Genomic DNA, 67,721 nt, shown 5'->3' with positions numbered 1-67,721 from the left:
CATTAAGTCCATTTTCACTATTGCTTGTGGTTCAACAATGATGCAGTTATAGAGTATATGAAGTGTAGCCTATTTTCAATAAAGGGACAGGCATCCTCATTCAACCTCGGATGGTATCAGTCTCCTTTCCTCGGCACCAACTCCACACCTCCTCTTTGGGACCCGAACCCCTCTGGAGCTGGACTCCTGGCAGGGAAGGACTAGGAGGTGTGACCTTGTTGGAGGAGGTGTGTCACTGAGGGTGGGCTTTGAGGTTTCAAAAGGCCAGGCCAGGCCCAGCCCCCTGCCTGCTGCCTGAGGATCAAGAGGTGATGCTCTCAGCTCCTGCTCTAGCACCATGCCTGCCCACTCCCACGATGATCGTGGACTAACCCTCTAAAAACTGCAAGCGAGCAGGCCTCGAACTCACAGAGATCCACCTGTCTCGCCTCCCAAGTACCCCAGCTCTTAGCTTGCTGTTTTAACATTCTTGTTTGAAATATGGGCAAGTCCTTTCTCTACGCAGGAATTCCGCACCATTTATTGTTTTAGTTCAGTCAAAGATTTCAACTCTCAGGTGTTCAGACTTCAACCACACTCTGGGGTGAGGGGCTCCTTTCCCGTCAGCCCTTCACATCTCCGTCCTTCCTGCCCCAGGAAACCATCAGCGCTCAGTATTACTGCTTGGTAAGCAACTATGTAAAGGAAACTTTTTACACATTAAAGTGTGTCTGTGTGAGTTTGTGTGTCTGCGTGTGTGAGTGTGTTCCTGTGTGTATGTGTATGAGAGTGTATGTGTATTTCTATGTGTATGTGTGTGTGAGTGTACATGTGTGTCTGTGTGTGAAAGTGTTTCTGTGTGTGTGTATGTGTGTGAGTGTCTGTGTGTCTGTGTGTATGAGTGTATGTTTATATGATGTGTGTATGTATGTGTGGGTGTCTGTGTGTCTGTCTGTCTGTCTCTGTGTGTATAGAGATCATTTGAGGCAGTCTCCTGTTTGTGTTTGCTCTCTATTCCGACCTTGCTGATTCACGAGCCTCTGAGGTCTACCCTGTCTGCACCTCCATCTCCCCTCAGCAGTGCTGGGACCACAGACGCACACACCCATGTCCAGGGAATACTTTACCCCTGAGCCACCTTCCCAGTCTTCCTTTTCTAAATAACATCAGCACAGGACGTGACCATCCTCTAGTTTATGGATGGAGGTGGGTGGTAAGAAATCCCGGTTGCTTAGGACCAGTGGCCATTAAAGGGTGGAGGCAGAATTGGAACAGAGAGAATCACACCCTATTTCTCTTCCTCCCCCTCCTTCTTCCTCTCTCCTCTCTCCCTCCCTCCCTGGAAAAAGGTTCCGCTGACCCTGTAGCCCAGGAATGTCAGTGTTCTGAGAAAGAGAGTCACTCCAGATTGTAATCCAGGCTCTGAGGCAGCTGAGAGGTTCAGTCTCAATGAACTCGAATGGCCAGCCGGGCAGAAGTGTATTTATTGATTGTTGCACAAAAGTTGTTTGTTTTGTTTTTGGTACAAGTTCCTCATACCAAAGCTCTAATCTAACCATTTTCTACAAGAAAACATCACACACACACACACACACACACACACACACACACACAGCCTCAATCTTTAGTGTACACTGTTTACAGTACTCAGTAACGCAAGACATTCCAGTGTGTGCCAGGACCGTCTTGTGACTGAAGTCATGCCAAGGCAGCTCCTTCGGAAAAACAGCTCTATAAATCACAGAGAACAATCATCGTTTTCCACCATGATTTCTTCAAGGTACTTCTAGAAAACAACTGTTTTATTCTAATGTTTATCCTAGACTCAATGACTCTACTGGAATTCCCACTGCACAGGAATCTCCTGGCTCAGCCCGAGTGCTAGGATCACAGCAATGAGTCATCTCTCATAGCTCCTCTCGTTCTTTTCTCCTGTCTTTCCCCCTCCCTCTCTCCCACCCTCCTTTTCTCCCCATGCCTTCCTCTGTTTCCCTTTCCTGTATCCCTAGACCCCTGCACCTTTCTGGGAAAAGATCAGCGTCTGAAACCTTAAAAATAAAAATTTTTTAAAAATTGACATTTATTATCTACTTTATAATGTGCGCATGTGGCGGTCAGAGGACAACTTGCAGGAATCTGTCCTTCCCTTCCCCTATGTGGGTCCCCAAGGTATCAAACTCTGGTTGTCAGGCCTGACTCAAACACCCTGACCTGCTGGGCCGACTCGCTGGCCCGGGCATCTGAATTTTGTGCCAGCTCTCAGCACCTGAGTAGAAACCAGGGCCTCACCTGTTGCTTTGCCGACACAGGCTGCTCCTGTCAGCAATTCGGCAACATCTTCTAAAACCAAAAACTCGCATGCCCTTTCACCCACTCAGGAAGCCACGGGGCGGATACCATCACATCGGTAGGAGACAGGCATGCTGTCTCTCAGGCCAGCAGACTTGCCCGCTCTGCTTGGTTTTTATCTGGGTGCTGGGGAGCAAACCCGGGTCCTCATGTCTGCACACACAGCAACCACATTACCGTCTGAATCATCTCCCAAGCCCCAAACACAGAGTCTCGAGGAGGCACAGAAGCAAGCATGCATACCTGTACGGGTCAGCATTAAAGGACTGTAACAAAATACCCGAGGCCGCTCACCCACCGTGCATCACACACAGAAAAGGTTTCGGTGGTTCACAGTGGAGTGATTTTTTTGTTTTGAGACAGGGTCTCTCTACCTAGCTCTGGCTGTCCTGGATCTCACTCTGCAAACCAGGCTGGCCTCAAACACCTAGAGATCCTCCCACCTCTGCCCCGAGTGCTGGAATTAAAGATGTGCACCACCACACCCAGCCTTGTACTTGTTTTTCAAATCCAAGTTCAAGACAGGGGAACCCCCTTGTTGAGCCGGTCGGTGGTGAGAGTGGTCGATGAGGCGTGACATGAGTGACATTCTCACTGTGTGGAAGAGCTCATGTCACAGACGAGCCAGCCACAGTCCCCAGGGAAGCACAGAACTCTTGGACAGGGAGGTTGGAACGGCTCTGTGGGCCCAGGGGCTTGCCTCTAACCTGCGGACCTGAGGGTGATGCCTAGAGCCCACGCGGTCAAAGGCGAGGACTGTCTCCCACAGATCGTCCTCTGACCCTCACATGTGCTCCATCGCTCAGGCTCACCGATGAATACTAACAATTTTTGTTATGACAGTATGGGGCAGGGAACGTGAGTCTGTGGAGAGTGCTTAACCAGCGTGCAGGAAGTCCTGGGTTCCAACCCCCTAGCAGAGTAGAAACCAGGTCTGATCGTGAGGCCTGCCTGCTGTCTCAGCACTGAGGAGGAGGTATCAAAGGTTCAAGGTTATCCTCAGCTACGTAAGGAGTCTAGGACCAGTCTGGGAGACAAAAGAATAAAACCAAAAACATTCTTCTCCATCTTCTGAAATGGACATTGAGAGCCAGCCACCAAATCATATATATGGCTGCCGTGGAGACATTCAAACATGACTCCTTGGGAACCCACATCCAAACTCCCAGGAATACTTTATTCTTACCCCTAGCATTGCCCCTACACACACACACACACACACACACTTAAAACAAATTTAAGGTCAAGAGAGATGGCTCAGAGGTTAAGAGCTCTGGTTGCTCTTCCTGGGAACCCAGGTTCAATCCCCAGCACCCACATGGCATTTCACAATCATCTGTAACTCCAGTTCCAGGGGACCCGGTACCCTCTTTTTGCCTCCTCAGGCACCGGGCATGTACACGGGGCACTGATACACACGCAGACAAAAACGCTCACACACATAAAAATAAGTAAATAAAAATACACCATGTGGAGGGCAGAGGAGAGCTTGCTGGAGTCAGTTCTCTCCTTTCATCACGTAGGGCCCGGGGAATCAAACTCAGGTCTTCAGGCTTGGTTGCAAATGCCTTCACCCACTGAGCCATCTGGTCGGCCTTTCCTGTCATTTTTAATAAACACAGACTCTGTTCCACGCTGGCTGGTCCTGAAACTGTTTTCTGCAGGGAAGTACGGTGAAGGGACTTCCTCGAGCTGGTGGCGTCAGTCCTGTGCTGTGTCTGTGCCGTACCACCACCGACAAGCCCACATCAAAGTCACAGGAGTGCCACAAACCCATCTGTTCCTCCCGAAATTGCTCTGGGGACTGAAGTTCCCCAACACTAAAAAGCCACACCCATGTAAAGATTCTACAATTATGACTAATTTCATGATTGAGAGTTAGAATGTTGCAGATCCAGTGCCAAATCGCCACAAGCTACCGTTAACCCCTTAATAGCTGCCATTCCTTGTCCAAGTCTGTGTCTGATTTAATTTCCTTTTGACCATCACACAGAACCTCTGGGAACACATCATCTTTAAAAATCACTCATCAGACAGCATCAAAGAGCTATGGAGGAGCTCCCCCTGTTTTTCCGTCCTTGTTGGTTTCATGTTGCTGGGATGGTAAACACCATGGTTGAAAGCAGCCAATCAGCTTGGGAAGAAAGGGTTTATTTCAGCTTACCTGTGATAGTCCATTATCGAGGGAAACCGAGGCAGGAACTCAAGACAAGAGCTTGAAGCTGAAACCATGGAGAAATGCTGCTTACTGGCTGATTCCCTGGCTCATGTTCCTGCCTGGGGATAGTACCGCCCACTGGGGACTGGGTCCTCCTACACCCATTAGAGCTGTGGGATGTTCTGTGTGTTAAATGTGTTGCTCTGATTGGTTAATAAATAAAACACTGTCCGGGCAGTGGTGGCGCATGCCTTTAATCCCAGCACTTGGGAGGCAGAGGCAGGCAGAACTCTATGAGTTCGAGGCCAGCCTGGGCTACCAAGTGAGTCCCAGGAAAGGCGCAAAGCTACACAGAGAAACCCTGTCTCGAAAAACCAAAATAAATAAATAAATAAATAAAACACTGATTGGCCAGTAGTCAGGCAGGAAGGATAGGTGGGACAAGCAGAGAAGACAATGCTGGGAACAGAAAGGCTGAGGCAGAGAGACACTGCCAGCCGCCACCATGACAAGCAAGATGTAAGGCACCGGTAAGCCATGAGCCACATGGAAACTTATAGATTAATAGAAATGGGTTAATTTTCATCCCAGGGATGCAAGGATGGTTCAACATACGGAAATCAGTCAATGTAATACACCATATAAACAAACTGAAAGAAAAAAACCACATGATCATCTCCCTAGATGCTGAAAAAGCCTTTGACAAAATCCAACACCCCTTCATGATAAAGGTCTTAGAAAGAATAGGAATACAAGGAACATTTCTAAACATAATAAAAGCAATTTATAGCAAGCCAACAGCAAACATCAAATTAAATGGAGAGAAACTCAAAGCGATACCACTAAATTCAGGAACAAGACAAGGCTGTCCACTCTCCCCATATTTATTCAATATAGTACTAGAAGTTCTAGCTAGAGCAATAAGACAACAAAAGGAGATCAAAGGGATACAAATTGGCAAGGAAGAAGTCAAACTTTCACTATTTGCAGATGATATGATAGTATACATAAGTGACCCCAAAAACTCTACCAGGGAACTTCTACAGCTGATAAACTCCTTCAGTAAAGTGGCAGGATACAAGATCAACTCAAAAAAATCAGTAGCCCTCCTATACACAAATGATAAAAGGGCTGAGAAAGAAGTCAGAGAAACATCACCCTTTACAATAGCCACAAATAATATAAAATACCTTGGGATAACACTAACTAAACAACTGAAAGACCTTTTTGATAAGAACTTTAAATCTCTAAAGAAAGAAATTGAAGAAGATATCAGAAAATGGAAGGATCTCCCATGCTCATGGATAGGTAGGATTAACATAGTAAAAATGGCAATCTTACCAAAAGCAATCTACAGATTCAATGCAATCCCCATCAAAATCCCAACACAATTCTTCACAGATTTGGAAAGAAAAATACTCAACTTTATATGGAAAAACAAAAGACCCAGGATAGCTAAAAGAATCCTATACGATAAAGCAACCCTTGGAGGCATCACCATCCCTGACCTCAAACTCTACTATAGAGCTATAGTAATAAAAACAGCTTGGTACTGGTATAAAAACCGACATACGGACCAATGGAATCGAATTGAAGACCCTGACATTAATCCATGCACATATGAACACCTGGTTTTTGACAAAGGAGCCAAAACTATACAATGGAACAAAGAAAGTATCTTCAACAAATGGTGCTGGCATAACTGGATGTCAATATGTAAAAGATTACAAATAGATCCATATCTGTCACCATGCACAAAACTCAAGTCCAAGTGGATCAAAGACCTACACATAAATCCAGTTACACTAAACTTAATAGAAAAGAAGATAGGAAGCACTCTTGAACGCATTGGCACTGGAGACCATTTCCTAAATAAAACACCGACAGCACAGACCCTGAGCACAACCATTAATAAATGGGACCTCTCAAAACTGAGAAGCTTTTGCAGGGCAAAAGACACAGTCAATAAGACAAAAAGACACCCAACAGATTGGGAAAAGATCTTCACCAACCCCACATCTGACAGAGGATTGATCTCCACAATATATAAAGAACTCAAGAAACTAGACATCAAAGCACTGAACAGTCCAATTAAAAAATGGGCTAAAGAGCTAAACAGAGAATTCACAAAACAAGAACTACAAATGGCTGAAAGACATTTAAAGAAATGCTCAACATCCTTAATCATCAGAGAAATGCAAATCAAAACGACTCTGAGATACCACCTTACACCTGTTAGAATGGCTAAGATCAAAACCACCAATGACAACCAATGTTGGAGAGGATGTGGAGCAAAGGGAACACTCCTCCACTGTTGGTGGGAATGTAAACTTGTACAACCACTGTGGAAATCAGTATGGCGGTTTCTCAGAAAATTAGGAATCGAATTACCTCAAGACCCAGCCATCCCACTCTTGGGCATATACCCAAAGAATGCTGATACATACCATAAAGATACATGCTCAGCTATGTTCATAGCAGCACTATTTGTAATAGCCAGAACCTGGAAACAACCTAGATGCCCATCAACGGAAGACTGGATGAAAAAAATGTGGTACATATACACAATGGAGTACTACTCAGCAGAGAAAAACAATGAAAGCATGAAATTTGCAGGCAAATGGATGGAACTAGAAAAAATCATCCTGAGTGAGGTAACCCAAACCCAGAAAGACAGTCATGGTATGTACTCACTCATTGGTGGATTCTGGATATAAAATGAACAATCAGACCACAACCCATAGAACCATAGAGGCTATATATATAGCATGGAGGTCCCTAGGACGACTGTGGCATATAATAAATTTCAGTTTTACTCAATTATTGAAAAAAAATAGCCAAATGAATGGAAACACATGAACTATGAACCAAAGGCTGAGGGGCTCCCAGCTGGATCAGGCCCTCTGAATAGGTGAGACAGTTGATTGGCTTGATCAGTTTGGGAGGCATCTAGGCAGTGGGACCAAGTCCTGTGCTCATTCCATGAGTTGGCTGTTTGAAACCAGGAACTTATGCAGGGATACTTGGCTTAGTCTGGGAGGAAGGGACTGGACCTCCCTGGACTGAGTCTACCAAGTTGATCACAGTCCTCGGGGGAGGACTTGTCCTGGAGGAGGTGGGAATGGAGGGTGGGCTGGGGGTAAGGGGAGGGCGTGGGAGGGGGGAGAATAGGGGAACCCATGGCTGATATGTAGAACTGAATGGTATTGTAAAATAAAAAATATATATCACAAAAAAAAAAAAAGAAATGGGTTAATTTAAGATATAAGAACAAGCCGGGCAGTGGTGGCACACGTCTTTAATCCCAGCACTCAGGAGGCAAAGGCAGGCAGATCTCTGTGAGTTCAAGGCCAGCCTGGTTGCCAAAGCGAGTTCCAGGAAAGGCGCAAAGCTACACAGAGAAACCCTGTCTCGAAAAAACCAAAACAAACAAACAAACAAACAAACAAACAAAGATATAAGAACAGTTAGCAAAAAGCCTGCCACGGCCATACAGTTTGTAAGCAATATAAGTCTCTGTGTTTACTTGGTTGGGTCTGAGTGGCTGCAGGACTGGCAGGTGAGAGAGATTTGTCCTGACTGTGGGCCAGGCAGGAAAACTCGAGCTACACATTAGCAATCAAGATCATGCCTCCTAGACATGGCTCTAGGCCAATCTAATGTTTTCCACTATCATGTAGCCCTGGTTAGCCTGGAATTCGCTACTTAGACCAGGCTGGCCTGGAACTCACTGGGATCCTTCTGCCTCTGCCACCCAAGTGCTGGGATTAAAGGTGTGCACCACCATGCCTGGCATGAAACCCATTTGCTGGAACATGTAAGCTGAATCCATGTTTCCCAAGCCAAAGTCACTCATATTTGGCTTCAGAACCAACTCTCTCCATTCTCTATGAGGTGAGAACTGTGTTTTTTTGCTGATGACATTGATGCCCAATGTCAGGGCCCTAGAATGATCCATTTTCAGTGAAGGAGTCCCGGGAGCTGGTGCCGGTACCAGCTTGTGGCCCTTGTGCCCAGAAAACTCAAAATTGTCTTCTTGGGTGATATACTTCTGAGGACCAGACCCACCTTGGTTTGGGGGACAGTCCTTCTTTGCTCTAAGCTGTTTGCCTGTTCTTTCTTTTTTTTATCTTTAATTTATGTCTGTGTATCTGTGTGTATGGCTGCAGGTAGTGTACATGTGCCCAAGAAGGTATTGAATCCCCAAGAACAGGAGTTATATGAAGGTTTTTGTTTGTGTGTGGTTTTGTTTTGTTTTTTTTTTGTTTGTTTTTTTGTTTGTTTGTTTGTTTTTTTGTGGGGAGGTGGTTTTTGGTTTGGAGACAGGGTTTCTCTGTGTAACAGCTCTGGCTGTCCTGGAACTCACTTTATAGACTCACGCTGGCCTCTGTGTCCCATGGGCTGGGACTAAGTACCTTTAGTTATAAGCAGTTTTGAGCTGCCAGTGCGAATGCTGGGAACTGGAGTCCTCTGGAAGAGCAAGAGGCGCTCTTTACCACCTCATCACCTCTTCAGCCCCTGGCTTCCTAGTTCGTTCAAAAATACTTACATACTCGCTACTATGTGGCCTTTTCCTCCTCCGGGATCTAACTCTGTTCCTCCTCCACCTCCCCTGTTTATTGAGACCTCGATTCCAGCCACAGAGGCATTTTCTGGCTGGAGAGATGACTGTGGGGGGGGGGTGTGTGTAAAGATGCTTGCAATCAAACCTGATGACCTGGGCTCAATCCCCAGGACCCACATGAGGAAGGAAAGGACCAACTCTGGCAAATTAACTGTCAGTCCAAAGAAATTCCCTTTCCCAAATTCTGTCAGACAAAAGCCAGCATTCCCTTGGGGACTTGGAAAGCCGGGTTCCCACTTGCCAATACGAGTCATCCTCCCTATCTCTAGAAAAGGGGGCATATGGCTCTTCTATTACACCTGTGGTGAGTATCCGCACACGGAGTTTACGCTAGCAGCCTCGAGGCTCTCTCAGTCCCTACTCATAAGTACTTGTTATACACTTCGAAGCTCCCGCTCCAGGCCCCAGGCTCCCTTCCTCCCAGGTACCCACTCCCTTAGAACCCAGGAGAATCCCACCCCTCAAACCCCCCACTCCCCTCCACCCCCACCCTTTCACTTCTCTCTGCTCCCCCCCCCCCCAGACAGCTTTGGCGGTTTGGAATAAACTTTTCCCTTTTCACCCACGGAGCGACTGTTTTGGTTTCTTTGCTGCTATTCACGTTCATTGACCTCTGACCTCCAGTCATTCATCGTATCCACACTCAAATCGAACATACAATAGATAAAATGCAATATATATTTAATTATTTAATTTATTTTCGAGAAGCGCTTTCATCCACCCCAGCAGGCTGGAGACTCAGGGAGAGTACCGTGTGACTGGCAATAGGCGTCTAAGGAAGTTCCAGAAACAAGGTTGGATGGACCTGGTTAGCTCAGCTGGGAAAACACAGGGAAATTGGTCCCTCGCCCTCCTGATGTCTCTCACACAGTGGGAAAAGCCAACCTCTGAGTGACAACAGTCCCGATCAGCAGCAGACACCTAGCCCAAGCCCAGACTCTCACTAGCTTAGGGAGAAAGGCTGGCAAGAAGGGCGACTAAAGAAACTACAGATTCACCAGAGGAACTGGGAGGGAAAAAAATCATCTGTTACTTCAGACCGTTGTAGGTTTCGCAGTGACATTAATTTGATTTAGAAGTATTTGAGGAAAACGGAGAAATCAAAAATACCCTGGCTTTGTGTTAATCTCCCTGGAAAACAGCAAACATTGCCAAATTGGTTTTATTCATTCATATGTGCATTAGCGGGTATGCCCCGACCCTGGGACCTGCTCCCACCCCCAATTCTGCCAGCTCGCTTGGCCAAACCTACCCAGACCTCGGCAGGCAACCAAAAAGATACCGGCACTGGAGGTGTCCAATGGAAGGGTAGTGCAGGAAGGAAATGGTGGAGTTACTCATTTAGAAAATAACAATACAAATTAGGGAACCAGCGGCATTGTGGCGCCCCAGGCACTTCCCTCACAAGCTTCATGACTGGATTCTCAGAGCCCACAGGGTGGAGGGGGGAACGGACTAAGGGGTGTCCTCAGACCTTCACACATGTACCAAGGCATGCATGTGTGCCTGTGCACATGCGCACGCACGCACGCATGCACGCACACATACACACACGTACGAGTGTGTGCACAAACACACACATGCACTCTACACATACATAGTCACACACACTCCATGCACTCATACACACTGTTAGGTCCAAGGGCACAAAAAAAATCAGGGATAGACTACCAAAGTCTATGAAACCAGAAGCAAACTTTATTCCAGAAAAAAAAAAAAAATCACTACAGGGGCACAAAATCCTTATCAGCTAGCCGAGTCAACAACCAGAGTTCAGGATGCTGAAACTTGTGGTAAATTGGGGAGGGTTTAAAGCCCCCCTTTGATAGTAAGAAGTAAGCATGAGGCGGGAACAAACGAATTTTTACAATTTCAAAGTTAAACTTTTAGAGACATACTGCATTTGAGGATTCACAGTTTTGCTAACAAGGTTTTGGAGGGTGCCAGCTAATTAATGTTTGTAAAAGTCCGTCGTCTTCCCTGACACAGCTAAGTGATGTTTACCCCAATCCTGCAACTTTTCCCATCGCTGAGTTCCCTTAGCAGGGGGAATACGAAACAATGTAACTCATCAAAGGTTACCTTTGGTCTACTCAGTTGTCAGTGGCTGGGAGAATAGCTAACCCCAGGCTGCAAAGAGCTGTCGTTCAAACAAACAAACAAACAAACAACAAACAAAACCCTAACGTTTGGATTGCTGACAGATACCCATCATAAAACAAAGAAAGGCCCAGTTAAAGGTTAATCCCTATTTGCTGGCAGATGATGGCTGGCAGCTTCCATCTCTTAAGCTTATAAATTTTACTCCTATAGCTTTATCTTATTTTTATATTCCTATCTTTTTCCTATATTACTATCTTATTTGTACATTCCTGTCTTCCTATTTCTGGACCCTTCACACACACTCACACTTCATTCATATATACTACTCATATATATGCACTCACACAAGACATACATACATACACACACTCATGCACACTTACACACTTCATTCATACACACTATACCTATATACACACACTACATACATAAACACACACTAAGGTACACACACACACAGTGCATACTTCTTTGAAAAGCAGTTTTAGAATCTATCAAACTTGGAAACAGATGCTAACAAACAGCAAAAAATAGGAGGAGGAGGAGGAAGAGAAGAAGAAGAAGAAGAAGAAGAAGAAGAAGAAGAAGAAGAAGAAGAAGAAGAAGAAGAAGAAGAAGAAGAAGAAGAAGAAGAAGAAGAAGAAGAAAGAAAAATGTAAAGGTTGGTGTGAGCTTCCCCAGGAATCTGACTTTTTTCTTTTTTTTTTTTTTTGTTTTTTTTTTTTTGTTTTTTTGGTTTTTTTTTTTTTGTTTTTTTCGAGACAGGGTTTCTCTGTGTAGCTTTGCGCTTTTCCTGGAACTCACTTGGTAGCCCAGGGTGGCCTCGAACTCACAGAGATCCGCCTGGCTCTGCCTCCCGAGTGCTGGGATTAAAGTCGTGCGCCACCACCGCCCGGCTGCTGACTTTTCTCTTTTCTTTCAACTTCAGTAAGCTCAAAAGCTGTGTGTGAGGTTGGCCAGAAAGAAAGACGCAGGGCCAGAGACGCAATCACAGAGCAGCCTTTGTGTGGGAAAGGACCAGATGCTGATATCTACGTCTGCTTACGGGATGGGGTAGTGGGGAACTGACAGAACTTTTTCCTTTGGAGGGGGCGGTTTCGAGACAGGGTTTCTTTGTGTAGCCCTGGCTGTCCTGGAACTCACTAGGTAGACCAAGCTGGCCTCCAGTTCACTAAGATCTGCCGTCTCTGCCACAGCAATGGGGAGACCCAAGGGAAGGGAAACCCCCGTGGTCGGAGGAGGAACACAGTGGCCACAGGCTCTCAGTGCGGAAATGCCACAGAAAAAATCCAGAGATTTCCAGGAGACCTGCCCCTCCGATCCCATTCAGAAATAACCCTGGGCTGGCCTTGTGGGCACATATCTATCATTCCTGCACTCAGGGGTGATGGCAGGAAGATCTAGGGTTCAAGGTTAGCCTAGACCAGCGGTGGGTTCTCAATCTGTGAGTTGTGAGTCACCTATCAGATATTTATATTATGATTCATAACAGTGGCAAAATTACAGTTATGAAGTAGCAACAAAAATAATTTTATGGCTAGGGGTCAGCACAACATTAAGGGAGTCGCAGCATTAGGAAGGTTGAGAACCACTGCCCTAGAATTCAGTTTGAGGCCAGCCTGCGCTACATGACACCCTACATATTCTTTTTGACACCAAGTTTCACAATGTAGTCCTGGCTGGCCTGGAACCCTATGTGAACCAGGCTGACAGATCTACCTGCCCCTGCCTCCAGAGCTCTGGGATTTTAGAGGCTTTTTTCACCCATTAATCTATTTTTATTTTATTACTTTTTTAAATAAAATTAATTTATCCTATTTAATTTTTTAAAAATCCAGGATGATCTCATATGGCTCAGGCTGGTCTCAAACTCGCTATGTAGTTCAAAATGACTCTGAACTTCTCATCCTCCTGCCTCCGGTCTCACAAGCGCTGAGATTTCTAATACACTAGGTTTAACTAGTTGTCTGACACAGGCTTGTCCCGAGCCCTGGCTTCCTTTTGGTTCCCCCCGCCCTCCCTGCCGCCGCTCTTTCTTCTGTTTTTGTTTTGTTTTGTTTTTATTGTTGGTTGAAACAAGGTCTCACTTCAGCCCAGACCCATCCGATAGAGCCCAGAGACCCTCCAGTGGCCGCTTGGAGAGCGCTGGAATTCCAGACCCGCCTCCCGGCTCCACCCCGGAGCGGGGCGGGGACCCGGATGCGCCTGCGCGCGCGCGGCCCTAACTGGGCAGTGCCAGCCGCAGCTCGCGTCCTCTAGCCCCCTCGGGCACTTGTGTGGGATCTCGCTGTTTCAGCGCGGCTAGGTGGGGGTCCCAGGGCCTCCGCGGTCCGTGTGAACCGAGAAGGAGCTGAATCGGCTCCCGAACCGCATGGATCGCCGCACTCTTCCCGCAGGGTTGTACCTACTGTGGCTGCGGCTGCTGCTGCTGTGCTACGCGCTCGGGAGAGCCGGTGAGTAATCCCACCCGTGAGCACCGGGGGGACCCCACCCCACCCCACCCCGGGCCATCTGATCCCTTCTTCCTGGCCCAGGGTCCGATGTCTGGATTCCGGGACACAGATTCCAGAAAAATCGGGCACGCTGGCCATCCTAGTACCGGGGAGGATGAGGCAGAAGGCTTGCCGGGAGTTTCAGGCGAGCCTAGGCGCCAGAATAAAAACCTTGATGCCCCTCTCCATCCCCAGCACGAGAAATCAGTGACTCATGTCCGGTAACTTTTCTGGTCCGGTAACTTTTCCCGGCACCGTGAGGAATAGCCTCTCCCCCTCACCCCCTATCCCCGTGACTCATTCATTCCTTGTGCTGTATTGGACACCGAAACCAGCCCCTCACTCGGGAATTCTGGTGCCGGGCTCTACCACTGAGCAAGTCCAGGCGCTGTCCACGAGCAAGCGGGAGCTCTGGCCCCATTGTTTGGGAGGGTGGCACCTCAGGGAGCTCGTGGTGAAGCGAACTGCTGGCCCAGGGCTGCAACTTCAAGAAAGTATTGCCGGAGGTCACGGCTCATCAAGGCAGTGTTTGGATTCCCAGAACTTAACTCTGAAGTCATTATCCTTGCCATCGGGGATACCTGACACTGTATTCAACTAGTGTGGAGGGCCTAGTAGAGTGACTATGAATGGCCCAGGTTCAAATCCACTTTGTCGTCATAAGCCTGTGTGATCCCCTAGCAAAACCTTCTGTGCCTCCATTTACCCATTTATAGGTGGTGCCTCTAGCCCAGGGTGGTGGCACATGCCTTTAATCCCAGCACTTAGGAGGCAGAGATAGGCAGGTCTCTGTGAGTTCCAGGCCAGCCCGGTCTATATACTGAGGCCCTCTCTCAAATAATAATAATAATAATAATAATAATAATAATAATAATAATAATAATAATAATAATAATAATATAAAATAAGGAGCTGAAGAGATGGCTCAGCAGTTAAGAGCACTGATTGCTCTTGCAGAGGACCTGGGTTCAGTTCTCAGCACCCACATGGAGACTCACAACCCTCTGTAACTCGTTGGGGAGGGGAGGAATCTGATGCCCCCTTCTGGCCTTCATGGGCACTGCACACATGTGGTGCACAAACATACATGCTAGCAAATTAACACACAAATAAATCTTGAACTAATAACACTGGTTTCACAGCTTCCAGTGTATCCGTGCATGCACTCACCAATGTGACTGGCATCTTGGACGAGTCTACCACCTTGGTCTGTAGTCTAACGCCTACGGAGAATGAGATTACAGTCACCCAAGTAACCTGGATGAAAAAGAATCAAGATGGCTCCCGCTCTACCGTGGCTGTCTTCCATCCCAAGAAGGGGCCCAGCATCACGGACCCAGAGAGGGTGCAGTTCTTGGCTTCCACGCTGGACAGAGATTCACGGAACGCATCTCTGGCCATGTCCCACTTACGTGCTGAAGATGAAGGCGTCTATGAATGTCAGTTTGCCACGTTCCCCTCAGGCAGCAAGAGTGCCAGCATCAGCCTGAAGGTGCTTGGTAAGTGTTGGGGTGAGGAGATGGAACCCCCGGGCCAGAGGAGCAGGGAGCTAGCCAAAAGCATGAAGGCTTGGGTAACACCCTTGGGACGTGACATATCCTCCAAGTCAAAAGATCCAGGCAGGATCCAGGCAGGATCCAGGCAGCCCAGGCTAGCCTCCAAGTTGTGATGTAGCTGAGGATGACCCTGACCTCCAGATCTCCCAGTTTCCGCTCCCGAGTACTGGGATTGCAGACACTGCACCCCAGAGGCCCAAACCTTTGTTGAGATGTGGTCTCGATATGTAGCCCTGGCTGACCTGAAACTCTGTATGTAGATCAGGGTGGCCTCAAATTCACAGAGATCTGCCTCTGCCTCCCAAGTGCTGGGGTTAAAGGCGTCCGCCACCACTGGCCAATGACCTGTGTATTCTTATTACCTCCCTTTGATGTGGACTTGTCTACATCTCTCTGGCTCTTCAGGAACAGAGTTAAGATTTTTTTTCATTATATTTGATTTGTGTGCCTGTACACATGTGTCATGATGTACATGAGGCAGTCAGAGGACAAGCTACAGCAATTGTCCCTCTATCCTGTGAGGCCTGGGGATTGAACTCAGGCTCTCAGGCTTGGCGGCAAGTACCACTCACTATCCATTGAACCATCTTGCCGGCCCAGAGCTGGGATTTCAAATTGGCCATCCCATACCCTTAAATTGCCCCTTCAACACCAAGCGTAGTGTCAGGAACCTGTATTCCCACTGCCACGGAGCCTGAAACTAGAGGCTCATGAGCTCAAGGCCAGCCTGGGCTACACAGTGAGCTCTTGTCTCAAAAAAAAAAAAAAAAAAAAAAAAGAGGGTAAAGGGCCCTCTTCCTCCTGCTGCTGAACGGCCTGTGAAATGATGTGTCTTCAATGGTTCTTATAGCCCGACCGACAACCACTGCAGAGGCCCTGAAGCCCGCTCCCACCCTGAAGCTGCAGGAAGTGGCTAAATGCATCTCCACTGGTGGCCGCCCTGCGCCTCGGATCCACTGGCTCTCAAACCTGAATGGGAGCATCCATGAAACTCGGGAGCCGGGGCCCCAGCAGGGCACCTACACAGTCACCAGCGTCTTCTCCTTGGTGCCCTCGAGCCAGGCGGATGGCAAGAACATCACCTGCCGGGTGGATCACGAAAGCTTCTCGGAGCCGGACCTGCAAACTGTGACTCTTTCCTTGCCCTGTAAGTGTCTGCGCATGCGCACGAAACGCCGGCTGCCTCTCTCTCCCCTGCTGTCATTGCTTCTGCTTCATGGCCCCCCTTACTTTTTCTACTCTGGTTCTCTAAGACACCCACTGTTTGCCCAGCATTCCCCCAGACGCCAGTCTGCCCGTTCACATTCCACTGCCCCAACCGTGGCTGGCTATGTTGACTCCCCCCGTCCCCCTCCCCCTCCCCGCAGTGTAACACTGAACCCCATCAGTGTTCACATGGTCCTCCACGGTAGTCTACACCGCCCTGGCACTGTCCACACAGGCTCATCTCTGGACTGTCTGCTCCGTCTCCACACGTCCTTAGCTGTGTTCTGTGGGTGGGGCCTCACACTTTGTGGGCCCAGGGTCACCTCCCCTAGCTGCCTAGCCTGCTAGGTCGACATGGACAGAGCCAGGGAGTTGGTTTCAGATTTCCTGATGACCATCTTATTTCAGCGCCTTAGAAGAGGGCTAGGGATCTAGCCCAGCTGGCAGAGTGCTGAGCTAACGTGCACAAAGCCGTAGGTTTGAACCCCGGCCCCTCATAAGCCCGCTGTGGTAGCACACACTTACAATCCCAGCACTCAGGACGTGGAGGCCACAAGTTCAAAGTCATCCTAGGACTTGATAGGAGTACCTTCAACTCCATCCCGGGCTACATGAGACCGTGTAAGTCTGGTGTGGTGGTGCACACTCGGAACCCAGCACTCAGGAGGCTAAGGTCAGAGGATCATTTGAGACTGGGCTATGACATGCTCAGAAACAAACCCAAACCCAATTAACACTCATAATGGATTTTACCCAATCCAAAATGTCCAGAAGGTTAATGTTTTTAAAATTTGTATTACGTTTATGTATGTTATGTATTTATGTGTCGAGGGTAGACATGCTGTGCATGTGTGGAAATCAGTCCCTCAATTCTCACCTTCCACTGTGTAAGAATCAAGGCTTGAGCCGGGCGGTGGTGGCACAAGCCTTTAATCCCAACACTCAGGAGGCAGGATCTCTGTGAGTTCGAGGCCAGCCTGATCGACAGAGTGAGATCCAGGACAGGCACCAAAGCTACACAGAGAATCCCTGTCTCAGAAAAACCAAAAAAAAAAGAAAAAGAATTGAGGCTTGACCTCAGGTCATTGGCCAGGTGACAGGCACCCACTAAACCATCTCGCTGGCCCAAGATTATCATTTTGACACATGAATGATTTCTCAGACAGTCTTGGTGAGACCTTTTACATTTTTCTTGCCGGACTAAATCTTCAGAATTGTGTGTCTCAGACCAGCCGCCTCTGAAGCCCTGAGAGTCTGTGTGGCTGTAACCAATATGGTGGTTACCATGTAGGACTGTAGGGATTTAAGCTCCTGCATGCGCACACACACACACACACACACACACACACACACACACACACCTGTCTTACTAACTTTATCTTAATATTGCCCCCTAATGTCTTTGGCTCTGACTCCCCTAGGAATGAGCTACCCTCCTACTCAATATCATCTGCTTCACTGTCCTGTACTCTGTCTCTACCAAGCCCATCAACAATATCAACTCGAGATCACTTTCCAGGAAACAAGTTGAGATAGGATCTCCCAATGTAGCCCAGGCTGCCCTCAAACTCATGATCCTCCTGCCTCAGCCCTCCAAGTGCTGTGATTAATACCTGGCTCCTATACACGTTCTTGAGAGAGTCTACACACCTTCCTTCCCATCGTTGCCTACCCTGGGCTCTCTCCTCCAGGACTTCCCAGAGCCTTGAATGTGCTCCTCCGTATTTGGAATGTCCAAAAAGGTCTGCTCACATGACACCCAAGACAAACCAGGGCCTGTTCCAGGAGAACACAGTTAAAGGAAGGATCTGGGCGGGAAGTCCCCATTGTGTCCCCGACTAAGGCTGCCCAGCCCTGTCCATCATGGGCTGATCTCCAAGGCTGCCTGAGCCTGCTGCTCAGGAGAGGGGCCCCTCAGACACTGTCCAGATCTCAGCCTCAGTGTCCATTCTCTCCAGACCCACCTGAGGTGTCCATCTCTGGCTATGACAACAACTGGTATGTCGGTCGCACTGATGTGGCCCTGACCTGTGATGCTCGCAGCAAACCAGAGCCCAGCATCTACGAATGGAGCACGTAAGTTACGGGGACTGGGGATTGGCCGTGTGGGAGGAGGGCTGGGGTCAGAACCCACAGTCCGAGAGAGGGGAGAATATAGGAGCAATGAAGAGCTGGGCATGGTGGTGCACACCTTTAATCCCAGCACTCGGAGGCAGAGGCAGGCGGATCTCTGTGAGTTGGAGCCCAGCCTGGTCTGCATAGTAAGTTCCAGGACAGCCAGGGCTACACAGTGAGACTCAAAAATAAATAAATAGGGGCTGGAGAGATGGTTCAGAGGTTAAGAGCACTGGCTTCTTTTCCAGAGGTCCTGAGTTCAATTCCCAGCACCCACATGGCAGCTCACATCTGTCTGTAACTCCAGTTCCAGGGGATCTGATATCCTCACATAGACATACGTGCAGGCAAAACACCAATGAACATAAGATAAAAACAAAACAGCTAGAATCATTCTATATTCCCAGTAAAAATTTCATCTTGTGATGGGGATTTTTGAGGTGAACTGCTCCAGACCATGGCTCCTAGCTCTCCTGGGATTTTTTTTATACCACACCCCTCGGGGTTCCCCTTCCCTGTGCAGGTTAAAGGTCACACAGTACTAGGACAATAGCTTAATACTGGCAAGTCCCTGGGTGAGTCCTCAAAGGACAGAAGCAAATCAAAGATGCCTGCCTTCATCCCTAGCCATTTGGCTCCAGACCGCCCTGCCCCTTCCGCCCCTGAAGCCTGAGTCATCCCAGCTGCCCCGCCCCTTCTGCCCCTGAAGCCTGAGTCATCCCAGCTGCCCTGCCCCTTCCGCCCCTGAAGGCCTGAGTCATTCCAGCTGCCCTGCCCCTTCCGCCCCTGAAGCCAACCAGTTACTCCAGTGCACAGATGAAGACGTTAGCTATTAGAAGCTCCAAATTCACGTGGAGGCTGAGGGTGTAAGGAGAGGGAAGGGGTGTTGGGAAATGGCTCAGTCACGCTTGCGGTACGAGCGTGAGGACCTGAGACTGACCCCCAGCACCCACATAAATAAAGACCTCATCTTTGTTTACGGTACCCTCACATGGACGTACCTGCAGGAAAAACACAATGAAAAAATAAAAAGAAAAGGGTGATTTTTTTTTTCTTCATTGCGGGCTGGAATCCAGAGTCTCATACACGCTAGAAAAACACTTTACTACTGAGCCACGCGCCCAGCCCTTCACTGGGAGATTCTAGGCAAGCTCTCTGCCACCTGCCCAAATGTATAAATAACATAGTTTTTATTAGGCTTCTTCTTTTTTTTTTTTTTTCCAAAAATAATTTGGCCCAACTGTAGCTAGAGTTTTCCTGCCTTGCCCACAGTCAGGAAAAATCTCTGTCACCCGCCAGTCCCACAGCCGCTCAGACCCAACCAAGTAAACACAGAGACTTATATTGATTACAAACTGTATGGCCGTGGCAGGCTTCTTGCTAACTGTTCTTATAGCTTAAATTAATCCATTTCCATAAATCTATACCTTGCCACATGGCTCGTGGCTTACCAGCATCTTCACATGCTGCTTGTCATGGTGGCAGCTGGCAGTGACTCCTTCTGCCTTCCTGTTCTTTCTTTTCTCCTCTCTGTTTAGTCCCACCTACACTTCCTGCCTAGCCACTGGCCAATCAGTGTTTTATTTATTGACCAATCAGAGCAATTTAACATATAGACCATCCCACAGCACTCAACCATTCTAGAACGTTCAAACAGTTCCATTAGAAGCAAAAACAGTGTGTGTGCTGGGGTATAGCCCCCCACCTCCCAAAGCAGCTACTGTGTCTTTGGTTAATCACACACACACACACACACACACACACACACACACACACCTGCCTTTTTCTCTGGTCCCCAACAACTATAATCTTGCCCCAGGAGCAGTTTCCACAACTTGCACTCCATCTTAAAAACATTTTAAAAAGTACATAGTTTCACAACCCTGTTTTCTACAACATCTTGGTAGAGAAAATTTTCAAATACACAGTCATAGGAATTTTCCAAATGAATGCTCAAAAAAATCCCAAATCCAACCCAAGGGTTCTCCCAGTAATATGTCACTGCACCTGATTCGGTGTTTTGAAAAGTTATTTATTACACTTATTTACTTATTTTGCGGAGAGTAGACCCCCCACAGTATACAGGGGAGATCCAAGGACAACTTGCAGGAGTCGGTTGTCTCTTTCCAACAAGTGTGTCCTGGATCGAAGTCCGGTCATCAGGCCCCATTTATTGCTTTTTGAGACAGTCTCCTCATGGCTGGCCTAGAACACACTGCCATCCTGCTGCATCAGGTTCCCAAGTTCTGGGCCTGGAGGTGTGGTCGAGGAATTGATGATCCGTTTACCTCAGCCTTCTGCTTGCTGGGATTCCTGGGGTCCCCACCAGACCCTGCCCATATTTTAATGTTAGATTCTATTCTCTATGTGTCATCAATTATTTAACCAGTCCATAGGGCCAGGTGTGGTGGCACACACCTTTAGCCACAGCACTCCACAGGCAGAGGTGAGTGGGTCTCGAGTTCAAGGCCAGCCTGATCTACATGGTGAAAGCCTTTCTAAAAATACAACAAACTGTTTTTATATTATTTTTAACTATGTGATCCTGCCATGGTGGTTGGTGACCAGACCACATTAGCCAGTCTGTTTACCACATTTACCAGTTTTCAGTGGAAGGAACTGACATCACAGATTTGATCTGTAGAACTGGGAGCATGACTGAATGGTAGCACCCCTGCCTAGAATCCCCAAGTGAGGGGCTGGGGGTGTGGCTCAGTGGTGGAACCCCTGCCTAGAATCCCCCAGTGAGGGGCTGGGGGTGTGGCTCAGTGGTAGAGCTCCTGCCTAGAATCCCCCAGTGAGGGGTGGGGTGTGGCTCAGTGGTAGAGCCCCTGCCTAGAATCCCCCAGTGAGGGGCTGGGGTGTGGCTCAGTGGTAGAGCCCCTGCCTAGAATCCCCCAGTGAGGGGCTGGGGTGTGGCTCCTTGGTCAGTGATTATTTAGCATGGGTTCTAGCCTCAAGGCAAAGGGGGGCAGACGCAGAGCATGGTGGTGCATGCCTGTCATCTCCATACTGAGTGGCTGAGGCAAGAGGATTGCTGGTTCCTTGCCACCCTTGGCTACACAGCAAGACCCTCCCTGTCTCAAAAACAACACTAAGCAAACATAAAAGCATCCACTCTTAGACTGTGCCAACTACCCAAGTCAAGTTGGATGGATGGCTAATGCTTCCACCTTATCTCGGTCGAGTACTCAGAACTCCACACTTCCGTTGCCCCCCCCACACACACCTCCCTGCTCGAGTGTTTTCTCAGGGCCCATCCTCCACCCCTGCGTGGTGCATAGGGTTGACCAAAGCCCCAGTGTTCTGAGCACTCTGCCTCACCAAGCAAAATAAACCCGTAAAGAATGTCTGGGAAATGTCTGGGATAGGTAAAACAGCGGTGGGGGACAGGAATGGGGGTTTGCTTTGCGGTAGACACAGTGGGGCGGGACCACAGGAGTGAAGGAGGCCAGACAGGTCATTGTGGGTCAAGAGAACGGCATTTGCAAATGTATTTCTGTCCATCAGCCGTTGCTTCTGCAAAGGCCTAACTGGGGTGTTGGCATGTGGAGCGGGAGGTTCCTGTGAATGTGCACCGGGGAGAGTAACAGGTGCTGAAAAAGAGGGGCGCATCACATGGAACATGGGGTTCGCAGAGAGTGAGGCCCGGGTCTGGGAGCCCTGGAAGTGGAATTGGGTTCGTGCGCGCCCTCTGGTGGCCGTATGGAAGAGAGCCTGGAAGCATGACTACTTCTGCTGTCTGCTGGCCTGTATGTGGCCAGCGCGGGTCTACGTCCCTACCACGCCGCGCGGAGGCCCCATCAGCAGAGGCTGCCTGCTCACCATTTTGTCTCCCCCAGGTCCACAGGTCCTCTGCCCAATACCACCGAGGCCTGGGGCAGTCGGCTCCTAATCGCCACCGTGGACATGAACACTATGCATAACGTGACCTTCATTTGCAATGCCACCAACCCCCTAGGGTCCGGGCAGAATCAAATAACCGTCCTAGTTACAGGTGAGATGTCCTCAGACCAGGAGGCGAGGGTAGAGCAGGATGGCCCCCAGGGGTGGATCTGGGGGTGTGTGGTTGAAATGATAGCGGGTCATAGGTCACAGATTTCATCAGCCCAGGCTGCGGCAGGTGTGGGATAGCTCTGACCTAAAGACTCAGAAAGCCCTCTCCAAGCGTCCTGGACGTAACTCTACCGGCTACAACTGAGCCAAGTGAGACTGAAAGGGAAGGGCGGGTCTCACGGAGATGACTCAGTGGATAAAGGCGCTTGCTGCCAAGCCTGAGGACCTGAGTTCAATCCCTGGCCCACTCAGTGGAAGGAGAGACCCGCCTTCCACAAGTTGTCTTCTGACCTCCACTTAGCCACCACGGCAGGCACGTGTGCACACCTACGCAAACGCACACACATCGACAACTGTCATTTTTCATTGGGAAGATAATGTGTTGAAAGCGTGCAGCTTCGGTTTTGGATAGATCCAGGTGCTAGACCCACGCCACCCAGGAGTTCTCTTGACATCTCTTATCTCCGAGGCCTGGTGTGGGCGTGCACAGCTGTAATCTCAGTACTCGGAAGGCTAAAGCAGTAGTGACGACCGTTTGGGTCAGCCTGGGCTATGGAGTGAGACCTTGTCTCAAGTAATAGAATTTTTTTTAAAAAGTCAACCCACATTACCTAACCCTGCCTTCCTTATGCTGGGTTAAATATCAGGCAGGATCTTCCCTCAGAGGGAAGACGTTGCATGCAGTAGCTTTACCCCAAGTCCCAAGCTGGTGCTCATTGGTCCATGTTAGTCCCATCTGACATCTGGACCAGTAACAGCAGCCAGAGAGACTGGGATGTTCCGATTGACCAGGCTAGACCGGGTGTGTGTGTGATGAAAACCTCAACCGTTTGCTTAGCATGCAGGAGGCCCTGGGTTCAAACTGCAGCACCCCATCTACCAGGTGCTGGGAGAGAGGGAGGGAGGAGAAATGTACATATGGGGTTCTCCTTGGCCACAGAGCAAGTCTGAGCCCAGCCTGTGCTACAGGGGCTCCCATCTCAAAACAAACACCCCACTGGAGGACTCATAAAATGTGGTCAACACCTGAGCACTGGAGCCTGAGGGAGATGGGATTCCCCACAGGACACGTGGGGCATTGTTTCAGAGATGCCGGGGTGACGTGACAGCTGGATAACTTGTCTCACCTGCTCTCTCATTTTCCAGCGGGCCCTGTGCAGCCGAATTCAGGCTTAGGCACAGGCGCCATCGTCGGCATCTGCGTCAGCATCATCGGCATCATCGGCATCATCGGCATAGCTGTCTTCAAACACCTGAGGCGCAAGTCTGGTGAGTGTCGTTCCCCCCACCCCACGCCGCCCCGCCCCCATACATTCCCCCACCTGCCCGCCCGCCCGCTTGCCAGTGCCAGGGCCACTGCAAAGGAGTCCCTGCTATGTGCAGCCTTGGTCCCGAGCATCCACAGACAGACACATGTCCCCAACATCGTGGAGTTCCTCCACAGTACAGCCGGGAAGTCTTAGTGTTTTGCTTTTGATTTTGAAGTACTGGAGATGGGATCCGGGCTTTGTGTGTGTTAAACAGGTGATCTACCACTGAGCCACACCCCCAGCCCCTCACTGGGGGATTCTAGGCAGGGGCTCTACCACTGAGCCACACCCCAGCCCCTCACTGGGGGATTCTAGGCAGGGGCTCTACCACTGAGCCACACCCCCGTAGCCCCTCACTTTTCACAGACCACACTTTTCTCTAAGCGCTAGCTCTGAAGGCCACTGTGGTCTGCACAGGCGCCTGTGCTGTGTGTAGGAAGGACGCATGCTGTACGTGGCCAGCCTGCCTGTGGCAGGCACACAGCTGCAGAGTGACTGTCAGTCATAGAAGGCCCTGCTTCGTGACTGGCTTTTCCCCTCGAGCATGAAACAAAACGGCCCCGTCACACTGGTTCTGCCTCCTTCCCCCTCTACAGCACCCTCTCTGACCGCTCACAGAACGCCACCTTCAGTCTCACCCAGGCCAGCCTCGTGGTCATCGTGTGGGGACATGAGTGTCTCTTCCAGAGGACAGTGGGCACAGAGGACTTGGCGGGAACTGTCAGGGTCAGGAGTATCCTCCGCTACATAGGTCAGCCTGTGCTACAGGAGAACTTGCCTCAAAAATCCAAAACATGTATACAAAACAGCGCAACCACAACAAAAAAAAAAGAGGCCGTGGGGGAGAGAATGAATATATCAGGGTCCCGATAATTCCTTCAAGGTCACACTCCAGTGACCTACCTTCCTTCCACTAGGCTCTGCCTCCTGCAGTTCCACAAAGCTCGCATTGAATCTAGACCTTTAGCACATGGGCCTTTTGCGGGGACGTGCAAAAGCCATACTCTAAGATGGGCGCCGTGACGCGGGCCTCTGTCATCCCAGCGCTTGGGAGGTGGAGGCAGGAGGATTGTAAGTGGGAAGCCAGCCTGGGCTACATGGCATAGCCCACTCCTCCTGCAAGATAAACCTAAACGATAGCCCCTGTTTTAGTGATTATGTCAGGGGTAAGGGGGGGCGCGTGCAAGTGACTTCATCTCTGTGACTCAGTTTCCTCATCTGTCAGAAGGGTGGGATGACATGGTCAGCGCGGCGCTTGCTGTCTGGGAGCTGCACACTGGGAATGCATTAGCTGCCGTGATTATCGCCGTCATCATCGTTATCAATGCTCCCGAAGGGGGGGGCTGTCCGCGTCCTTCTCAGCCACGTTCCCAGTGTCTACAGCTCCCTTCTCACAAAGGAGGTAGTTTCCACTTAACCCCGCTAGGTAGTTGAGGGGACTGAGACAGAGAGGTTAAGTCACTGGGCCCAAGGTCACACCGGCGCTGAAGGACAGAGATGGAATTTGGGCCCTTGAGCAAATAATTTTGTTTTTGAGACAGGGTCTCACTCTGTAGCCCAAGCTGACCTGGAATCCAGTATGTAGATCAGGGTGCCCTGAACTCACAGAGATCCGCCTGCCTCTGTCCCCCGAGTGCTGGGATTGAAGGTGTGCGCCACCACTGCCTGGCTTTATGTTTTCTTTTGTTTTGTTAACACGCATGGACGTTACTAGTCTGCGTGTGTGTCTATGCACCACATTCACACAATTCCCCCAGCAGCCAGAAGAGGGCGTCAGATCCCGTGGAGCTGGAGTTACAGATGGGTGTGGTTGCTGGGAATTGAATCCAGGTCTCTGGAAGAGCAGCCAGTGTGCTTAACCACTGAGCCATCTTTCTGGCCTCTTTTTTTTTTTTTTCTTTTTGAGAATGGGTTTCATGTAAATCTAGGTTGGCCTCAAAATCTGTATGTAACCAGAGATGACCTTGAATTACTGCTCTACCTCTAAAGTGTGCCTCACCATACCTGGCTCTTCCCTGCCCTGCATCAGTGCAGAGGCCGAAGAGGACTGACCACCTTCAGACACTCTCTTCCCATGATTCCCGGAGCCCTTCTTTTTTTCTTTCTGACGTTTCTCTTGTTTCTCCAGGTCGATCTCCCCGGTCCAGAACCTCCGGGAATAATGAGGTGCGTACAGAGGCACAAGGGGGGAAGCCGAGGGGTCTGGGTGGAGCCCGGACCTGTTTTCTGGGACTTTCTCAGGGAGGGGGTGGCATGGCATCAGGAGCCGGGGGCTTCCCAGGTCCCCAGCTGGTGCACCACTGGGAGGGAGTGGAGACTTCAGGAGAGGGATCTGGTGGGGATGTGGTGGGAGGAGGCTGGGCCACGCTGAGTGTGTCTCTAGAGGGGATATCCGGACCGTGCACACATGGTTTCCCCACTTTGGTTTTCATTGTTATTTTCTGCTCTTTTTAGTTTTTTGATTTTTGAGAAAAGAATTTCTCTGTGTAGCCCTGGCTGCCCTGGAACTCGCTCTGTAAACCAGGCTGGCCTAGAACTCACAGAGATTCCTGCCTCCTGGGTGCTGTGATTTTCTTTCTTTTTTTTTTTTTAAGATTTATTTTTATTATGTATACAGTGTTCTGTCTGCATGTATACCTGCACACCAGAAGAGGGCACCAGATCTCATTACAGATGGTTGTGAGCCACCATGTGGTTGAACTCAGGACCTCTTTTTTTTTTTTTTTGAGATCAGGCTCTCCTTTGAACTCACTGTCTGGCCAAGGCTGGCCTTGAACCCTCGGTCTACCTGCCTCTATCTTCCCCAGTGTTGGGATTACAGGTGTGTGCCATTGCACCCGGCTCTCTCCCAGGTTTTTGAGACAACGGCTCTCTGTGCCTCCTAGGCTGACCTCTAACTCTTGATCCTACCGCCTCAGACTGCAGAGGGCTGAGGTCACGAGGCAGGCCTGTCTCCTAAGCCCTGCCCGTGTGCCTGTGGCCACTGCTTAGGGGCAAGTGGGCCTGCTCTTTGAACCCTTCACCGGGAAGACTGTTTATTGGAGAGGCCCTGACTGAGGTTGGATGTTTGGTGTCCCCATCCAGTATTCCTCGGTGAGCAACGGCAACTGTACCGCCGACATAGAGATGAATCATGTTACGAGGTAGCGGTGTGGAACTGAGGAATGTGACGCCTCAACAGCCGGACCCCACGCAGATGAATGAAGGAGCCTCCAGAGAGTCTGGCCACCCAGTGTGGTGAGCGTCACACGTTTGGGGGACTCCCAGGACCCTAATAGATTCCACGTTGTCAGGAAGCGCTCCTGGAGCCCAGTGTGGTGCCCACGCCTGTCACCCCAGCAAGCGGGAGGGTGAATGGAAGTTTGAGTCTAACCTGGGCTACAGAGTGAAGCCCTGTGTGCACACAGACCAGCAGACACACAAGTTTTAGAGACTGGGACAAAAGCTGGAGTCTTTCCGTAGGTAAGATAAATCCTCTACCTCATGTTGGACCGTATAGAATGTTCTAGGAGATGAAAGACTTCAGCCACTGAGATTCAACTTCAGAATCTCTTTTTATCAGGGTTCTCCCCTCTCTTGACAAGGTCTCACTGTGTAGCCAAGGCTAGGCTCAAAGTCATAGAGATCGGTCTGTCTCTACCTCCCAGGTGCTAGGGTAAAAGGTGTATGCTGCCACACCCTTCTCAGTCCCCTTTTTGATGAAGTAAAGAAAAATATATATTTATAAAAGCTGTATAAATTTTATATATATATTTTTGAGATAGTGTTTCATATAGCCCAAGCTAGCATCAAATTTTCTATGTAACCAAGAATGATCTAATTTATTTTAACTTATTTGTTTTAAACATACCCTGCCCCCTGTTCCCTTCCCTCTCTTCTCAAGATACCATTCTGATTTATGTCTTAACTACTGACATTGTTTTATTTAACCTTTTTAAAAAAAATCTGTAAACCACAAATGAAAGCAAATGCATTTGTTTTTCTGAGACTGACTCAATTTATTTAATGCAATTCTTTCCTGTTGTATCCATTTTCCTGCAAATGGTGTAACTTTGTTTTTCTTTGTGGCTGAAAAATCCCCATTGTGTGGGTACCATCTTTTCTTTACCCGTTCCTCTGTGGGTAAGGATGGTTCCATTTCGGAGTTACTGTATGCAGGCTGCAATAAGCGCCAGCCATGTATCACTGCCTGGAGGCTGGTCCTCCCGGCAGCACAGGGGCTCAAAGGGAAATAATCCACACAGCGTTGGTGTTAGGGAAAAAGACACTCTCTCTCTTGATGGTTTCCTTCTTTATTTCCAGTCTCTCCTTGTTCTTCTGTTCTCTTCTCTCCCTCTACAGCTTATAATACCCCAACAAACTCCTTCAGGCAATACAGGAGTCACAAAGGGGCTACATCCCATCCTTAAGTGAATGATTATAGAACCCATGACTATGTGAACATTTTAAACTAACACCCTTTAATCGGAAGTCATAAAACCCTGATTCCCCTGGGACAGTGCCAAGTCTCGGGACATGGAAATGCCTGGAATGTCATAAATCCTCTAGTTCAGGCTCAAGTCAACATTTCTGAGATACCATAAATCTCTTAGCATCAGCTCCAGGCGGCACTCCCAAAATACTGTGGCACCATTGTTGTGCCCAGATCGTAACCCCCAGAGAGACCACCAAGGACGAGCATACCAGAATGCAAAAGCAAGGTTTATCTGTTACAAGTCATGACAGGGAACTCAACTCAAGCCATCTCAAGTGAGGCAGAGAAGAGTTCCTTTTTCTTGGGGAAGTTAGTTTTTATAGGCAAAACCCATAAAATTTCTTAGAGGGGAGGGGGTTAGTACGGGTCCATCCTTGATTGGTCCAGTTTTTCCCGGGCCTGGACTTTATCTTATTCTAGTTTATCTGTTTGCCCTGTCAGGAGTTTTACAACTCCTCTCTGGGGTCTGGTCATATTATCTCCGGAGAGGGGCATCTCATGGTTAATTGGTTACCATCAGACATCCTGACTCTGTTCTTTTGTTTCTGGGGCTGGCGCCATCATTTCTGGGGACTTGAAACTGGCCTGGGTCTATCTATATTGAGATATCTTTGTCTAAGGCCTCCTTTTTGAGACAATAGAGTGAGGGTCTTGTTGTGCCTAGATCATGTCCCCAAAGCCACCACTGGAGACTTTAGGTACAGAATGCAAAAGTAAGGTCTTTTCTAAGTTTACAAGCCTCCAGGGAGGCTCTTCCAAATCTCTCACTCACAGCAGGGAGGTTGGAAGGAGCACTCCCCTTTCTTTGTGAGGCTAGTTCTTTTTTTTTTTTTTTTTTTTTTGGTTTTTTTGAGACAGGGTTTCTCTGTGCAGCTTTGCGCCTTTCCTGGAGCTCACTTGGTAGCCCAGGCTGGCCTCGAACTCACAGAGATCTGCCTGGCTCTGCCTCCCGAGTGCTGGGATCAAAGGCATGCGCCACCACCGCCCGGCTGTGAGGCTAGTTCTTAAAGGCACAGACCATATAATTTATTTTAACCTGCCTCCCTTTTTAGTCTTTTGGTCGAACATCCTGACTGTGTCTTCCAAAGTCCCTGTAGCAGATACAGCCACCTGGGGAAAAGGGGTCTAAGTTCTTATCTACACTTAGGAATCCTGGTTTAAGCTTCTCTTTGTCTGTAGGGGATAGAGTGGGGGGGTTTTACTGAGGTATCACAACCATGATGCTTTAAATCTCAAAATGTGCTTTGTGATAAAGGAAACCTGTAGCCCCTTTTGGGGGAGCTATAGAGTCAAATTATTCTCTGTAGCCCTGACTGGTCAGAATTTTTTCTTTTCTGCCGTGTTTGTGAATAAAAGTTGCTTCTGGGGCTGGAGAGATGGCTCAGAGGTTAAGAACACTGACTGCTCTTCCAGAGGTCCTGAGTTCAATTCCCAGCAACCACATGGTGGCTCACAACCATCTGTAATGAGATCTGGTGCCCTCTTCTGGCCTGCAGACATACATGCAGGCAGAACACTGTATACATAATAAATAAATAAATAAATAAATAAATAAATAAATAAATAAATCTTTAAAAAGTTGCTTCTGTCCCTAGATTGTTGGTGTTCTACTCCCTGTTGTTTGTGCAATACCAGGACCCAACACAACGTGAGCAGATAGGGTACATGTGTCGTCTTTAGGGTGGTCTTGGTCATACAGATAGCACAGAGGTCATCTAGGCTATTTATTAGCTACCTCTGGTCCTGGTTGTGGGAGCTTCGGCGAGCCCCTGACCATACAGAAAGGAAGGATAAGTAGTTGATGAGGAAGTAGAGGATTAATTCCATGAGCTACTGCTTCAGTAGTGCATTATTTACTAAGCGAATAACCTGCTTCAGGTATTAGATTTCTTGTAGAGCTTAACTGAGAGTCTCCGGGAAGCGACTTAGAGAATGGAGCCAGTGTTATTTATTAAGTGGTGCTGTTTACCATGCAGGAAAAGCCACGAGGTACAACAAAGCCCACTATGAGAGTTTATTAGGGCCGGGCAGTGGTGGCGTAACCCTTTAATCCTAGCACTCTGGAGGCAGAGGCAGGCAGATCTCTGTGAGTTCGAGGCCAGCCTGGTCTACAGAGTGAGTTCCAGGAAAAGCACAAAGCTACACAGGGAAACCCTGTCTTGAAAAACAACAACAACAACAAAAAGAGTTTACTAGGGGAAAGGGAACAGAAGGGGGTGCTTAGGCCTATGGAAAGATCATGCAGAGAGCAAGGGGAGGGATAGATGAACCCACTTTTTATAGGTTCCCCCTGCACGTGTGCATATGGGCTTACGTAGCTACGCCACACATGTGCATAGATCGAGTGATCACACTGTGTGCCCCCGGTTTACGTAGGATGTAAGGCCTTGGAATGACTAAGCATCTTGCCAGCTCAGGCACCGTCCTGGGAGGGTGGCTAGGAGTTCTAACAGCCAAATCCTCAGTAGTGCTAGGTGGTCTAAGCTTGCCCCATTGACATGGCCCGAAATTTTAAATTTTGCTCTTATAGTTGATTTCTCATGAAAGGGAAGCACTCACTTAAGTATTGATCAGGTGAGCAGAAGACGATGCCAACCATGTACTGGATGACCAGCACCTCAAGAAAGTTAATCGGTTAATGAAGAAAGCACTCAGGTGTCATTGATCCTGTACTAGAAGTTGGTTTGGGCCTGTGCTCATCTTTCCCCCACGAGGGGACCATTGAGCAATCCATATTGTGTGGTTTCCACTGTGAGGGTGTCAGGTGTTGCTCGGGGTGATCAGCGAAAGAGGATCACTCCAAGATGCCACTCAGGCTCAGTGGCAGCAGGGAGGAGCCGTTTCTGGGACCTGAACCTTGAACAGCCCGTGCAAAGGCGTATTTGTTGATTGTTACACCCAAGTTGTTTTTTACGTGAAAACAAATTCTTCACCCCAGAGCTCCTGATCTATATGTTTTCTGGAAAAAAAAAAATCCCAGTCCAAAAACCTTAGTCCTTATTTTGTACTGTTCGCAGTACCCGATAATTCCAGATGTCCAGGTGTGCCACGGTTGTCTTGTGGCCAAGGCTGCAAAGCTCCTTCAGAAAGAGAACTCTATAGATAAGAGACAACAATCACTCTTTTCTTTTCTTTTTTTTTTTGGTTTTTTTTTTTGTTTGTTTTGTTTTTGTTTTTTTGTTTTTGTTTTTTTTGAGACAGGGTTTCTCTGTGTAGCTTTGCGCCTTTCCTGGGACTCACTTGGTAGCCCAGGCTGGCCTCGAACTCACAGAGATCCGCCTGCCTCTGCCTCCCGAGTGCTGGGATTAAAGGCGTGCGCCACCACCGCCCGGCAACAATCACTCTTTTCTACAATGATTTCTTCAAGTCTAAATACTTCTAGAAAACAACTTCATTCTGATGTTTGTTGTGGGATGATCTTTTGGTGTACTGTGAAGATGTGTTAGTCTGATGAGTTTAATAAAAAAAAAAAAACTGAATGGACAACAGCTTGGCAGGATTTCCAGGCACAGAGGACGCCATGAAGAAGAAAGGCGGAGTCACCAGCCTGATAGAGAAAAGGCAAGATATGCAGGAGGAGATGGTACAGCCACGAGCCATGTGGCAGCATGTAAATTAAAGAAATGGGTTAAGTTATAAGAGCTAGTTAGAAACAAGCCTAAGCTATCCACTGCGCTTTCATAATTAGTAAGTCTCCCTGTCATTGTTGTGGAGCCCACAGATGTTGACCCTAGATACAGTGAAAACAACTATTCCTTCTGATGTTGACCCTAGATACAGTGATTCTACTAGAGCTCCAATTCAGAGGGAAAACAAGCAAACAAAACCTAAGCCCTAAGGCAGCGGAGCCCTAGCTGATGCTGAGGCGGCTGAGCCGTGTCAGCCCTCCCTTGGAACTCGGATGTAGCATCGGATGTAGCTGTCTGCATTCTGCGGACCCCAGGTGGAGGAAAGGGCAGCGGGGTCTCATGCATCAGGAGGGCTCTGAGTTCCACTCAGCACAAATGGGAGGGCGAGCCCTGAACTCCAGTGGCTGAGTGACCGCTAAGGTCTGAGAGCCTGTTATGTAGGCGACATGTGTTATCTTAAGGGCCTAGGGGGAGGATCTGTTGTCCTCCTGGTCATACAGATAGGGCGGAGGTTATCTAGACTATTAGCCAGCTCCAGTTCAGCTTGGGGAAGCCCCTGGCCATATGGATGGTGCAAAGGTCACCTAGGCTATTAACCACCTCCATTCCCAGCCTTCCGGGCAGAAAACAGACTATCCGCCTCTGCGGTTGAGGTGACAACCCAGCACGTTTAACATGCCTGGTTTCCCCAGAGCTTATCTGTGAGCACACGGGCCTTTGTGCTCCTACACTCTCACGCAAACAAAAGGCCTTTGGGAGACCAGGCAGGAAGCTTGGGGTAGAGCACTTGCTTAGAGGGCGTGAAGGACTGGGTTCCATTCCCAACACCACGAAACATTTCGTTTTCCCTGCATGAATGTATGTGCACCACATGTATGCCTGGTGCTCATGGCGGTCAGAAGAAGGCATTGGATCCTCTAAAATTGGGATTAAATATGGTGCTGAGCTGCCACGTGGCTGCTGGGAACCCAACTCCTCGGGAAGAAGAGCTGAGCCATCTCCCTAGCCCCAGCCCCCGTGAGCTCTCACTTCCTGGAGAGAGCTGAGGGCACAAAACAGCAAGGTTAGCTGCACTCGGGAGGCAGAGCAGGCAGATCTCTATGAGTTCGAGGCCAGCCTGGACTACAGAGTGAGATCCAGGACAGACACCAAGACTACACAGAGAATCCCTGTCTCGAAACCCCCCCAAAAAACCAAAAAAACAGCAAGGGGTTTGGGAGGAGAGAGGATGGGAAGGGTGGGGGAAAGTGGATGGGAGGAGGAGGGGTAGGGAGCAGAGGGGATGGGAGGGTGGCAAAGCTGGAGGGACTCCACAGTGTGGGAGAAGGGGGCACTCAGAGCTCTGGTGAGTGAATGGCTCCCAGCACTTTATCAAACTGCTGTAACTTAAAAGGTTGTATGCAAGCCAGGGGGTGGTGGTGCACACCCTTAACCCAGCACCTGAGAGGCAGAGACAGGTGGATCTCTGAGTTCCAGGACAGCCAGGGCTGTCTCAAAAAAAAAAAGAAAAGAAAAAGAAAAATCAAATCAAACAAAAAGGAAAGGAGGGAAGGAAGGAAGAAAGAAAGGAGGAAAGAAGAAAGAGAGAGAGAGAGAAAGGAAGGAAGGAAGGAAGGAAGGAAGGAAGGAAGGAAGGAAGGAAGGAAGGAAGGAAGAAAGAAAAAGAAAGAAAGAGAGAGAGAGAGAGAGAGAGAGAGAGAGAGAGAGAGAGAGAGAGAGAGAGAGAGAAAGAAAGAAAGAAAAGAGCAGAGACTCCCACCTCGGAAAGGTGGGCAGGCCAAGCGAATCCCTCATAGAGACTGCACAGGCAGGCAGGGGCAGGAGCGGGGAATTCTGGGAAGAAAAGCTACATCCCAGGAGCAGTCCCGCTAGCCGGTCCCCAACCTGCCATTCTAGATTAAGGGTGGGCAGAGTTCAGGGCACATCTCTGCCTGAAGGTAGATTCCGTTCTTTACACCGGTCTCAAAAATAAGGGTCAAACTTAAAAAGGAATTGTGGTTTTAAAAAGGAAAAGCCTGGGTAGAGAAATCCTCTTCGCAGCTGTTTGCTTACTGGTTCAAGATTCTGGGAAGCGGTTCAAACTGGGAAGTGAAAGACCCTTTTTTTTGGTTGGTTTGGGGTTTGGGTGGGTTCCGTGTGTGTGTGTGTGTGTGTGTGTGTGTGTGTGTGTGTGTGTGTGTGTGTGTGTGTGGTTTTTTTTTTGCTTTTTCAAGATGGGTTTTTCTGTGTAGCCCTGGCTGTCCTGGAACTCACTCTGTAGCCCAGGCTGGCCTCGAACTCAGAGATCAGCCTGCCTCTGCCTCCCAAGCACTGGGATTAAAGGCGTGTGCCACCACCGCCCATCTTGAAAGATCGATTTATATAAGATGTCATGTTGGGGCCAGCAAGATGGCACATAATAAAAAAACTTAGAGAGAAAAGAATCATTATTATTTTATTTTATTTATTTTTTTTTTTTGGAGTGTTCCCAGACCAGGGGAGTTAGCACTTATCTGAGGTAGATCTGGCCTGTCCAGATGGATTTAAGCTGGTTTCTGGAGTTTGGGAAACATTTTGAAACATGTTAAGAAGTGGCTGTGAGAAAATTTGTAGCTAGAGTTTTCCTGCCTTGCCCACAGTCAGGACAAATCTTTGTCACCCACCAGTCCCACAGCCGCTCAGACCCAACCAAGTAAACACAGAGACTTATATTGCTTACAAACTGTATGGCCATGGCAGGCTTCTTGCTAATTATTCTTATAGCTTAAATTAATCTATTTCCATAAATCTATACCTTGCCACATGGCTGGTGGCTTACCAGTGTCTTCACATGCTGCTGGTCATGGTGGCAGCTGGCAGTGTCTCTCTGTCTCAGCCTTCTGCTTCTCAGAATTCTCCTCTCTCCTTGTCCCACCTACTTCCTGCCTGGCCACTGGCCAATCAGTGTTTTATTTATTGACCAATCAGAGCAATTTGACATACAGACCATCCCAGCAAGACAAGGCAGAGATCAGGGCTCTGTCTGTGTGCAGATGAGAAACACAGGCAGTAGGTCTGGTGAGAGGCACATGGAAGGAGGCATGAAATGAAAGCTCCTATCTTAGCTGGAAATCTTTTCCCATTAAGTAACCCTGAAAGTGCAATTAAATCTGGTGAGGTGGGTAAGGCTGTCTCCCTACCCCAACAATAGGGAAACGAGGAGAGGTGACATCCCAAAACTCCCAGGACCAAATCAGTGGCTCTGGTGTCCAGAAGGAAAGAAACAGACTGCTTCCCTGCTGTGTTCTGGGTTCCCTGTGAGCCTGTGGCCAAGCCTAGATCTGCTGGGGGTCTTAGTTTGATGTATCCATACGTCTTGGCGCCTGGGGGCAGTCAGCTGACCAGTTTGTCTTTCTAGGCATCACTTTTAACAAGGTTATTGATGGCCTGGCAGGGCACTCACTAGCCCGTGTGGCCTTTTTCCTCAGTTAAAACAGGGACCCAACAGCTTTTGGAAGTCAGCGAGTGCCAGCATTTGGCAATTTTGTTTTCGGGCTTTTATCTCTTCCCTGGCACACCTTAAATGCCACAGATGACTCTTTTGCCTGTGGGGTCATGAGTCTTGCTCTCCAGATGCTTAAGTTTTAGTTGGGAAGGTCTGGGGAACAAGAGACGGATTTTACTCCGTGTCCTGGGGTTATTATTTTTTTTTTTTTCCTGATGATTGTTGGCTTAAGGGCAGCTTTTTGGAAGATCTGCCAGGAGGTAGACTATAAACCGATCCTTTTCGAAGACTTGCCTGAGGCTATAAGTTGATTTCTGGCTTAGGAGCCATCCTGACTACTGTAAACTTACTTGCATGGATCTTAGCCGCTTCCAGACCTTCCAGACCCGTCTGTGCCTCTCATGGAAGCTTGAGAATGAGTGGAAGGAGCGTTAAAGTGAGAGTCAGCAGTAGCAGCCCAAGCCCGCCCATTTGAGCCCACCCACTGCCAGCGGAAGTCAGACAGAAAAGGTCGCAGGTGGCAGAGAAAAGAAAACATCAGAAATGCGGAAAGAGAAGGTTCAGAGCTTTAGCAGAAAGCTTGGGGATAAACTAACTCTTTTGTTTGCCCATTCACTGGCAGAAGTTCCTGCCAAGCTGTTATGTGGCCAGATTTACCGGCACCCACCAATTTAAGTGGTATCCGCCCCTTTGTCCCATGGCTGTAGCCGAGAGAAAAATAAAAAAATTAAAGTAACAAACCGGGATCAGACTCCAATCTCAGGCAATCCCGAGGAGAGAAGAAAGATCTATGAATCAGCTCAGGTTAACCCTCCACTTCATCAAGGGAGAGCTAAGGGCTGAGGCGTATGCCACAGGTGGACCACCCGGTGGACCAAGACAGCACTGACCCCCTCGTCAGGAGCGAAAATGTGCCATTGCCAGCGCAGCCCAAGGACAACCCCCGGGGTGTCTGTCACAAAGAATATAGGTCAGACCGCAGCCGAGAGAACGGGGGGGGGGGGGGGGGGGGGGGAGCACTCACTGTGTGGTGAAGAAACATGGCAGTAGTGGCAGCAGGTGTGGTGTGGGGGTCCAGCGGAGGCAAGGGGCGTGCTCCAAGTCTATCAGAAAGACCCGGGGAAGAAGCCATGCCTCCTCCCATCAGCCTCCTGCGGCATTTGCCCTCTGATCTCATTGTTTGCCTCTTATTCCGTTTTCATCATCAAAATGTTTATAATAAACATTGACTTCCTCCTCCTTAATCAGTTAATTAATTAATTGGGACAAGGTCTCCCTACATACCCCTGGTTGTCCTGTAACTCAGAGGTCAGCCTGCCTCTGCATCCAGAGTGTGGGATTAAAGGTGTGTGTATGCCTGGCTATCTGCCTTTATTATTTATACTGTTTTACAGGGCCTCTTACCGGCCTGGAGCTCACAATTCAGCTAGGCTGACGAGCCATCCAGCCCAGGGATCCTCCTGTCCTCACCTCCCCGGTGCAGAGATTACAAAGTGCACAGCACAGCGCATGGCTTTTTTTATGTGGGTACTGGGACTCGAACTCAGGTCCTGAAGCTTGCAAAGGAAGCACTTTACCCCTCCCCAGCCTGACTGTTCACAAGTGTGTGCAAGTCCATTCAGGTGAGTGTAGTTTCCATGGAGGCCTCAAGAGGGCGCCAGATCCTCCGGAAATGGAGTTAGCGAGTATGGTGAGGGCCATACTCACCATATTGTTGCTGGCGGGGGTCCTCTGGACCGAAGCCAGGTCCTCTCGAAGAGCAGCCGGGGCTCTTAGGTGCTGAGCCATCTTTCCAGCCCCCTCTGGAAACAGCCTCTAGATGATCGGTCGTGACCCATGACCTTTCACAGTGGTTGCATATCAGATACCCCGCATATTAGATATTGACGTCATGGTTCATTACGGTTATGTAGTGGCAAGGAAAATAATTTTATGGCTGGGGGTCACCACCACATGACGAACTGTATTAAAGGGTCGCAGCATTGGGAAGGTTGAGAACCACTGCTCTAGATTTACCATAAAATTGCTACATTGTCTACACCCACTCCATGGCAGACAGAAACAGGACGGGACTGCAGCAAGCAGGATCGAGTGGGGGTGCCATCCTGTGGACACCACGGCGCGAAGACCAAGTTAAAAATCAGTGACTGCCGGCCCTGAACAGCAGGGGGCGATGTGGAGCCATGTTTCTCAGGGGAGTGGGACACCGCTTGCAGCTTGCAACGAGTGCCAGCAGCCAGGTGGGTAAACAGAGGTGCTGAGGGCTCCTGGCAGGGCTGCCCACCTGGCCCGGTGGGGTGTGGGGACCCCCACCTGTAATCCAGGCACAAAAACAGTCACAATTCCTGATTGTCCCAATGTAGGGACTGAAAGATGCTGTCCATCATCTCCTGCCCACCTCACGACAGGCTTCCAGGAGACTCACAAGCACACTGCCTCCCCCCCCCCCACACACACACACCTGAAGGTGCTCTCTTCCTACAGGACCAGAAGTTTCCCTAGAGCAGAAACGCCTAGCGCTGCCTGCCTCCCATCTCTAGATCGTCTCTCTTCGACAGAACCTTCTGGAAACATTGTGTTTGCATTGTCCAGTGTGGTCCTCATTAAATGCATGTGGCTGGCTGGAGGAACTAAATCTAATTTTTCTTTTCTCACCACAGGGTCTCTCTATGTAGTCCTGGCTGTTCCGGAACTCACTCTGTAGACCAGGCTGGCCTCAGAGATCCTCTTGTCTGTCTCCACCCACAGCATGGATATGGAAGTCAGGGGAAAACTTGTGTGACTTGATCCTCTTCTTCCACCGCGTGCGTCCTGAGGACAGCACTCAGGTCCTCAGGCGTGGCGGCAAGCGTCTTCACCCCCGGAACCATCTCACCGGCCCCAGCATTCATTTTGATCACATTGACCCTCATTCCTCCTGTCTTCTTCCTCCTACCATTTAAGCATTTTTAGTTAATTCTAGTTTTTTCTTCTATTTTTCTATAAACAGCCAATTCGGCTTACTATTTCAGTATTGAGAGAGCCCCAAGCCTCCACCCCAAGCTCAGTCCAGGCAGACTCAAGACCAAGCCAAAGTGGAGAACCGGCCTCGCCCACCTGCTGGCCTCACCGCCTCACGCAGCCCTTCCCAGTGCCTCGCTGACCCAGATTTCACAGTTCCCACGATGCACGTGGCTGGCCAGCTCAGCCTCAGTCGCTTTGCATGAGCTGGGCAGCAGGTGGGGCACCTCGCCCGCCCGCCCCACATTTCTCCCTGATTCCGGATCACCTCCTTCAGGCTAGGCGGAGCCATCCCCGGGGCTCTCCCAGGCCCTCCCCCGGGGTTTTCATCTCTCCTGATAACCTCCTTATCTGGGTGGGGATGGTTCTGTGGGGGTGGGGTGGTGATGCATGGAAGAAAGAAGGCAGGGGGACCCTTCTTAGGCCACATTAGGTCTGGATTGAGAGGATGAATACTTTTGGGAAACACAAAACAAACAAAACTATGCACGGGCTGACAAGATGGCTCAGAGTTTGAAGGGACTTCGGGCCAGCCTGATGACCTGAGTTCGATCCCTGAGACCCACAGGGCGGAGGGAGGAACCCACCTCCCCACACACACCATAGATAAGTGTTAAAAGAAAAAGTCAATAGAGTGAACCCACCATGGATAAAACATCTCTGCTCTTCAGTGACTCCCCCGGGTTCCTGAACTTCAGTCTCCCCCCATCCTGGCTTCTGGGGGAGGGATTGGAAGGAGGGATTGCTCAATCAGAGGGCGCCTTGCTGTTTCCGGTAGCCAGCCGGGCTGAGTGGGAAGGAGGCCAGGGAGGCGGCCTGGGAAGTCCTGGGTTACCCTGGAAGACTGGTCCAACCAGAGTGAGCCCTTCATCTCCGGGCATGGGTGGAGACTCATGGAAGGAGTCAGCTCAAGGAGGCTGGGAGACTCAGAGAGGGGAGTCTGGGGCTCCAGGGCCTCACAGCCTGGTGTGTCCTGAGGCACCCACCTGGATGCCTCACTGAACTTCACTCTCCAGAGAGCCAGACCCCAACTCTGTGGTTCTCGTGACTTTGACATCTGTACAGGAAACAAGATGGAGATTCCTATCCAGACGCAGGGCTGCTTCTCAAAGGGCCTCCTGTTCTCAGGTAAGGAGGAAAAAACTCGGAGGGGTGAGGGGCAAGAATGGGCAGGACAGTAGCATCACATCTCCATCCATATTTCATCTATGGAATTTTCTAGAATGTCAGAACTATGAGGGTAGGAATTTGTGTTTGCTTCCCTGCTGTGTTCTGGGGAGGGAGGTGCAGGACTAGAGACAGAGCCGGACCCAACTGGTGAGTCAGTCACGCCCAGAATCCCAGCGTTTGGAAGGTAGAAGGACATCCTGAACTATATAGTCAGTTCAAGGCTAGCCTGGTCTACTTGAGACCTTGTCTCCAATAAAAATCTAGGGAAGAGCCAGGCGTGATGGTGTATATCTGGCACTTTGGAGGCTGAGACCGGAGGATCACAAGTTGGAGCTGGAACTACATAGTGAGTTCCAGGCATTCTGGACTATATAGTGCAATCTTGACCCCAAAAATATAAAAAAACAAAACACACACACCCAATGGAATTTTAGGCTTATGATGTAACTAGCATGATAACTAATGAAATAGATATGCCTTTAAATATTGATTGAATGAGTGAATTCAGAGGGTCTAAGTGTTTAAAATCAGAACACAAAGCATCTGGGGTGCGGGTGGGGACCTGGTAATAGTTCTGTTACATCTGTGCCTTTATTCCTATTCCTGCACCCAGGGCAGACATCACTAATCAATCTCATTGATTCCAATGTGCACTCTTCAGAGTCCTTGCTCTCAGTTGAGAGTCTGTAGAAAGGAGGTTTTGTTTTCTCCCTCCGGACTCAGGCCTTCTCCATATCTTCCCACAGCCTTGATCCTGGCTCTCTGGCTGCCCCAAGGTTCCCAGGCAGCCCTCCACATCCAGAAGATCCCAGAGCAGCCTCAAAAGAACCAGGACCTTCTCCTGTCCCTTCATGGTGTTCCCAGCACCGTCCAGGACTTCATCTGGTACCTGGGGGAGAAGACTAATGGAGGCACAAGACTGTTCTCCTACATCCCTGGGGAACTGCGGCCCCAGAGGGATGGCAGCGCCATGGGACGGCGAGACATCATTGGCTTCCCCAATGGTTCAATGCTGCTCCGAGGTGCCCAACCTTCAGACAGTGGCACCTACCAAGTGGCCGTCACCATCAACCCTGCCTGGACAATGAAGGCCAAGACTGAGGTCCAGGTGGCTGGTGAGTTGGGGGCAGGGGTGGCTAAGGATGGAAGGAAGGCCATGCATGTACAAACACATTTCATTTGGCCTCCTCATTCATATGCACAATGTGCATTGAGTGAGCACCTACTGTGTACCAAACTGTGGATTTCCCCGACCCTAAGGAACACCCCATTTCATTAGTTCTTCCCATATATTAATTATTCCCATATTTATTTATTTATTTTTTTATTTTTTTTTTTTTTTTGGTTTTTCGAGACAGGGTTTCTCTGTGTAGCTTTGTGCCTCTCCTGGAACTCACTTGGTAGCCCAGGCTGGCCTCGAACTCACAGAGATCCGCCTGGCTCTGCCTCCCGAGTGCTGGGATTAAAGGCGTGCGCCACCACTGCCCGGCCTTATTCCCATATTTATATGAGCACCTTTTTTTTTCAAGACAAGGTTTCTCTGTATAACTTTGGAGCCTGTCCTGGAACTCACTCTGTAATCCAGGCTGGCCTCGAACTCACAGAGATTCATCTGCCTCAGCCTCCCGAGTGCTGGGATTAAAGGTGTGCGCCACCACCGCCTGGTGAGCATCTTTTTTTTTTTTTAACCTGACCCTGATGAATTGCTCAATTTTCAAAACAAGACAAGTGCTTATCGATGTTGCTGCTCCAGGTGAAGGACTAGGGGACAGGGTGGGGACAACAGTGAGATCTGACACTTCTTGGGAACCTTACGAACCAAGTATGATACTAAATATCTTCCCTAAATCAGGCTGACCATTAGGACTAACTGATAGCTTGGGGTAGATGGCTGGGCATCTCAGAGAAGTCATACAGCCTCTCTGGTCTCACCAGACATTACTAGTGCTTGCTGCTCACAAGGACCACAGATGGTGCCAGATTCTGCCAAATGCTCCCCCAGAGCCAGGGCCACTCCTGCATAAGGACCACTATAACACAGTAACTACTTTGTCACTTAAAGAAGCTTCCTGGACAGTCACTCTTGTCTCCATTTTACAGATGGAGGAACTGAGGCACAATGGGGTTATGATTGGCCGGGCTCGGAGAATTAAATAGGCTAACATAACACAGGAAGGGAGGTCATCAGGGAGGTCTCGATGAAGAAGGTGACCCTTAGTTAGGTGTGGTGGAGTGTACATGTCACCCAGCCCTGGGGAGGTTGAGGTGGGGGCGGGGTGGGGGATCTGAGCCGGTCTGGGCTACATAAGGAATCCCAGCACTCAGACTGGGCAACTTAGCAGGACCTTGTCTCAAACATGTCAACAGGGTCAGTAAGATGGCTCAGGGGGTAAAGGCACTTGCTGCCATGCATGGGAAAAGGAGAGAGCCAACTCCCGCAAGTTCTCCTTTCTCCTCCATTTGCAGATGCACACAGATGCATGAATCAATAAATAAACTAATGAAAACAAAAAAAAAAACAAACATCAGCATGCTTGGGTCTGATGGTTCACCCCAGCCACTGAGCCACACCCCTAGCCCCTCACTGGGGGATTCTAGGCAGGCTGTACCACTGAGCCACACCCCAGCCCCTCACTGGGGGATTCTAGGCAGGCTGTACCACTGAGCCACACCCCCAGCTCCCTCAGATGCTGCTAACTCTATCCTTGTATACATGCAGTGTCACTGATGTGGCATTCTTTTGATTACAAGCCAGTTAGTGTTCCACATTCAAAGAAGAGTGCTAAACCAGGCAGTGGTGGCTCACTTTAATCCCAGCACTCTGGAATCAGAGGCAAGTGGATCTTTGAGTGCGAGGCCAGCCTGGTCTACAGAGCAAGTTCCAGGACAGCCAGGGCTACACAGAGAAACCCTGTCTCAGAAATAAACAAAGTGGGCTTAGACCCTGCCGCTTGTCAGAATAGCTAGTCATAGTTAGAAAAGCAGGGAGTGGGGGATACTGTTTCCATCTGGGCTTTAGAAATTAAAATGTTTCACAGGCTCAGTTGATAAACTCACTGTGATCAAGAAAAGCAGCATGTTGCCAGAGGAAGACAGTTCACCTTGAGGAGGAGACAGCTCCTCCTATCTGATGGAGAGTGAAGAGGAAGAGATAGGGACTCAGAGCACCTTAGAGAGCAGCCTCCGGCCTCAACCCCTGCCTGGTTGAGATGTAAGGGCAGCCTGATGATCGAGGCAGGAGGATGGAAAGTCCAAAGACAGTCTGGGCAATTTATTGAAATCCTGCCTCAAATTTGCAGAAAATGGGTAGGAAAGGAAGAGAAAGTAGGGAAGAAAGAAATAATGATTGATTATTTTTGTTTTTTTCAAGGCAGGATTTCTCTGTATAGCCCTGGCTGTCCTGGAACTCACTTTGTAGCCCAGGCTGGCCTTGAACTCAGACATCCTGCTGCCTCTGCCTCCTGAGTGCTGGGATGAAAGGCCTGCGCCACCACGCCCAGCAAAGTGATTGATTTAAAAAAAAAAAAAAAAAAAAGACTTACAGGGTTCTTGGAGAGAAGGCTCACAGACAAGAGCACTCACTGCTCTTCCAGAGGATCTGGGTTTGGTTCCCAGCACCCACATGGCACCTCACAATCAGCTAGAGCTCCAGTTCCAGGGCATCCAATGTCCCCTCTTGCCTCTGCAGGCACACGAGGCGTGCACATGATATGCAGACATACATGCAGGCAAAACCCTCACACACTTACAGAATTTTCCCAAGTTCCAGCCCTGAGAAAATTCCTCCCAGAGTCCTGGGGGAGACTCTACATCAGGCGTGGGGTATCTGAGGGAAAGGAATCTACGTACACTACGCTCCTTTGTCCGTTCACTTTATTCCTCTATGACAAAACTCTGTCTATACAGCTTCAGTTCCATCCTGAGTCTCAGTTCCTCTCTGTACCTAGTTTTTCTGTCCCCTCATAGCCCTGGTAGTAACCAAGCCCTTATACTTTTGGTCTCATCTTCATCCTCTGTTCCTTCGTCCTCCATCTATCCTTCCTGGCTCCTTACCCCTGGCTGATAAACTCTACCAGAGATCTGCCTTACCCTTTGTCTTCCTCTCTTCTCTCTGGCCACAAGGTTCTGTGACTGCCACTGGAATTTCCTTCCAGTCCTTACTGCACCTGGTTATGCAAAGACCTCCTTTGTTCTCAGTCAATTGCTCTGGAAAGCCACTAGGCCTGAAGGCTAGGGAGGGTCTGAGCTTCATTTGCACAAGAAGCAAAGCTATGCATCTACAGCCTGCTTGTCTCCTAGGCTGGGTGGGGGTGGGGGGGGTGGGGAGGTGGCGGGGGGGGTGGGGTTAGTTACCTAGAGGTTCAGCAGGTCTGAGAAGCTGAACTGTAGAGCCCCTGCCTAGAATCCTCCAGTGAGGGGCTGGAGGTGTGGCTACTGAGGCAGAGCCCCTGCCTAGAATCCCCCAGTGAGGGGCTGGGGTGTGGCTCAGTGGTATAGTCCCTGCCTAGAGTCCCCCAGTGAGGGGCTGGGGTGTGGCTCAGTGGTATAGTCCCTGCCTAGAGTCCCCCAGTGAGGGGCTGGAGGTGTGGCTACTGAGGCAGAGCCCCTGCCTAGAATCCCCCAGTGAGGGGCTGGGGTGTGGCTCAGTGGTAGAGCCCCTGCCTAGAATCCCCCAGTGAGGGGCTGGGGTGTGGCTCAGCACTAGAGCCCCTGCCTAGAATCTCCCAGTGAGGGGCTGGGGTGTGGCTCAGTGGTAGAGCCCCTGCCTAGAATCCTTCAGTGAGGGGCTGGGGTGTGGCTCAGTGGTAGAGCCCCTGCCTAGAATCCCCCAGTGAGGGGCTGGGGTGTGGCTCAGTGGTAGAGCCCCTGCCTAGAATCCCCCAGTGAGGGGCTGGGGTGTGGCTCAGTATAGAGTAGGTTGCCTAGAATCCCCCAGTGAGGGACTGGGGGTGTGGCTCAGTGGTAGAGCCCCTGCCTAGAATCCCCCAGTGAGGGGCTGGGGTGTGGCTCAGTATAGAGTAGGTTGCCTAGAGTGCATAACATGGCACTGTAAAGTAAATAATCAGGTGAGGACAGACAAAAGTCATCACTGATACAATCCTCACTCCCAGGTATGCGCGAATACTCAGTCGGGGCACCTGTGCCTGTCAATGCTGGGATCATGGCTGCTACCATCACTGGGAGCCTTGCTGTGGGGTCACTGCTTGTAGGTGGCATTGCCTACCTCCTGGTCACTCGGAGGCGGAAGGGCCGGAGCCCCAGGTACTGGCCCCGATCCACCTCTATGTCCTCCATCCCCTCTCCTTCCCCTATAGACGCCTTGTTTTTCCTAGGCGAGGTGAGGGTGGGAGTCAGGGAGTCTCCAGGTTCTCGGGGTCCCCTTCCCCCACCCAAGCATCTCAGAAGTCTTTTATGTACCCCCAGGATTCCAGCTACAGAGCAGCCAGAACTGAACACTAGTCCTGAATCTGGTAAGCCAGGAGCGAGTGTCTCTCTACCCAGCCTTTGTGTGTCTCCCACTCCAGTCCTACACGCAGTCAGAGCCCACTGGGACCCTTGGACTCACTGAGGGGGTTGGAGAGGGTTAAGGCCCTCCTCATAAACCTTCCACAGCTCCCCCAGGGCCTGGGACAAACTTCGTCTCCCCAGTACGGCTCCCAGGTCCCTCCCGATGTGCAGACAGTGGGCTCTCTTTCCAGGCTCCTGCAAGCATCCCTCCGGCCTCTGTCCAGTTTTTACGTCTCGCTGTCTCAGATGACCCCTCCTCCGGGTAGTCCTCCCTGATGTCCAGGCTGGTCTGGCACCTGCTTCTATGTTCCTAAGGCTCCCCCACCCCACCCCCCACCCCCCACCCCTGCTCCCAGCCTTAGACGCTCTGGGTTGTCACTCTCTGGAGATGGATCTCTCTTCCCCCAGGGGACTTCAAGTACTAGGAGGGCACTGCCTGGATTGTCTGGGCCACCACTGTGTCCCCGGCACACAGTTGGCAGGAGGAGCGGTTTGCATGAAATGTTTGTTGAGTGACTGAGTGAATGAAGTGGATGAAGTGGACAGACAGGCAGAACGGGCGACAGGAGCCTTCTGTCACCGAGGTCCCTCCCTCCTCTCCTTCAGGGGACAGCAACGTCTATGAAGTGATGCCATCTCCAACCTTCCTGGTGTCCCCCATCAGTGACACAGAGCCAGGGAACCCAGCCACGGTGAGTCCTGTCCCCTTAGAGCTTGCTTCTCACAAGGCCCCTTCCCTGAGTGCCTGGGCACCTAGAAACCACAGCTCTGCTTTCCTCTCTCCAGTCAATTCGTTCTTTCTTCCTTTCCTTCCTGTGTCGGGGGTGGGGGTGGGGGTTGGGGGGGCACACATACATGACACCCACATGGAAGTTCAAGGACAGCTTGTGGGACTCAGTTATCTCCATCCACCATGTGGGTGCTGGGAATCGAACTCAGATCATCAGGATTAGTGGCAAGCACCTCGCCCCACTGAGCCCTCTTGCCAGCCCCTCTTTCCAATTCTTGTGTGTCTCTTCAACCCAGATGGGGCCCAAGGACAGCCAGGGCAAGGATTCCATCCAAGTCCAGCTGGTGAAACAGTTTCTGGGGTTACTTACAGGGTGTGGGTGACTCTGGAAGCCACACACTAGCACAGGTGACGACTCAAGAAAGCCGTACAACTTGCAGGCAGAGCCACCGAAGAATCATATTTCCTTAGCAACATGGGTGCTGGAGGCAGGAGAATCGAGAGTTCAAAGCCAGCCTCCAAGCTGGAGGTCAGCCTGGGCTAGACTGAGACCCGGTCTCAAAAACCAACAGAAGTGTGGAGAGCTGGCTGGAGAGATGGCTCAGCACTTGCTTACTACTTTTGAGGACCCAAGTTCGGTTCCCAGCACCCACATCCAGCAGCTCACAACCAGCTATGACCACAGCTCCATCGGACCTGATGCCCTGTACTGGCCTTCAGTGGGCAACCACATGCACATGGTACACACACACACCCCACATATACATACACATACAAACACCACACACACACACACACACCACATATACATACACATACAAATACCGCACACACGCAGAGACACTGACATGTACACAGACACATATACATATACACACCACATGCACAGAGACACATACATACACCACACACACACATAAATATAGACACACAGATACACACAGAGACACACAGAAACACACACATACAGAGACAGACAAACATATGACAAAAACACACAGACACACACATACACCAATGAAAACTGAAATCTTTAAAACAATCAGGAGAACAAGGATCCCGGGAAATGGCTGAGCAGGGAAAGGCTCCGCCCCACTGACCTGATGGCCTGAGTCCCTCCCTGGAAACCACATAAAAGCCAGAGGAAATTGATTCCACAAATTCACCCTCAGACCTCTCTATGTGCACCTACACACTCCTACATACAATGACATATATTCTTTCTCTTTTTTTTTTCAAGACAGGGTTTCTGTGTAGCCCTGGCTGTCCTGGAACTCACTCTGTAGACTAGGCTGGACTTGAACTCACAGAGATCTGCCTGCCTCTGCTGAATGCTGGGATTAAAGGGGTGCGCCACCACCTCCTGGCAATAATATTTTTAAAAGGAGGACAGAGACAGAGAGAATGTAAAGAGCTAATTATTGAAACTAAGCTAAGCACTAATGGTGAAGCTGGCCAGCACCTGGGCACCCCAAAAGCCCTCATATGAGGCCCACTACCTAAGGTGTGTTGACCTACAAGGGGTGAGTTCCCTGCTCTTAGGGGCTTCATAATCAGAGGGCCAGGCATGCACGTCATAGCATCAGGGTCAAAGGTTAGAGGGCATGGGGTACCCCCTCACCTGTACCCCTTCCTTGCAGAACCGGCCTCCACTACCATCCCAGCAAGCACAGCCCGAGAACCAGCACTACCAGGTATGGACTGGGGAGCGGCAAGAACCCCACGGAGGAGCCTGGGGCAGGGAGGGTCAGAGGGCCAGGGATAGGGGCTCCTCCCTCCCCCAAGAAAGCTCTCCTGCGGAACCTGTTTCAGCTTCCTTGAGACTGACCCCCTGAACAAGCCCTCTGCCTTCCTGGGCCCCCCTCTTCCTCTGCAATAATCACCCAAGGCTTCAAATCTGTACGGGAGGAACAAGGCCCAGGGTGGGAAAGGAGATTGCTCAGGGTCTCACAGCAGAACATGTCAGGCCGCAATGGAACCCCACTGCTTGAAGGGACCGGTTCTGGATTGGCTCTCAAGTCTCTCCAGTTCCCTCCTGGGCACCCCTAAAAGTGCCCTGTCTGTCTCCTCAGAGTCTGTCTGCATCCACGGGTGTTTCTCCGCTCTTCTGGGCTTCCTCTCCCTCCCTCCCTCCTCCTCTATGTCGGCTCCCTTTTCCTGTCCAGCCCTGACCCTGCCTCTTATTTTGTGTCCACCTCTCCTGCTCCCACTAGCACCCCCTCACCCTGGGGCTCACCCCCTTTCCGTCTCCTGGTTCCATTCTCTGCCTGTCATAGTCTGCCTGCCCCCCACTCCCGCCCCATCTCCACCTTTCCTGCCCCTCACAGTTCCTCTCCCCCCTCTTAGGACCTACTAAACCCCGACCCGGCCCCGTACTGCCAGCTGGTGCCAACTTCCTGACGAGCTCGGGGCCAGGCCTGCCCAGAAGACAGAACCTCTGCCTTCCCCTGACCCTGACCCTCAGGGCCTCACACCTGCAGAAAAGACCCGTGACGCCCACAGGCCAAAGCCGTGGGAGCTGGCAAGCGCCATAGACCCAGCATGGCAGGGGGCAGGTGCCCCACGGCACGGGAGACTGACTCCAACAGCCTTCAGTCTGTGCCTCGTCCACACCTGCCTAAGAAAGCAGGCTCCTGCTCCCGAGGGTCCCCATCCATGGGAGAAAGCCTTAGGTCTGACTGCATCGAAGGCACCCCGCCATGAAATCCCATCGTGGCTCAACCAGTTATCCGGAAACCCCTTCCTTGGGGAGAAAGCATTACCAGGAAGACGCCGAAGCAATGGTTCTCAACTTGTGGGTCGCGAGGGGTCACCAGAGCAAAAGCAGCTGACCTAAGAAGACAGCCCTGGGCAAGAGGACCTCAGAATCAGCCACCCATAGGACTGGGACTGCCTAGAACCCACCCGTGAGGGCTGGGGGCGTGGCTTAATATAAGAGCCCTTGCCTAAAATCCACCAGTGAAGGGTGTGGGCCTGGCTCAGCTTGCTAAGTATGGGAGAGGCCTGGGTTCAATCCTCTGAACCCCACGTTAAAAAAAAAAATCAGAAAACATCAACCACTGGGAAGAGATGAAATGGGAGAAATCTCTAGATGCTTGGAAGCTCAAGAAACTGCCCTGCCCTTCTTCCCCTACACACACCTACACACCTACACACCTACACACACACACACACACACACACACACACACACACACACACACACACACACACACGCCCTGACTGTAGAAGCACCCGGCCCTGTGGACTCCGGGACCACAGCTCAGTGACATCCACTTTATACTCTTGATATCTACGATTGTAAGCTAATAAACTCTTGTTGTTTTAAGCCACTGTTTGGTAGCAGTTTCCTCCAGCGAACAGGAAAAGAGGATGCTGGAGAATCCCAGGGAGGGGAAGTTACAGCCCCAGCTGATTGGCAGTATGCAAATGAGCTCCTTGAGGGACTTCCCCAGGCCTAGATCTCACACAACTGGTGCCTGGTTAAGATAGCCACCCAGATCAACCAAGTGGCTTTGGGGCTAGAGGAATTAGCGAATGAGTACATGAATCAGGGCTTAATTATTTCTTTAAAAAAAGAAAATCGGGCTGGAGAGATGGCTCAGAGGTTAAGAGCACTGGCTGCTCTTCCAAAGGACCTGAGTTCAATTCCCAGCACCCACATGGTGGCTCACAGTCATTTATAATGGGATCTGGTACCCTCTTCTGGCCTGCAGGCATCCATGTAGGCAGAATATTATATGCTTTAAAAAAAATCTTATTTTTTTGAGACGAGGTCTCTCTGTGTAGCTCTGGCTTGCCTGGAACTCACAGAGATCCACCTGTCTCTGCCTCTGGAGTGCTGGGTGAAAGGTGTGCGCCACCACACCCGACCAAATTTATAATTAAATAAAAGATTTGAGGAGGGATTTCCAGCAAATGATGTTCGAACTGTGCTCTTGCTCCTTCTTCTGGCCACAGGTGGAATTGCACTTCCTCAGCCCCTAATTAGGATGCAACAATGATGCTTTGGTTGATGAAATGCGGGCGGAAGCATGCTATGACTTTCCTCCCTATCCCTGTCCCAGTGACTGGTCCTGTCAGTGGTTCCTGAGTGAGCACACACAATTCTGACCCTTGTCACACCTGTCTCAGGTAGACAGGTGTGTGGCAGCCTCAAGAAATAAACCCTTAATGAGCCTGTGGGTAAAACGGGACAGCTTATCACTGCAACATAACCCAGATCACCCCGACCTCAGATGAGGACACTCGGTCTCCTCAACATAAAAACTACATTTCCCAGATGCCCTTGCAACTAGATCTGGTCATGTGGTTAAGTTCGAGGACAATCAAATACAGATATGGACAGAAGTTTTATAAACAGTTCATAGAGAGGTCTTCCTTGACAAGAAGCAGAGAAAGTGAGGAAGTTGGGCTTATGGGGTGCTGTATACAGCGTCACCATGCCAGTTAGATAGTAATCTAAACAAAAAAAAAAAAAAAAAAAAAAAAAAAAACTTCCTTGCTCAAGCCATTTCTTTAAGGAATCCATTATTCCCAGCTTGCTTGCTTCTCCCCCCCCCCCCCACGGTGTTTCTCTGTGTAGCCCTGGCTGTCCTGGAACTCACTCTGTAGACCAGACTGGCCTTGAACTCACAGAGATCCACCTGCCTCTGTCTCTTGAGTACTAGGATTAAAGCCATGTGCCGCCACCACCTAGCATCCCAGCTCTTTTAAATACACGTCCAACCCCACCTCCAAGCAGCATTTTTCTAGGTAAGGTCTTGAGCCTAACCATTCCACTTCCAGGGCGCAGTCTGGAAAATGAACTACAGTAGCCATATTTTCCTCTTTGAATGAGTAAGTTTATTAAGTATATATCAAGGCAAAGTAATTGAATAAATAGCAAGCTAGATGTAGCTGGTAGAACATCATCAAATCAGATGCTCACACTGTCCCACAGGGGACACCAGGCACCAGGCAGCTGGGACTCACCTTCTCTCCACGGCTGAGCTCTTGGCTTTTCTTTCCCCATGCAGGCACTTTTATATCAGGAGATAAGCCATAGCGCCCTGGGGCTGGAGAGATGGCTCAGAACTGAAGAGCACACACTTCTTTTCCAGAGGACCTGAGTTCGATTCCCAGCATCTAAGTCAGGCAACTCACACTGGCCTGTAACTCGTGAAGTCACAGGCACATTCAGACAATAAAAATAAATAAATAAATAAGAATGTTAACGCCTTGGAAACAGTTTGCCTTCTCGCTGTTCTCAAGGACATGATATTTTTACTCTTAGGCTATTTTTGCTGTTCTTTTTCCTCTCTGTCACAGAGTTGTGAGGGGTAGCCCTTCCCCTAGACAAGTAGCCTTGGGGAGACACTTGGAGACAACATGCTTGGGTCTGAAATGTGAGGCAGGGCCGCCAGCCTCCAGCGGTAGTTCCTCAGCGAGCTCAAAAAGCACGTGATGACTTACCAATATAATGTGCACTACACCTGGTCATCTCATAGTCCCCTCCCCTGATTTGAGACAGGGTTTTATGTAGCCCAGGCTGGCCTTAAATATACCTGATTCATACCTGAGAATGACCTTAAACTCGGGACCCTCCTGTCCCCACTTCCCCAATGCTAATATAACAGACTTGTACCAGCACACACCTCTCTGGCCTCATTACTGACAGAGTTGTAATCTCCCCATTCATATGCAAAAGTCCCATACCAAATGTGACAAAATTTGAAGCTCCCCGGGACTGGAGGGATGGTTTGGTAGTTAAGTATGTTTGCTACTCTTGCAGAGGAACAGAGTTCAATTCTCAGCACCTACACTGGGCAGCTCACAACTGCCTGTGACTCCAGCTCCAGGGGATACAGCACCCTCTTCTGGCCTCCTCAGCTCCTACACCCATGTGCACAAACCCTCACAGAGGAACACACCTACACATAAAAATCAGTCTTTAAAATCAATTTAAGAGCCGGGCGTGGTGGCGCACGCCTTTAATCCCAGCACTCGGGAGGCAGAGCCAGGCGGATCTTTGTGAGTTCGAGGCCAGCCTGGGCTACCAAGTGAGCTCCAGGAAAGGCGCAAAGCTACACAGAGAAACCCTGTCTCGAAAAATCCAAAAAAAAAAAAAAAAAATCAATTTAAAAATCAACAGAACCAGTGACAAAATCCTGCATCTATATTTTGGGGGTGGGGTGTGACCTCTGACCTCAGATTTTCAGAAGTCTTAGGAGGCTGGGTCTATTACCATTGCCACATTGTGACCGGAGACACTGAGGCTTGAGAGGTGATGTGACTGTCTCAAGACAGCATTCGGTTGACAGAAAAGGGAAAGGTGATGTAGCGGACAGGATGAGCTGGATTTTGCAGCGGTAACAATTGGCCTGCTGCTGTCCCCAGCTTGAAAAGCTTGTAAGCTTTATTATTTTCCCTTCCCACAAGTTTGTCTCAGGTAGACAGGTGTGACAAGGGTCAGGAGAACTTGGCTTCATGTGGACAACTTCAGAAACCAGGCTAACAGTGTTAGTCATTGCAACAGGAAAAAGTAAGGAGCGTGCACACAGTGACTTAGAAACTCTGAGCTGGAAGTGTGGCTTCCACTCACTTTTCATTGGCTGAAGCAAGTCACATGGTACAGAGTCCAGTTCTGGGTGCAGACTGGGCAGAAGAAGACGGAGCCCGGGAGCGCGGTATAAAGAGATCATCTTGGGAATCGAACCCTGATCTAGACCTTCTGACAGAAATGTCTAAGCTTTTTTTTTTTTTTTTTTTGCTTGATTTATTTTTCCCAGACTTCATTCATTTGAGCAGCCACTGGACCAGAGCGAGGAGGAGGCTAGGGGCCAGCCACGAGATTCGACAGGCATGCAGAGGGCAGCCTGGGCAGGGGCTGGTTGTGGATTGAATAAGGAGGGTTAGAGAGAACGAGGGGGAAGCAACCATGCATTAATTCCACAAGTGTTTATTAAGCACCTACTGGATACATCACTGTTTTAGGTCTCAGGAGATGTCTATAATCAAAACAGAGACCTATCCCTTGAGGAGCTGACCTCCCAGAGACTCCTGGACGATCGATCCGTGGGGACAATACCACAGAGGGGACAATGCCGGGAGGGGAAGCAGTGAAACAAATATTCTGACCACTAAGATATTTGTGCTTAAATATTCGTAGGCCGGCAAGATGGCTCAGTGGGTACGGGGCTTGCTGCCAACCAAGTGAGTATCGATCCCCGGTACCCACACATTGGAAGGAGGGGACTGACTCCCACCAGCCACCCTCTGAGCTTCGACATACACATAATAATAAATATGTGTAATTTTTTAAAGAAAGGGAGGAGTGTGAAAAGCAGCCGGTCTTGGAGCCCGGAGCCTCGCAGCTCCCACGCAGTTCCAGGCTGAGCCAGCAGGAGGCAGCAGAGGCCAACAAACAAGCCTCCAGGCACAAGCCCACCCAGCCCCACCCCCACCCCACCCCGCCCCACCCCCACCCCACCCCTGATTCGTTCCCGTCTGGACCCTCAGAGCCCTCTCTGCTGCCTCGGGCCCAAACACCCGACCTTGGTCGGCCTCTGCCTGCAGCAGGCACGCCTGTGGCCTCCTAAGCTTAAGCTTCCGTGTTCCTACAGCCCAGCCTGGACCAGGCAGCTCCGCTCCTGTCCACCTCCGCCTCTCCACCGTCTGTCCTCCCCTCCCTGCCTAGGACCAGGCCTAGCCCCCAGCGCCTTTAAATACAAACTTCTCGCCAGACGGCGGTGGCGCATGCCTTTAATCCCAGCACTCGGGAGGCAGAAGCAGGTGGATCTCTATGAGTCCAAGGCTAGCCTGGTCTACAGAGGGAGTTCCAGGCCCGCAAAGAATACTTAAGAGAGACCCTGTCTCAAAACAAACAAGCAAAGAACAAAAAGAAAAAACAAAAAAAAAAATAAAAGTAAAAATAAGTGACTATAAACTTCGCACAGCCTTCAAGTTTGAATCCTGGGGGAATCTTTGGTCTCCTCTTCTAGTTATTCTTTACTCCTTAACCCCACTTTGTGATCTTCTTCCTGCACCCCAAAATGCAACCTGGGGTTCTCCTCTCCCTCTGCCTGGAAGAATGTAAACGAATACAAAGGAAAAGGACACAAAATGCGACCGTTCTTGGCTCAAAGCAAGTGTCAATGAGGATGGGATTCCAGGCATGAAGCTCAGCCCAGTAGCTTTGGCTGGAACTGGGCAGTGTCCGCCAAGCATCAGGATCTTCCACCAGGGGTCCCTGTCGCCCGCCTCGCCACTCCGGGGACACCCCCAGCTTCTGAGAGATAGGGGCTCCTTGTTGGACAAATGAGGAAGCGGCCCCGGGGAAGGAAGTGGGCTGGGCTCTGACCCAGAGTCGTTATGATTCATGGGGAAAACCTGTTCCAAAGCCACCTCCTCTGTGGGAGAAAGGGCCAGTGCCCGCTCAGCAGGGTCACGGGATCGATCACCCGGTGTAGATGCCCCAATCAGCAGACCTCCATGAACTCCCGAGGGCGCCAGGGTCTGTGTCCAGGCTTCACTGGAGACCCAGGGGGGACTCCATCCCGCCCCTGTGGAAGGTGACGAGCTGAGGTGCAGGTGGCCCTGGGCTGGAGGAAGCAGCTCCGCCACAGAGCGCCTGCGGAGACGCCCCCGCTGCGGGCTCTACGGCTGGGCCACCCTCGCCCCTTCACCGGGATGTTCTAGTTTCCTTCCTAGTTGCTTTGAGGGAAAAACCACCCTGAGAAAAAGCAAGCTTGGGGAGAAAGTGCTTATCGGCTCACGGCTCGAAAGTCTGGGGTACAGGCTGCCGTGGCAGGGAAGTAAAGGCAGGAACTGAAAACAGCTGATCGCATCCCATTACAGCAGGGAGGGAGAAATAAATAATTGCACGGCTAATGCTCAGGGGCTCTCGCTCTCTCTCTCTCTCTCTCTCTCTCTCTCTCTCTCTCTGTCTTTCTCTGTCTCTCTGTCTCTCTCTGTCTCTGTCTCTCTCTGTCTCTGTCTCTGTCTCTCTCTGACAGCATCTCACTACGCATCCCTGGCTGTAGACCACGCTGCCCTTGAACTCACAGAGATCCTCCTGCCTCTGCCTCAAAGGCTAGGGTCTGCTTTCTTTACTGAGGCCAGCCTACAGCTCCAGCCTTCCTCCTTTGAAGTGAGTCCCGAACATGTAGAGACCCTAAAATGATACTGTGGTTAGGATTTGCCTTCAAACACCCCCACCCCTGTTCCCAGGTCCCAAGTCATGGGTTCCACCCACTATAGCCAATATATGCAAGAGGGGCTGGGAGACGGTTGATAAGTTCGAATCTCCACGCCCAGTTAAAAGCTGGGCTTGGCCCTCTGCACCTGTAACCCCAGGGCAGCGGGAGGCAGAGACAGGAGGATTGCTGGGACTCACTGACTGCTATCCTGGCTCTAGATTCAGTGAGAGACCCTGTCTGGAGGGAATGTGACACTCTATGTCTCCCTCTGAGGGAGGCGTTGAAGCAGACATGTGCACCTGTACAAAACGCAGAATAAAAATAAAATAATAGCGCAGTGGAGAAGTGCTTGCTTTCCGAGGCATGAGGACCAGAGTTCAGATGTCTGGTATCAAGGTTAAAAAAAAAAAAAAAAACCACGTGTGGCAGCATGTGCCTGTAACCCCAGCACTGAGGCAGACAAGGGGATCCCTGGAGCTCTGAGGCCAACCAGCCTCATGGACGTGGTAGGCTCCAGGTTCAGTGAAAAACCCTGTCTCAAAGAAAATAAATGAAGTGGGCCGGGTGTGGTGGTGCATACCAGCCCTCCAGAAACAGAGGCAGGGGGATCTCTGTGAGTGTGGGGCCAGCCTGATCTACATAGAGAGTTCCAGGACAGCCAGGGCTGCACAGTGAGATCCTGTCTCAAAAAAAAAAAAAAGGAAGAAGAAAAAACTTGGATGGCAGAGAGCTTTACCAAGTGTTCAGGTGTCCCTGGTTCAAAGGTTCAACCCCTGGTGTCACAAAATTAACAACAGCCATGGGAGGCTGGAGAGATGGATCAGGCTCCGTTTCCGTCACCCACAGGACGACTCACAACCATCTGTTAACTCCTGTCCCAGAGGATCTAGTGTTGACTCTTTCAAGCACTACACACGTGTGGTGCACACACATGCACACAACCACCATGCACGTACAATAACAATAATGGCTAATAACAATAATAATGTGTTGCTCATCTGTGGGGGATACCTGATATTCACCTCTGGCTTCAGGTTTTGCATGTACTCCTGTGCATGCGTGCGTGTGCACACACACACACAATGCTGTGTCTCTGGTGAACATGTGCAGTTTTTGCGGTGGTTTTTTGTTTTTTCTTGCTGTGGTTCCCCTACAGCAGCAGGATCACGTGACAGCTATGCCCACATGACAACCTTTGGTATGCTGAGTGAGTTCTTCGGACAGTTGAAAGCACCCAGGAGGCTGCGGTGGGTCTTGGGCCAACACTGCCATTTATCGACATCGGTAGCACCTCAGGCTTTGGGTAGCCATGAAGTTGATTCCACATCCAATCCCAGAGGGACACTCAGAGCCCTCTGCTAGCAGACAGAGTAGTGGATGGGGACGAGACCTATGATTGGCTGTGAGCTGTGACGGGCACAGGAGGAGGAGGGATGATGATACCTTGTACTCTGACGCCACCTTCTCTTTTGGTTAAACACATTCGATTTCCATAATAAGGTACTTTTTAAGATTTATTTGACTTATGTGTGTGTGTGTGCCACGTGTTTGGATGCCCTTGGAGGCCAGAAGAGGGCATCAGATCCCCTGGAGCCGGAGTTACAGATGGCTGTGAACCTCCTGATGTCTGTGCTGGGAACTGAACTCAGGTCCTCTGGAAGAGCAGCCAGTGCTCTTGACGGCTGAGCCCTCTCTCCAGCCCCGGAATGAAGCCTTCTTAAGTTCAGGTGGTGGCGCGCAGCTGTAACCCCAACGATGGAGGAAGCAGGGCTGAGGAAGGAGTTTGAATTTGAAACTAGCCTGGGTTATAGAGCAAGACTCTGAAAAACAAACAAACAAACAAAATCCCTACAAACACTAGCCTGCCTCAGGACCTTTGCATATACTGTACCATGCATTGGAAAACGCACTTCCCCTATATCCACAGGCTCCCTGTGCCCTCAGTTAGGTCTCAGCCTCCTTCCTCGGGCATCTGCTGACCTCCGTAGCCAGAGGAATGACCTGTGCCCTCCCTCTCGTCCGGACCCATCTTAACCTTCTGTCTTATGGTACTTTGACTAATCTTTCTCCGATAATATAGACTAAATAGAGGACTTAAAAAACTATTGCTCATGTCCCTCCAATAAGATTTAGCCACATAAGAGAACAGCTCTGTCCGCTGTCCATGTCCCTGGCAGTTCGGCACGGAGTCAACACACAGTAAATATTTGCTAGGTCATTAAATGACATGGAAACCCCCGAGCAAGGAGAGCAGTAGAGAGGTGCCAAGGGGTGGGAATGAGAGGCCCGTTTCTCCAACCCACCTGCCTAGCTGGCTGAGAACAGGGGTGTATGTGTGTGTGTGCCTGTGTGTGTACACATGCCTGTGTGTGCCTGTGTGTGTGTTAATGTAGACCAAATTTAAAGTTTTGTATCTGCTAAACAAGTGATCTACCACTGTCTCACACCCCCAGCCCCTCACTGGGGCATTCTAGGCAGGGGCTCTACTACTGAGCCACACCCCCAGCCCCTCACTGGGGGATTCTAGGCAGGGGCTCTACCACTGAGCCACACTCCCAGCCCCTCACTGGGGGATTCTAGGCAGGGCCTCTACCACTGAGTTATTTTCCCATACCTCTTTTGACTTTTCATTTTGAGAAAGGGTTTCATTTCATTGTCCAGGCTGGCCTGGAATATACAATCTTTCTACCCCAGTCTCCCAAATAACTGGGATGACAGGGCTGTGCCATCAGGGCTGACTGCTGGATGCTGTTTGCGGGGTGAGGAATGAAGGGGACTTGGGGTCCTTTGAGCAATCTAAAAGCCTCCCTGGCCCAGCTGGAACCTGTGGGATCTTACCTTCCAGCCCTTCTTGGGGAGACACACCCCCAGGTCAGGTTTAGAAAATTCTGCCCTGCCCTGAGTCCTCAGCCCCCCTACATGACAAGGGGAAGGGGGAAGAGACTCTTCACCTGCTTCTGTGGGGTCCCCACCTAGAACCTCCCCAACACACTCCAGGTTTACAGAAGTATTCAAAAGTCAGAAGCAGGCAGAGTCTTAACTAGGAGGGAGATGGCTGGGCCACTTCCAGCCTTGAACTCCCCAGGGAACTGGCGAGGTGGCAGATGAGACAGGCCTGGGGAGGGGAGCCCCACAAAACAAGGTCACAGAACTGTGTCCTCAAATGGCCCCAAAGGCAAAGGATTGCTCCGTGTGTGTGTGTGTGTGTGTGTGTGTGTGTGTGTGTGTGTGTGTGTGCTTGCTGTTTTTATTTGGGTTTGAAGAATTATTTTTCTGTTGGTTTTGTTGTTGATGATTTTGTTTTTAGACTTCTGTTACACTTTTATCTCTTGGGGGAGGGCGCGTGCCCACGTCTTGGCACGGGTGTGGAGGTCAAAGGGCAGATCGTGTCAGCCAGTTCTCTCCTCTCTCCAACGGCAGAGCTGAGGGCATCGGGGTCAGCAGCCAGTGCCTCTACCCGACAAGCCAGCTCACTGGCCCTCTTTCTGGGTGGTTGTTTTTAAAACAGAGACTTGCGGTGTAGCTCAGGCTGACTTTGAACTGGCAGCTATCTTCCTGCTTCAGCCTCCCCGGTGCCGAGATCACGGGTGTGTGCTTCTGCACCAGGCCGCTCCAGCAGCTCAAGGCCGTGGTCCTAGGCCTCCTGCGCCTCACGGGATTTAGGAGGTGGGACCAGTGGGCTGGGTAAAAGGGCAGTAAAACTGCCGCCATCATTGGCCCCCGCTGTACCTGTCTGCCATTCCAGCTCCTTTGGAAACTGAGGCAGGAAGGTGGCCCCATATCAAGGCTAGCCTGGGCTATGTAGCAAGATCCTGCCTCAAAAAGAGAAAGGGCCAGGCGTGGTGGCACAAATCTTTTGTCTTTGACCCCAGCCCTCCAGAGGCAGAGGCAGGTGGATCTCTGTGAGTTCCAGGCTTGCCTGGTCTGCAGAGCCTGGCTGCACAGTGAGACCTGTGGTGATATATTGTGTACTCTAATAAACTTGCCTGGAGATCAGAGGACAGAGCCAGCCACTGGATTAGACACAGAGCCAGGCAGTGGTAGCACACGCCTTTAATCCCAGCACTTGAGATCTCATGCCTTTGCTTGGGAAGCACACACGCCTTTAATCCCAGGAAGTAATATGGCAGGGCAGAGAAAGGTAGATAAGGCGTGAGGAAACAGGAACTCACTCTCTTTAGGCTGAGGATTTCGTAGAGGTAAGAACTAGTGGCTGGCTGCTCTGCTTCTCTGATCTTTCAGCTTTCACCCTGATATCTGGCTCTGTGTTTTCTATTATAAGACCATTTTAGATTAGAGCAACAAAGACCCTGTCTAAAGAAGAGAAAAATAAAACTGAAAAATAAGGGCCAGGAGCTTCAGTCAGTTTGATACAGTGTTGTCCCGCACAGAGCCTGAGTTTGAGCCTCAGCTCCAGGGAAACCAGGTGTGGGGTGATGTGCGCCTGCCATCTCATCATTCAAGAGGTGGATGCTAGAGGCAGTTCAAGGTCACCCTGCGGTACACAGTGGGTTCTAGGCTACCTGGGTTCCAGGAGACTTTATTTCAAAAACAAAAACAAAATTAAAAAAAAAAAATCTCCTTCTAATGTAACATTCTAGTCCGTCTGTTTCTGTTGACTCCTCAGCCAGAAGTTGTCCGCTCTGTTTGAGGCTGGGACCCCAAGTGCCCTTCTACCCCCTGCACCTTACTGCTCAGCCTGAAGCAGCCCAGATGCCCCAGCTCTAACCTCAGAAGAGTCAGAGGGAGTCCAGGTCACGGCCACCCACAGCTCTGGCCACAGAGCAGCAGCCTGAGGCCTGGACATAGCCCTGGGCCATGTGCACAGCAAAAGAGCAGCAGCTTTTGCTTTGACTCAAAAGGGCCCCCACAGCGGCTGGGGATCACTCTGCTCACAGAGTGCTTGGCCAACATGCGAGAAGCCCTGGGGTGGATTCCCAGCCCTGTATAAAACCACCTATAACTCCAGCACATCCTGCAGGATGACAAATTCAAGGTCATCCTCAATGCACAGTGAGTTCGAGTCCAACCTGGGCTACATAGACAACATCTCAAAAAACAAAACAAAACAAAAGGTTCATATTAGAGGGACACCAGGGAGGGAGGAGGGCGCAGAAGGACAGCAGACAGAGAAGAGTCATGTGATGCTTTGGGAACTAGAAGCCATGACACAGCTTAAGGACAAAAGGTAGCTCTACCCAGAAACCTAGGCCTCCCTGGAGACTCCCAGCTCCGTGTCATCCACACCTGGTGTCAACTTCCAGAAGCACTCTGAACCCCTACCCAGCGCTGGGGACACTGTGGGGACACATACCCGGGAGGAGAGGGACGAAGCTCTGAACAGTGTGATGAGGGCACGCTGCGGTCATGGGGGGGGGAGCGGGGGATGGGACGCAGGACGCTGACCGACGGGGCTGGGGAGTGTTCCGTGAGGCTGGTTCAGTGGGCACAGGGGGTCTCCAGCCACCGTGAGGTTTCTGTATTCTGCAGAGGGCGCTGTGGAGCCACAGCAGCCTCTGCGCTGACGGAGCAGGGGAGACATGAGGACCTAGGTTCTTCTTCTTCCAGTCTCGGGTGGGGGGGCGGGCAGTGGCATCTTCCTGGACAGGGGCAGGTCTGGGAAGATACTAAAGTCAATTTGGGACAAGGTGAGGGAGAGGCGCCTGGGACACTGAGGAGCCATTCTGAATAACAATTGGGACTCAGTCCCAGTACTCAGGCGGCAGGGTGGAAGCGGGGCCAGACAGAGAGAGCGGGTGAGATAAGGTCACAGTTGAGGGGGTGGGGGGACCAGAGTCAGCAGCCCAGCCTCCGCCCCCCCAGCCCTCCCCAGGCCTCCTCCCCCTCTATACGGCCCCGCCTTGTTGAGGGCAGCTCAGGACAGAGTGGTTCTCAGGAGGGAACCAGGACAGGGGAGCTGCAGGTATGGCCCCCTGGCCAGAAGCAGGCTGCAGGGTCTCAGAGGAGCCAGCACCCACAGCCACCAGCGTAGGCTGTTTGTAACACGCTGCTCAAACCTCCAAGGTCTCTGCCTGGCCATCCTCCCTCCACCCCTCTGCAAGGGGCAGACCCTCTTTGGGGCTTTGCTTTTCCAGTGAAGTGAGGGGGTTTTTTGTTCATCCTGTTTTGTTTTATTTTGATAGGGTCTCACTATGTACCTTAGGCTGGCCTGGCACTCGCAATGATCCTCCTGTAGCAGACTCTGGAGAGCTGAGGTGACTGGAGTACACCATTAAACTCTAAGTTTTTCTGTTGTTCTGAGACCGGGGTCTCAAGTAGCTCAGGCTGGCCTGGAACTCACTAGATAGCCGAGGATAACCTTACGCTTCTGAGCCGCCTGCCTCCATCTCCTGGGTGCTGGGATGACAGGCATGTGCCGCCACAGCTGGTTTGTTCAGGGCTGGGGATTGAACCCAAGGCTTATCACTTACACTTTACCAACCCAGCCACATTCCCCGACTGGTTCTACATTTGCCTCGTTGATCCTTGCCAGGCACGGGGACTTATCTGAGCATTTCTCACCGGCCTCTCCCAGCAGCTTTGTATGGTTGGCATACAGTAGGCGCTCATTCAATATCTGTGGAAAGAAGGAGCTCGTGTTGTATGGAGCCCTTACTGTATGCCAGGCAGGATTATAAGCACCACACATTTGCATGCTTGTGTTACAGGACCCACATGGGGTCAGGACAGCTGCCCCTCGTCATTTGGAAGGGATTACTGGCTCCAAGAGCCCCTCGAGACCCTAAAATTCAGTTGCTCAAGGCTCTCCTATAAACGGCAGAGGGTTTAAAACATCCTCAGTCTGTGTGTGTCTCACATCACCTCTAGATGGCTGTTATGCAAATGATAGGCTGGAGCTATGGCTCACTGGTTAGGACCTGTTTTTCCAAAGGACCCGGGTTCAATTCCCAGCACCCACAAGGCAACTGACTGATCTCTAACTCCTGTCCCAGGGGATCTGCTGCCCTCTTCTGGCCTCCACGGGTGCTGTACAGACATACACGTAGACAAAAGAGCTGGGCACGTACAGTAAACTTTTAATTTAAAAAAAAGAGAGGAGAAAAGCAAAAAGTCTGAGGAGATAGCTCAGTGGTAAGGACACTTGCCACCCAGCCTGATGGATGGCCTGAGTTCAGTTCCTGGAGCCCACAGGATGGAAGGAGAGAACTGACTCCTTCTACAAATTATCAGGAACATCTCACACCCTCCCCTCAACAATAAATAAATAAAATAAATATAAATAAAATGTGATGCCAGACGGTGGTGGCGCACGCCTTTAATCCCGGTACTTGGGAGGCAGAGGCGGTCAGATTACTATGAGTTCAGCCTGGTCTACAGAGCGGCGTTCCAGGACAGAATAGCCAAGGCTACACAGAGAAACCCTATCTCGAAAAAATCAAAAACAACAGAAAAAAGAAAGAAAGAAAGAAAGAAAGAAAGAAAGAAAGAAAGAAAGAAAGGAAGGAAGGAAGGAAGGAAGGAAGGAAGGAAGGAAGGAAGGAAGGAAGGAAGGAAGGAAGGAAGAAAGGAAGAAAGAAAGAAAGAAAGAAAGAAAGAAAGAAAGAAAGAAAGAAAGAAAGAAAGAAAGAAAGAGAGAAAGAAAGGAAAAAAGACAAGAAGTTAAATTAGAGCCAGATGTGGTGGTTCACATCTGTAATCCCAGCCCTCAGGGTCCTGAAGCAGGAAGCTCGTGAGTTCAAAGCTTGTCTGAGCTACTGAATGAGCTCTGGACCATCCTGAACTATACAGTGAGACCTTGTGTCGTAAAAGAAAGAGGGGCTCAGCTGTGGGTGGACTGCTCTTGCAGAGGACCCCAGTTCAGTTCCCAGCACCCACATCGGAAGCCTCACAGTGGGTAACTCTAGGGACTCCAACACCTCTGGCCTTTACCTTCACGGGTACCTGCACTCACATGCAGAGATCCATACACAGACATACACAACACATGCATATAACTAAGAAATAAAGCCCAAGGTGTGTGTGGGGTGTGTGTGGCACACACCTTTAATCCCAGCACTCGGGAGGCAGAGACAGGCGGATCTCTGTGAGTTCCAGGCCAGCCTGGGCTACAGAGTGAGTTCCAGGACAGCCAGGGATGCTACACACAGAAACCCGGAGGGGGGGCGGGGGGGAGGGGAGAAGGCTAGGTGGGTAAAGCCACTTGTGGCCAAGACTGACAACCTGAGTTTGATTCCCGGGAGTCACATGATAGAAACAGAAGTTGTTCTCTGGTGCCCCCATGAATGTGATGGCGCATGCCACCCGCCTTCCATCATCACAATCAAAACAGAGAGGGGAAGGAAGGAGACACAGAGTGAGAGGAGAGAAAAGAAAAGGAAGGTTGGAGCTTGATGGGCATCCACGTGGCCCTGGGTTTGACTCCCAGCCCCACATCAACCATGCCTGGTGGTGAACACCTATAATGTCAACACTCAGCAGATAGATGTGGGAAGATCAGGCCATCAAGGCCATCCTTGGCTACACAATAAATTCAAAGCTAGCCCCAGCTACATGGAACCCTGTTTCAAAAAAAAAAAAACAAACAAACAAGTCTTTTTCCCCTCTTGATTTTTTTGGGTACGGGGTCTCACTGTAGCCCAGGCTGGCCTCTTAATCACTACAGCTGAGGATGACTTCAAACTCAGGAATTTCTCCTGCCTCTACCTCCCAAGCAAGCGAGAGTCTTAAAGACCCCCACCCCACAGAGTTGTGCCATCTCCCTGAAGTCTTGAGGCTGGAGGAGCAGACGTCTCTGTCCTGTGCCCCTGGGGGACCCCACTGTGCATGGTGGTCAAGAACTGCCCCAGAATCTTCTGGTGTTCCTCCTCCCTCCCCGCCGCCGGTGACCTGGTTCTCCTCTTCGGTACCAAATCTGGGCCTTTGGCACAAAGTGGATTAGGCAGCTGCCCCAGGAGGCCTGGCCAGGTCATGGCCCTTGGCCGGTGCTTGCCACACCCATCCCAGTGCCCAAACAGGGCCCCAGATCCTCTGTGACTCGATCCCTCCAAATTCCGGTGATCCGCCCCGGTTCCAAATTGCCGACCGATCCCAGGTCCAGTGGCAGACCGAGCCAAGCCTCAACCAGGAAGGGCCTCTGAGACTGGAGCGCCATCACCACCAACCATCTCCGACATCAACCTGGGATGAAAGATGGCATTGGCCTGGTGCAGCTGGCTCTTCCTCAGTGGTGAGCGAGAAGGGTCCTCCACTCCCCAGACCCTCAGCCCACTCCCTGCACCTCCAAGGTGCTAAGGACAGAGAGAGGAACCCCTGCTGGGGGGGGGGTGTGACCAGATGCCCAGCATGCAACTTGGCTTCACTCTGGGGCAGTTTGCTCTTGAGGGGAGGCCTGTAGGGCAGGCTGGAGACTGCCACGGAGAGATGTCAGCAGGGGGTCTTTAGAGGGTCCCACAGCTGAGCAAAGCAAGTTGACCAGTGTGGGGATTCCAAACTCCCCTTGGTTGGGCTTGGTTTAGGTGCTTTTGAGGTAAGGTCTCCTATAGCCCAGGTTGGCCTTAAACTTACTTTGTAGTTGAGGATGGCCTTGAACTTCCAGTCCTTCGGCCTCCATCTCCCTAGTGTTGGGATTACAGGTATGTGCCATCATGCCAGGTTTATGTGCTGGGGATTGAACCCAGGGCTCTCTGCTTGCTAAACAAACACTCTACAAACTGAACTACACCTCCATGTATGTTGTCTTTTGTTTTTGAGACAGGGTCTCACTGTTGCCCTGGCTAACCTGGAACTTGCTCTGTAGACCAGGCTGGCCTTGAACCCTCAGAGATCCTCCTACCTCTGCCTCCTAGGTGCTGAGATTAAAAGTGTGTGTCACCAGGCCCAGGACTTGTGAGGTCTTTTGGTGGTGGTTGTTGTTGAGACAGGGTCTTCTCACTATATAGCCCAGGCTAGCCTCAAACTTGAGACAATCCTCATGCCTCAGCTTTCTGAGTATGACCACCATGCCTGGTTTTTGCTGCTCTACCCTCAGCCTCAGTTTACTTAGCTGTAAATGGGCCTCGCTGACAGGATCATTCTATCTAGTGCCCTTAGAAGGAGGACCAACTAACGTCTGCTGTTTACCTACTTTGAATCTTTTTCACTTGTCAGCATCCACCCTGAGAGGGATGGTCACTCGTGGCCCGACTTCCTAGAGAGGAAAACCAGGCCTCGAAGAGGTGACTTGCTGGTCAGGGTCTCACAACACATAGTGGCATTTGCCCTAAGCCTGTCACTACCACCCACTTTCTCCCAACCAGGAAGGGACTGGAAACCAGGCCAGGCCTGCAAGTGTGTGTCATGTGAGAAACACCAGGGCCACCATGTGAGCGAGCCAAGTACAGATAAGAAGGAAGCAGCCAGGACCAGCCCTGCTGGTTGGGACTTGTCTGTTTGTGGAGAAGGGGTGGAGGAGGCTGGGGGTGTGGCTGGGGGGGGGGGGCGGGAAGCATTGGGTTTGATCCCCAGCACAGCATAAATGGTGTGGTGATACGTGCCCAGACTCCCATCACTCAGGAGGTGAAGGCAGAGAGATCAGAAATTCAAGGCCATCCTCTGCTATATGTCGAGGCCAGCATGGGATACCTGAGGGATGGAGAACAGACTATAGAAAAGAGAAAGGGAGGGAGGGATTCCACAGATCTCTGCTCTCTATGTGGAGGCCCTTGTGCACACAGAGGAAGTACCCCCGGATTAAGTGAAAGACTTAGGAAGGCCCTGATGTTAGCATGAGGTCACAGATTCAGGTGACTACATGAGCCCAGGGACCTGTTCAAGACTCACCCCGGTGCCTCTCATGGGAAGCCTCCTCGTCCCATTTCACACTGGCCATGCACTTGCTGGGTGCAAGACACCAGGCCGGTAGCATAGGGTGTAGATTCTCCTTTGTACACCAACCTTGAGAAAATGAAGGTGTGCGCAGAAAAAGGCCACTACATAGAGCTTTGCAGACAGACACCACGAATGCTCAGGTGTTCAGAGCCTATCCTGCTAGAACATTCCTGAACCTCAGCATTGAGAGACTGAGGCAGGAAGATCAGGACTTCCAGACAAGCCTTCTCCACCACATAGGAAAGTTCAGACTCCACTCCCTGCTCAAAATTAGGTGACTGAGATGTTGAGGACCAGAGGGCTACAGGTGGGAGCTGGGGACAGTAGGATATTTGTCTAGAATCCCCCAGTGAGGGGCTGGGGGTGTGGCTCAGTGGTAGAGCCCCTGCCTAGAATCCCCCAGTGAGGGGCTGGGGGTGTGGCTCAGTGGTGGAGCCCCTGCCTAGAATCCCCCAGTGAGGGGCTGGGGTGTGGCTCAGTGGTAGAGCCCCTGCCTAGAACCCTCCAGTGAGGGGCTGGGGTGTGGCTCAGTGGTGGTTGAGCCCCTGCCTAGAATCCCCCAGTGAGGGACATGGATGAGGCCCTGGGTTCTATCCCAGGGGGAAGTGTGGCCATGGGAGGCACAAATCTTGCTTGTGTCTGACCTTGTGGGCAGGGGGGATGTCACCTCCGAGCCAGTCAACTCCTGTCAAATGAGGTGACACGTCAATCCCACCCGATCCAACCTGACCCTTCTGCTCTTTCTCAGCCTGGATGCTGAACATCGCCGCGGCTGAGATCTCCATCACCCCTGAGCCTGCCCAGCCCGCGGAGGGAGACAATGTCACGCTGGTGGTCCACGGGCTCTCGGGGGAACTGCTTGCCTACAATTGGTACGCAGGGCCGACGCTCAGCCTGACCTTCCTGGTGGCCAGTTACATTGTCAGCACTGGCGACGAGACCCCCGGACCGGCCCACACAGGGCGGGAAGCTGTGCGCCCCGATGGCAGTCTTGCTATCCGTGGGGCCCTGCCTGGACACACAGGCACCTACATCATACAGACCCTAAACAGGCAGTTTCAGACCGAGGTGGGCTACGGACACGTGCAGGTCTATGGTGAGCCACCCCTGCAACACACCCGGGACTTTCCACCCTCTTCCTCACCCCTCCTTTGATGAACAGAAGCAAATATATATATTTCTCTAAAATTGCATTTTTTGAGTGTATGTGTGTGTGTGTGTGTGTGTGTGTGTGTGTGTGTGTACCCGAGCATTGTTTGTGTGTCACAAACATACATGAGGAGGTCAGAGGACACCATGTGGGGGCCCAGGAATCAAACTCTGGTCATCAGGTTTGGTGGCAAGTGCTTTTACCCACTGAGCTATTTGTCAGCCTCTTAAAACAGGGTGTGTGTGGGGGAGGGATGCCTAAAATAACACGAAAATGCTCACCTTCTCCATTCTGGCTTCCAGGATGATATCTGTCTTCTAAAGCCATTCTTTGTCACTATGGCTGGGGGTACAGAAGCACAGCGTGGCCGGTGCTTCTTGCCTCGGGGACAGGAGGTGCCCCTCCCCTCCCCCTCTGTCTCTCGCTCCCCCCCATAGAGATCCTGGCCCCTCCCACGGTCATGGCCAACGACACTGCGCTGGTGGAGCGCAGGGACACCCTTCGCCTCGTGTGCAGCAGCCCCAGTCCGGCTGAGGTCCGCTGGTTCTTCAACGGTGATGCTCTGCCTGTTGCTGTCCGCCTGGGCCTGTCCCCCGACGGCAGGATGCTGACCCGTCATGGCATCCGCAGGGAGGAGGCGGGCA

At 50.5% G+C, this 67,721-nt stretch overlaps 3 protein-coding genes across 3 annotated transcripts in view; all 3 read left to right on the top strand.

Moving 5' to 3' along the window:
• Positions 1-13,425: 13,425 nt before the first annotated feature.
• Positions 13,426-29,728, top strand: LOC102914609 (PVR cell adhesion molecule). Its single transcript, XM_006994883.4, has 8 exons — positions 13,426-13,666; positions 14,848-15,204; positions 16,112-16,408; positions 18,426-18,543; positions 22,425-22,579; positions 23,785-23,907; positions 26,077-26,114; positions 27,033-29,728. Exons 1-8 carry the CDS (start codon positions 13,585-13,587, stop codon positions 27,093-27,095), a joined length of 1,233 nt encoding a protein of 410 aa, XP_006994945.1. The 5' UTR covers positions 13,426-13,584; the 3' UTR covers positions 27,096-29,728.
• Positions 29,729-38,954: 9,226 nt separating this feature from the next.
• Ceacam19 (CEA cell adhesion molecule 19) lies at positions 38,955-49,249 on the top strand. The gene is made up of 7 exons (XM_042269694.2): positions 38,955-39,642; positions 40,431-40,799; positions 44,796-44,946; positions 45,109-45,155; positions 45,799-45,884; positions 47,563-47,616; positions 48,269-49,249. The coding sequence occupies exons 1-7, from the start codon at positions 39,588-39,590 to the stop codon at positions 48,320-48,322; spliced, it is 816 nt and encodes a 271-aa protein (XP_042125628.1). The 5' UTR covers positions 38,955-39,587; the 3' UTR covers positions 48,323-49,249.
• Positions 49,250-64,153: 14,904 nt separating this feature from the next.
• Positions 64,154-67,721, top strand: part of Ceacam16 (CEA cell adhesion molecule 16, tectorial membrane component) — a 10,095-nt gene continuing 6,527 nt past the window's right edge. Inside the window, exons 1-3 of the mRNA XM_006994881.3 lie at positions 64,154-64,287; positions 66,676-67,023; positions 67,515-67,721. The exon at positions 67,515-67,721 is cut by the window's right edge and continues 69 nt beyond it. Of these exons, the coding sequence (XP_006994943.3) occupies positions 64,251-64,287; positions 66,676-67,023; positions 67,515-67,721 (592 nt within the window). The 5' untranslated portion in view covers positions 64,154-64,250. The remainder of the gene's footprint in view (positions 64,288-66,675; positions 67,024-67,514) is intronic.

The sequence above is a fragment of the Peromyscus maniculatus genome, chromosome 1 (assembly GCF_049852395.1).
Source record: "Peromyscus maniculatus bairdii isolate BWxNUB_F1_BW_parent chromosome 1, HU_Pman_BW_mat_3.1, whole genome shotgun sequence".
Lineage (NCBI taxonomy): Eukaryota > Metazoa > Chordata > Mammalia > Rodentia > Cricetidae > Peromyscus > Peromyscus maniculatus.
Note: the sequence above shows the minus strand (reverse complement) of the source record. Positions and strands in the feature narration are given on the sequence as shown.

What these genes read in the sequence shown, in the direction of transcription:
- LOC102914609 (XM_006994883.4), top strand. Translation starts at nt 13,585, where the DNA reads ATGGATCGCCGCACTCTTCCCGCAGGGTTGTACCTACTGTGGCTGCGG. An exon ending in CATCAGCCTGAAGGTGCTTG is followed by an intron (nt 15,205 to 16,111) that starts GTAAGTGTTGGG and finishes TGGTTCTTATAG; the next exon opens with CCCGACCGACAACCACTGCA. An exon ending in TGTGACTCTTTCCTTGCCCT is followed by an intron (nt 16,409 to 18,425) that starts GTAAGTGTCTGC and finishes CATTCTCTCCAG; the next exon opens with ACCCACCTGAGGTGTCCATC.
- Ceacam19 (XM_042269694.2), top strand. Translation starts at nt 39,588, where the DNA reads ATGGAGATTCCTATCCAGACGCAGGGCTGCTTCTCAAAGGGCCTCCTG. An exon ending in CGGAAGGGCCGGAGCCCCAG is followed by an intron (nt 44,947 to 45,108) that starts GTACTGGCCCCG and finishes ATGTACCCCCAG; the next exon opens with GATTCCAGCTACAGAGCAGC. An exon ending in GAACACTAGTCCTGAATCTG is followed by an intron (nt 45,156 to 45,798) that starts GTAAGCCAGGAG and finishes CCTCTCCTTCAG; the next exon opens with GGGACAGCAACGTCTATGAA.